Genomic DNA, 72089 nt, shown 5'->3' on the forward strand with positions numbered 1-72089 from the left:
CTCAGGAACTGATGCTTAAGAAAGGGTATGCCGTGATTAAAGGACAATGTGTTTGCGCTCAAGCGATAAATTTAATAATGGAAAATATATTTTTCTGCACATGTATAATTTTATTTTAATTTATTGATTTGGTTGGTTTTAATTAATATAAAAATTTTAAAAAAATGAAATTACGATGTTGTTTGGTATTGTTAAAAATTAATCTTTATTTGAATAAAGTGTGGTCTATCCGAAATTGTATACGAATAATCAAACAATTTACTATCTCACTCTCCTAAACAAATATCCTTCGTCAAAATTCACTAGCAACCAACAACATATATTTGCATTCAGGTGGCTTCACTAGATTGAACGCCTGAATCTTTTGAAAGTACTCTACCTTTTATCCCATAGTAACTACTCATGTTGTCATCAAGACAAAAAGAAGGTATCCTCAAACCCTTATCTCTTTAGCTACCTCGTTGTCTTTTAAACCAACAAACAGGTTTGAGGATTATATTGTTCTTGTTGCACTAAATGGTTAGGTGTGGAATTTTTATATACTTTAGGTCTACCAAATTCTTCTCTAGGGATTTCCTTAGGTTTTAAACCAACCTAATTCATCATTAGTTTGAGCTAGAAATTAATGCAATTTCTTCAATTGTAGGTCAAGTTGAATCCAACTCTCTTAATCTACGAGTTGAGGTTGAGTTGGAAGTAAGTTGATATGGAATCCACCAGCAACAACTCTGTCATTTTTATTACAATTAATTGTTTACTACTTATAATTACATGTAAGTTGACAATTTGATCTTTTTAAATAATTAAATGTTATTTAATAATGTTTGAGCAATTTAGATGTTTAATTTAGTCGTTTGTCCAATTACATAGGCACTTTGATATAACTTCTACTCTTGTAATAATTCTTGACAAAAATAGATAAACATTTTAATTATACTTTATGAATTGATTAGTTAAGTACATTTTGATTCTACTATAATAAATATATAATTTACTTATTCCGAGTAGGTTACATCATATTACAAAATTTATAACACACCAAAAATTAAATTAAATCTAATTGACTCATTTTTAATTCAACTAAGTTCTTTGATTTATGTTCGTTGTCAATAATGATAGGATTCGATAAAAAAAAGATTTTTCGCTTTTTCAGAATTCCATAGAAATTTTTTATTAATCACTTTTATTTTGAAATTTTTTTATTTTTGAAATTTTTTTATTCCAGTCATAATAAGAAAAAAAAAAAGTAATGTTCAAAGAGAAAATTCTTAATATAATGTATATATTAAGATTCGAAGGGTAGATTTATATATAATACTAAACCGGGAAAAAGAACTTTGGAAAATATAATTTTTCAATAAAAAAATAAAAATTTGGTTTAGGGACAGAACATATTGAATCCATTTTATCAATGATTCGATTTTATCAATGTTTCGATGAAATATTTGAATTTGTGAGTACATTTATGTATCAATAAAAAGAATTTAGTGTTATGATTTGAATTTCATGTTCACGTAAGTTGAACATCCAAACACCTTCGCATTGTGTAACCAGCAGATTTGTTAGATCACATCTCAACGGGAGTCTTGAATTTAATAGTTGTGGAAAGGAACATCGAGTGTTAATTGCTTCACCTCAATATCAATTATCTAACCCAAAATGTGACAACATATGTCTAGCTCTCTAAAAATGATTTTTGCATCCTGTCTGCAACTTTATTTTGTCATAACATATGACGAACAATCAAGTGTTTCCCAACATTGTCTCCACAAAAAATCATTAAACACCTGAAAGAAAAAAACTCCATATTATTATCAGTTTGTAGACACTTGATTTTCTTCCTGATTTCATTTAGCATCAAGAGTATTCAATACTTTAATTCAACAAATCTAGTATAATTATTAGTGGTTAAATGAAATGATGAAACTTTCGATTAGCCCCAACAATTAAGTTAAACATAGTTCAACATAACCTTTGCATGTATTATTTCTCAAACACACAATGCTAAAAAATAAGAGAGCTTAAATAATTACAACCCTAGAAATTTGTCGTCATACAGTAAGTTTGCCTCCATAAAGTAGGAATTGGCCACACCTTCGTCAGCTAAACACTATCAGTGTCATTGCTTCATGCTAGTTTACAGCTATACACGAGAAAAAAAAATACAAAAATATGCGCAGCGAGCAGCAGACATTAAACATATTGGTGGTAAAATAAACCCGTATTCTCCGCAATTGAAGATGGAAAATGGATGCCAATACAAAATACGATTACTATACCCAACCACTTAACAAAAAAGTCAAAGGAGATGCACCCTTATGAGTTATGAACATGGTGGTGCCTCTAACCTTGCCATTCTGGACAAGATTTGAAATAGCATTGCTCTTCTAATGATGAAGATTATCAACAATAGCAATTGAAAGAGTATAGAGCTTTTGTGCAAACATCATGCATTTTAATAGACAAAAAAAAATTAAAAAACTGTTAATCGTACGTATATTCCAACATCATCACACTTGAGAGTGTTCAAAACATGAGCTTCATGAGTATGCAGTTAATCTGTTCAATTTTCCAACCAACTTTTTGGCCAGTAGTCAACAATATCGTGATTGGCCTTTTAGCTGTACAACATTGATATTAAAAGTACTGAAACTAAATTCAAGCTAAATTTGAACAAAAAAAAAAAAAGATTCCATGCTTCAAAATTCCTTTGCTCTTTGCCTCAATTGATCAAGTTCCAACTCAATCTCAGAGTCTCGAAATGGATTTCCAGTGTTGGTGCTAGTGGTGCCACTTCTTCCAGGAGGAAGGTCACCTTTCTGCTTGAAGCAAACAGGCAAACAATTTCTTGAAAAATTTTATAAATAGCACCTAGGTAGTATCGCACAAAACTTCCTCTACGTCTAATTTTACTTTAGCAAGACGTAATGCGTTAGGAAAAAGAAAAAATGAATTCCTTGCCTTTCACAGGTTTAACTCCTAGTCACAAAACAGCGAAAACTTGCAAGACAGAATTAAATTCTCGTGGCATTATACCCAAACAGAAGCTATTTCACATTTGAAGCTTACCTTTGAACCACCAGATAATTCCTTCTTCAAATTTGCGAGATCGTCATCAACCGATGAGCTCTCAAGCAATGCAAACTGCAAAAATCAATAATTAATCGCTGCAGAAGAATGAAACCCAGGAATTTCACAAACAATCATGATGGGGAAATTAAACTTGCCTCCCTTAAGGTTTCTATATTGAATGACACTCTTATATATTCTAGTTTTAAAATTGGCATTCCTCAATAGTTTTAAAATAATAGCATTCACATCTATGGTTTTTAAATAAATATTCACCTCTTATGCTTTTAATAAGTAACATTCATCTCCCTTATATTTTAACAAAATAAAACTATAACACTTCCCTTATTTTATTTTAAATATCATATTAACAAAAACTTCAATAAAAAAATATGAAAATTAAAAATTAAGTTTTAAAATATAAAAATAAAAGAACTTTATAAACAAAAAAAGCTTTAAAAAATCGTTACAAAAACAAAATAAAGGGAGTTGAGTGTTCCTTTATAAAAAAACATAACGGAAGTGAGTATCATATAGTAAAAATATGAGGGAGGTTAATGTCTATTTAAAAACTAGAGATTGTAAGGTGTCATTTTATTAAAAACATAAAAGAGATGAGTGTCTATTTTGGAACTATAAAGGATGTGAGTTTAGTTTACCTTTTGTAACTAAAAAGGATGTGAGTGTACCTTGTATAAGGTATGTAAAATTTCCACATTACGTAATGTACGTAAGAAGGAATGCATTTTACAATCTTTGTCACTCCAAACTCCCCAACTCTAATGCACTATAAAATACTCAATGGAGATAAGTGCAATTTTCTCATAATGTAATGAAGCAATAAGTTTTACAGTCTCTGCCTTGTCTTTTTCTCTTAAGTAAATCCTTGTGCTGCAAATGATAGGGGAATCTAGGGGTGTCAACCTTGTTGGGATCTCTTTCTTTAAGGGTGATATCAAACACGTCAACCCTTATATAAAAAGAAAAGAAAAAAAACAAAACACTTTACGGTCTGTCACCCCAAACTCCCCCAAGTCTAATGCATGATAAAATTATCGGACGAAGCCAAGGGATTTATACAACAAACCCCAAAATATATTTGAAACTTATGGTTGTTCCATTGGTTTTGTGGTTCTGAGCTAAATCAAATTATCTAACAAAGAAAAAGATTTACAGAAAGAAATTCTGTATTTCTGATGCATAATTAATTGGCTCAGAGTTTATTTCCTTACTGAATAGCTTCCGAGAAAATGGTTTCTACATTTTCCAACAGTAAGTGAAATCCACAAAGAAAACTACATTATTTTTTAATAGATTACATAACTGTAGTGAAACTAGCTATGATCATAATAGTTCAGAAGATTTCGTTTTCCATTATTTGGACATCTATGTTTCCTAAAAGTAAAATTAAAATAAAACAAATCTAGTTCCCCCCTTTAGTTCGTTCATTTCCATGCACAACATATAATGCACACATAAACATAAGTTACATGGTATACAAACAATTACTACCTTTCCTTCAAGATCGTCAGTTGTCAACTGGCCAAGAGCTTCAGCTTGGGACTCCATTGCCATCACTACCAAGATAATAGAAAATAATTACAAAGACAATTTCATACACAATAGTAAGAGCATATAAAAGATTATATAAATAACACATGCAAATACTCACTTTATTCCATAGAATAGGCATTTTAAGCATGTTATATCATGCTATCAAATGCCATGTTTCATTATAATTTTACTCATTATAGATTTTGAATACTATTACATTTATTGAGATAATTAATAATGAGCATGCATAAGGTCAAAATGTGCATAACTCACAAAGAATAGGTTGGGCTTAATTATAATGTACCATGATTATTGCCCTTGACGTTTGTCAAAATCAAAATACATTAAAAAAAAGTCTGAATCACTAGAAGCTTCAACGTGTCAGATTATTTCCTGGATTCTATAGTTTATCAATATAACAATAGGTTATCAGTTTGAAAAAAAGAAAAAGGAAAGTGAGCAGGATAGGAAGCATAGAACCTCAAAATAACTCAGTGGCTTGGCAATGAAATTATATGTTTGTATATGGTCAAAGTTACTAATTAAGTATAAGCCACAATTCAGCAAAAAAAGTACATGCAAAAAATTTTCTAACCTTTCTCTTCCATCTTTTCAAAGGCTGAAAGAGCACTACTAGTATTGACATTTCCCAGCATCTCACTCACCTTGGTTGCAGTCCTGAAGAAACATCAACCAACAACCATCACTAAAATACCCAGAGAAGACTTTAATAACACGGAAGTCAATGGGTAAAAGAATTAAAAGACAAACTTTGCTGATTGAGCTCTTGCTTTCAGGGTATCCTTCTTCGACCTTGCCTCCTGTATCTTACTCTCCAAAAGCTACAAAACAAAAAAATTATAGCTCATAGCTGTCATAGATAAATGTTATGTATAATAAAAATTTCAGCATTAGAGTATTAAATTAAAACTGCTATACGGATTCCAATCATTTCCAGAAGGAGGCAATTCTTACAATGAAGGTGTCAAAGGAATTGTTTTTGTGTCCACTTCCAGCAAGAAAAAAATTCAATCTCAATTTTTAAACTGCATGCTCCCCATTAACATTATAGGGCATTGGTACATTCGAGGTTTTAGCCTAGAGCCAGAAAATAGTTTTGCTAAATTCTTTTTGCCACTTCCTTTATCCTGTTAATTCTCAACATAATTTCACATTAACAGCTAAAGAAAAGACAGGCTCAGCAGAAGCTACAGGAGGATATCATTTTCTGATCAATTGTACACAAGTCTTATTTAGTGTATGTATTTTTCAGGTCGAAAGATTTGCAATTAATATGAAAGGTAATAGGGGTAAATTAATGCCTTTACGATGTGAACAACACAAGGAGTGGAAACCATGGCCTATGGATTCCTTGGGGTAAATTCAAGCAAGGAAGAAAGAAACTTTTGACATACGACTTTAGTGTGACATGCTGATGAAAAAGGTCACGATAGCAGGTAAAGTGGAAAGCTAACAAAACCTGGTGGAGGGTCTACAGTTCCTTCATAAGATACCACAGGTACAATATGATTTATCTTTCTACACAGTCAGTATACAACCAAGGGCATGCCAGTCCATTAAAATAATCATTCATCTAAAAAAACATTACTGTGTTTAAAATGATGTCCAATAATTTATCCTACCATGATGGAAAATGAAGACCCAAACTTTAAAGATTTAAATTTCCCAGTTTCTACTACTACCAAAGTCCAAACCCAAGAGAAAATGTTACGTACCTGAGTACGTAAACTAGCCAAATACAACCTTTCACACTCTCTCACACGTAATAGAACAATAAACGAATAACAATGGATGAATGGATCTCTTTTATTGATGGTAATATCTGAATAAACAAGGGTAAACAATAATTGGGAGCATAACCTCCTTCAATTACTTTGAGAGCATAACCTCCCTCACAAGACAATAATGTCTGTTACAAAACTCAATAATCAAAAGCATACCTTTAACCCTAGACTCTAACTTTATTTATATTAATTATTTCCCGCCCATCTCTTATTAAATATTCCTCTAGAATATATTGCATTTAATATAAATATCCTTATATTTAATATAAATATCCCTATATTTAATATAAATATCTCTCCGTATATTATCCTAGCATATATCCTTAATTATAAATATCTTATATTGAATATTTCCCTAAATATATATTTATTTACTCTAATTAACTTATACTATATTTATTTACTCTAATTAACTTATACTAAATATTCTCTCTGCTCATATACTTTCCAATCCTTATTATTACCCCTACCTTAGATCGTAACATTACTCCTCGCTGGAAAACAACCTTGTCCCCAAGGTTGGATTGGGGAGCTTGATCTCATGGCTCCTCATCAATTCAAGTCTGGAGGTTTGGGTGGTGGAAATTCTTCGTCGTCCTCTACATATATCAGGACTCTCAAACTCCTGTCCGGACAACAGTGCGCAGGACCGAACCGCTCGCCGCATCTAAATCACCTTCCTTCTTTCCTACGTTTTTCATATTCCTCATAAGGTAGATCCCTCACGTTTCTTTCCTTTCGTCCGGTCCCCACATTCTCTGTGATGTCCGCTCAACTCTCCACGGCAGTTACCGTTCGGCCTTGGTTCGGGCGACTGAGCTCCAGTCGCGTATCCACCCCGTTCGGTTTTTCTCCAGATTGATTCTCGATCACACTTCCGCTCCCAGCCTTCACGCCCCCTTGGAACTCTTCCACATCCTTTGCCAGTCTCATAACGTCCATCAACTCCCGCGGATCAAGTAATCTGAGTTGATTACGGATCCCCTCCTGCAATCCTGCCATAAAGTACCCCATCAGCTGTGCGTCGGGCATTGTTTTCGTTTGGCCGACCAAGATTTCAAATTCTTGGATGTATTCTTCCACGGTTCCTAATTGTTTACAGGCCGCCAGTCTCTCGAAGACGGTTCCCCGGTTTCTTCCTCCAAAACGGATCACCATTGACTCCTTTAATCCTGCCCACGAACGGTTCCTGGCCTTCTCCCTCCAGAATCTGAACCAGTGTCCCGCGATTCCCTCCATGCTGATATAGGCTAGGTGCAACTTTTCTTCCTCCGACACTCCTTGTAGCTCAAAGAATTTGTCCGCTCTATTGATCCAATTCAAAGGATCGCTTCCTTCGAAGATGGGTAAGTCTACCCTTCTCCTCCAATACGGTTGCTCCTCTCGGTGTCCACCATCTAGCCTGCTGCCCTCTCTCTCGTCCTCCTCATTCCTTCTCCCGTTGACAGACCCCTGACTTCCATCAGGATTTCCCTCATGTCGTCGACCTCGCTCTCCCATCACCTTCACCAGTTCCTGGACTGCTGCCTCCAGTCCTCCCATGGAGATTTCTATGACCTCCAATCTTCCTTCAATGACATTCACTCTTCCCTCCATGATGATCCGGCAGGTCGGACCAATTGTTACGTACCTGAGTACGTAAACTAGCCAAATACAACCTTTCACACTCTCTCACACGTAATAGAACAATAAACGAATAACAATGGATGAATGGATCTCTTTTATTGATGGTAATATCTGAATAAACAAGGGTAAACAATAATTGGGAGCATAACCTCCTTCAATTACTTTGAGAGCATAACCTCCCTCACAAGACAATAATGTCTGTTACAAAACTCAATAATCAAAAGCATACCTTTAACCCTAGACTCTAACTTTATTTATATTAATTATTTCCCGCCCATCTCTTATTAAATATTCCTCTAGAATATATTGCATTTAATATAAATATCCTTATATTTAATATAAATATCCCTATATTTAATATAAATATCTCTCCGTATATTATCCTAGCATATATCCTTAATTATAAATATCTTATATTGAATATTTCCCTAAATATATATTTATTTACTCTAATTAACTTATACTATATTTATTTACTCTAATTAACTTATACTATATTTATTTACTCTAATTAACTTATACTAAATATTCTCTCTGCTCATATACTTTCCAACCCTTATTATTACCCTTACCTTAGATCGTAACAGAAAAGCTAGGACATTAAAAAAATAACCAATCGTGCCAATGTAATTTAGAACAAATAAAAGTATAGATCCTAGTGATCCAAAAATATGACTAAGAAAAATTTATAAAATGAACTCAAGCAACACATTTACTCTTTCTAAGAACCACATATAAAACTATAATTTAACAAGGTTTTAGGAATATACAGCCATATCCTGATCAAGAATCAAACTAATCCAAAATGACAAGCTTTGTTGATCTTTGACTTAGGTTTTCATTTCAACCCAGTGTTTCAAAATGATTGTTTTCGAACACTCTAACACATAAGTAAACACAACAGACTGGTGTTTTAACATACTGAGAACAACTTAGCTTACCCGTGTATTAGAGACAAGATTCTCAACAACAGTCTTTTGTTGGTCAAGTTGACCTTTCAAAGAACTAGCATTATCCTGCAACATATTAAAAGCATAATGAGCTTTCCATTACACAATATGTATAATAAGGCACTATGTTCAAGATGCAGTGTCCTATAAAAGTTAAAACTTTGGCAAATCCAAACTTTTTAATCTACAATACTGACATCGACATTCATATTTCATCAATACTATCTAACATGAGACAAAATACATCCATGAAAGCACTTTCAAAGGTCAAGCACTGTGTAGTGTGTCAAGTCGTCATCTAAACATTCCAACAACTTCAGCTAATCAAAACACATTAAAAACCCTTGGCAAAGGTCCATTTCATAGACCTATAAATTTGTTTCAATCAAGCTTTTACATTTGCTTGTAGGAACGGAAAAATAATTAAGCAATGAGAGGAGGACAAAGTGTTATCAAACATTTGAAAGGAATATCTTTCTTTCTATCTATCTATCTATCAAACAAAAATTAGCAAAAAATCTTCAACAAATTGAGAATTTACCGCATAAGATTTGCGCCTCTTAAGTGCTTCACGAGCAAGATCTTCTTCACCTTTCTGAAGAGCGAGTTGTGCTTTCCGATACCTTCAACACATAAAAAGCACAAAGACATGTTTATATACGATACATCATTAGCAAATTAAGATAATAAATCTGTCATACATTACCACTCTTCAGAAGCTTGTTGTGCAGCCTTGTATTTATTTTCCAACCGCTTTTGAGATGCCAATACCTCAAGAAATAGAAAAAAAAAAATTCAATAAAATAAAGTTGATAAGAGATAGTATAAACAGGGAAAACTAGCAATCTCTTTTGAAGTCAGTTTACAGCTAAATAACTCGTGTACAATCATAAAAACTCAAACAAGTAAAGCAATTATAACATTATATATTAACTATCAAAACAAACAGATAATGATCAATTGTAACTAACTTGCGCAGTAGCTTGACGCATTTTCGTCAAGTCGTCGTTCATTTCCAGCACAGCTTGCTCCAATATTTTCTCCGGATCTTCAAACGAACTTATGATAGCGTTTGCGTATGACTGCATTACTAAGATGACAAAATCTAACCACAACGACAGCGACGACGAGAATATTAAAGCTAAACCACGAAAAACTAAACGACTGTCGTTTCGGTGCTTTTTTTCACCTTCACAACTCTGGCGAACCTATCAAATAAGTTCATGCGAGCTCCGAGAGCACCGCCACCACGCACAGGCTTCGGAATCCTCATCGCGCTCAGTTTCAGAGCTTCCACTACAACGATCAGAAGTTAGAAACATGGCTAATTAAACGAATCGCATGTTAAACCGTAGCGTTTAAACAAACTAAACGAAAATTAACTATTGCGAGCAGCGAGTAACGGGAATAGTGAGAGTACCTCCTCCAGCGCCGAAAAAGGAAGTAGAGAGAGGCTTCTTCACTACGCAGAGAGTGGAAGAGGAGGAGGAAGAAGATTGAAACGGCGCGGGGGTCAATCCTGTGAATATATGAAGTTTTGTCGCCATTTTTTGAGATCAACTACGAACAAGAAGGTTTGTGGTTGCAGATAGAATTTAAGATATTGCGATTTTGGGAACACTCTTCAAAACCTTGCTCCTCCTCACGCTCCTCCAGACTTTGCAACCTCCATTTCAAAATGGGCCGAAATGGGCCGAAATTTATTCTTGAATGTCACAAATCGGGATTTTTTTCACCCACTGATTTTATGAGTTAATTTGATTACTCGTTTTAATCATCGAATTGAGAATTTTTTATTTGTTAAAATCAATTTATTAATTATTTTGTCTAAATACTTTCAATATTTATAAGTTAAGAGTAAAAAGTGTTACCAATGTAATGACTATCCACTTCTACTAATAAAATATATGTTGAAATAATTATTATAGAATTTCATGAATTTATTGTATACGATAATTTATAATCAAAAAATATTCTACTTATATAATTTTTTATTATCTGTTAAATAATACAAAAATACAAAGTTTTGAACTTTTAATAATTTTATTTCTATGTGGTATTTGGAAGATAAAAACATTCGTTGTAAATTACATGCTTGACAGGATTCAATTTATCCATTTTGGCAATAGCATCATAACATCTTTGGATATAATGTATGGCTTCCTCTTTACATGTTATAGTATAGAAATCATTATAGAAGGGAAAGATTGATGATCATTGATCTTAGTAATCTTAAAACAAGTGAAGGTTTGTTGTCAAATTTGAAAATGTAGAGATTTTGTAAGAATTATTTTATAAAACTTAAGATAAAGTTGTTCTACTTCTTATGATTTGATAAAATTCTTTGTCTCGAGACTTTAAATACACATTTGTAACACAAGTCTAACATCATTAATAGCAAATGAGAGTAAACAAGATTAATTATTTTACTATTATCTCTTTAACTTTCTTTTTGAATTTAAATGCTTTAAGGCTTTTCTCCTCTTTAAAAGTTTATTTTTTTCAATAACACTAAAAGAAAAAATTTTAATTGAAGATGACATTATGAATTATATTTGTTTGTTTTGATTGCAAGAAATTGATAAACATTTGTATTAAAACAATGTTTGTTAATATTGAATATAAACGATTTTAAATGTCACATTTATAATTATTTATATATTATTAACTTTGAGTTAAACAATAGTATATTGTTAACCATTTTATAAAAATCTACTTTTTACTTAAAAATATATCTCGTATGTTTCCCTCCCTCCTATTTTCATGTGTTTTCTTTTCACCATAGTTTAATTGGTTGCTTTATATGTCAACAATAAGACATTTCTAGCATAGCATGTACTCGAAAACAACTTTTTTAAAAACATAAAAATAAGTTGGATGTATTTATATATATAATTAATAGAAAGCAATAAAGTTATCAAATAAGTCTCTTACTCAAAGTGTTAAGATGTTCATATAAAAAAATTCATAGATCACTCATAAAAGTCTTATGGACAAGAGTTAACATATAGGAATAACAAGCACATATATATCCATAACTACTTTTCAAACTTGTTTCATTTTATGAGAAAATATTTGTAACTTATTTTCATTTTAAGAGAAAATATTTGTGTTAATCAAGCATGGATATCTATTTCATCTCACATTTGTTCTCGTTTTACATTACTTAAATATGTTTAGTTTCTTAAATAACATAAAAACTTATTTTCAATCTTATCTTTAGTCACTAGTTTCCTTTTATTCGAAGAACATTTCTTTTGTGGTAAAATTTTTAAGGTTTAATTGCTTCCTTTGTCCCCAGTTTGGTTGAATTGTGTCAAATTCATCCTCATTTTTAAAAAAGTTTCATTGTCATCCTCACGTGGTGTAAAAGTTTCATTGTCGTCCTCACGTGGTGTAAAAGTGTCAATTGAATCCAAACATAGAAAAAATTTGTGTCAAAGTAGTCATTTTTCCTATATATCTGTGTCTTCCTTTCATACAATCAAGTACAGATATTCATTTTACCTTATCCAATTTAAGGCTTTTCATAGCTCCAGAGAAGTGACATATGAAAGGAAGACACAGAGATATAGGAAAAATGACTACTTTGACACAAATTTTTTCTATGTTTGGATTCAATTGACACTTTTATACCACGTGAGGACGACAATGAAACTTTTTTAAAAATAGGATGAATTTGACACAATTCAACCAAACTGGGGACAAAGGAAGCAATTAAACCAATTTTTAATTGTCTCTTTTAATTATTCAACTCGTTTGATATCCATCAAGTTTAGTTAGATTTTCAAGGTATTTTTTCTTTTTCTCACACCTTAATTTCACATTTCCTTTTGCTTTTTTCACAACTTTAATGTTTTGATTTTCTTCACAACACTATTTTGTTGCATTTTATGAAACACATCATTTTTTTAGGGCACGTGCCATTTCCCTTTCCTTTTTTGTTGGTTTTTATTTTTGTCTCTTATTTGCAAAGATTTCAATGTGTATTTATGACACCTGTATCAAATTGTAATTTAATGACGAATATTTTGTAGACACATTTATAACTCTATTGTACAGTGAAAGTACTTTCCATTGATTTTATTTTTAACTTTTAACTCCTTTTAGAAGTAATAAATTGAGTTCAACATATATTTGTTTAAATTTTGTATTTTAGGCACATATGACATTTTCTCACTTTTTTAGTTATGTAAATATTATTATTGTTTTGTGTCAGAGCCATTAAAATCCACTCAGAATTCGCTTTAGGGGATTGCACGTGTCAAGAGAGGGACTCGACACTTAGCTGGCGGAAGGCAAGTGTTGGCAGATGAGCGGACGCTCGTTTTGACGTTGGAAGCAAAACTTTGGTTTTCAGAAAATCCACTCCACTCACTACATGCACCCTTCTTCCCCAAATTCTGAAAAATCTCATTCTCTCCTCCTTCTCTCTACATCTCCTTCATCTTCTCTCTAAGAAAACAGTCACTTTCTCTTCTCCGATCACCATTCAGGCACCGCAGAAGCACTTCCGACGTCAAGAGCTTCCAGTTAAACCATTCGGTTTGTGAAGCTGAGCTGGTAAGCTCTTCCTTCTTTCAGTCGTGCGTTTTTCTGGAACATGCAAACCAAGTTCTGTCTGCATGAGTTCATAATCTCATTCTGAGCCCAATTATGGCATTTTGTTTGGTTTAGTTTTGGAGAATTGTTGAGCGTTGAGGGTCGAAGGATTCTTAGAGGAATCAGTGGTCCATTTGTGAACGTTTGCTCACATTAGAGGTAAGGGAAGCTTATTTAATTTAATTTGTATGTTGTTTGAATTGCATGTATGTTCGTTGATTTGATGAATTAATATGAAATATGATTGTTGATATATTTTGACTATACGAAGTATGATTGTTGATATGTTTTGACTATATGAAGTATGATTATTTACTATGGTATGGGTGTTTGATTTTATGAAAATAGATGTTGAGAAATGAGTTGAGATAAATGATTCTAAGTATGAAATTTCCCTAAGATAAAATGTGTTCGTTACTGAATGGTCCTTGACCGTTCGGTTTTTATAGGGGACTCGTTTAGAACTGGATTCTTTCATTTGGAAAGAATTTATGTTGAGGACGAGCGTCTTCGTCTAGTACAACTTGTGTACAGGCGTTTCCCCAAGGATATCCTTTCCTTGGTATTTTAAAATAAGACTTAAATATATCTGTATAATAGTATGACCGTTCGTTCTTGAACATTAGTAAAATGATATTCTATATTCACCAAGCGCTCATATAATTAAATGTTAGGTCTTTCACCAAGCGCTTGTATCATTAAATGCTAGGTCTTTCACCAAGCGCTCATATCATTAAATGCTAGGTCTTTCACCAAGCGCTCGTATCATTTAATGTTAGGTCTTTCACTAAGCGCTCGTACGATTTAGAACTAGGTCTTTCACCAAGCGTTCATACTATTTATTGTTGGGTCTTACACCAAGCGCTCATTCTCTTTTCTATAAACTACCTTGATGAAAATAGCGTTCGTCTAAATTCAATATTTTACTCTCTCTACTGTGTTCGGTCTTTGACTGACATTCGGTTTCCTGATGTTAAATTCGAATAAGCTAAGTATCTATAAGCGTTCGGTTTCTTCATGTGATTATTCGATGTATTAGTCTTTGAACGTCTTGAAGTGTCTGTCCCCATTGGTTTCGGCCTAGAGTCTTAGTACTTGGCCTGGGCTTATCGGCGTTCGGTTTCAACTCTCAAGAGTCAGTTCATTAAATTGGCTTACTTTGTAAATAACATTCGTTTCTATTCTTTCTTGTGAAATATGGTTGTACTTGGTCTTCTTCCCAATCCCGATGGCAATTCTCTCTCGGTTTTGATCTATTCTGGAATTGGGAAACCTTGTGGTCTCAGTCCAAGTGTTCGGTCTTGTTAAGGATTAAAGGTGAACGTTCGGTATTTTTGTATCTTAAGTAGTCTTAGTTAAAAATTGAAGTTTGAAACTAGAAGATGATGGAACATGATGTATATGAAATGTATTTGAATTATGGACGAGCGTTCCGGGGAGGAATAGCTCATGAATGTATATTGGAATTTGGTAAAGTATGAATGTGGGCATGTTAAGCTGGCGGTTCATCCTGATATTCCGTGATTACTCGTCCTCATGTAGAGGATGGTAAGTCATATGTGGGAACGACAGGAGGTCATAGTCCTTATGGTTAATTTGGACAGATAGGACTAACCTCGGATGATAGCTGTTGAGTGTATCCCAGTTACTACATCACCCCGGTGCACGAGCGTTATAGCTACATAGAATTCATACAGTCCGGACAGTCAGTCTAGTATTAGGCTTGGTATGAACGAGTGATGAATTATCTTGTTTTGTTTTGATTGTGTGAAATATATGTTTATACATGAATTAAATTACATAAGCTTACCCTATGTCTTTCTGTCTTGTCTGTTTTGTACGTTCGGTTGTCTTTCTGTACAATGAGCATCCATGTGAATGTGAGCAGAAGGAGACGAGCTGCTGGAAGAGGCGCTGGAAGAAGAAAACTTAGTAGAGGTAGAAGTTAAGACCGAACAGTAGAACTGTTCGGTCAGTAGTTTAGTTGGATAGTAAGGTGATCGTTCGATCACCTTTTCCCTTTGTTTTGTATGACCGACTGGTGTTGGCTTTTGTAAATCGTTCGGTCAGAATAGCTTACCTTGTACAGTTTAAGTTTTTAGCTCTTTATGTAAGGTCGTTCGGCCATAAGCGTACTTCTATATTTTTAATGTAAGACTGATCTGTAATATTATTTAATGTGATTATTCTCTTATATAGTTTTAGACTGTATTTTGGGATGTTACATTTTGTTTTAGTTTCATTAGATTTTACATTTCCAAAACTTTAGAATGAACATATAGTTTACTAAATTTATATTTATATGCTATGTTAGATTTGTTGAATTTTTGTAAAGAACCCATGTCGATTCATGCTTCTTTGATTTAGTTCAAACTTCTTTATTTGGACTTATGGATCTAATCATAGTTCACATTTAGGCATATATTTACTTTAGATTTCAGAACCTATATATATCCTAAACGTTATCTAAACATGTACACAAATTATTTGCTTAATTTTTAGTTTTAGGAATTGTTTCTCAATCTCAAATTCTCTCTTTTGTCTTAACTTTTATTTTGACTTTTCCTCTTCTTCTTTCACTTGCATTTTCTATTTTTAATCAGTGGAGAACTAATCCTTGAGAATTCAGTGGAGAACTAATCCTTGAAGATTAATTATAAAATTAGGATCAAATAAGTAAATTTAAAATGTATACCCATTATTGAATGATATTTTGATTTGATTGGTATAATTAATTTAATTGATTGATTGAATCGATTAATTATTCAAATTGGAAATAAATCTTTAGAGAATTATGATAAAGAAGAATTGTTTGGTTATTGAATATTTGAATTCAACTTTCCGTCTTCTCTTGGACTTTTATTTTTTACAATTTGTTGCATTTTTAATTCTAACTAAATTTATTCCTCTTTCATGTTCTTCAATCCTTAAACCTCCAATTTTATTTGTACAAGAAAAATTTTAAATATTGAATACAATCAATATATGTCTTATAAGAATCGACGTAGGTTGTGTTTTATATTAGAAATCTTAGAAAACTTAGAATATTTGATTTCTATAACAACATTGAATTTCATCATGGTCTTCTAAATAGTAAATTACTAGTTTCCATAAGCATAATATCATAAAAAATGTTATAATTATACTTACCAACAGAGAAGGATATAAGACTTGTTTATCGACAAACAACTTACTTTCTATGTTTAACCATTGAAACTTGTATGGATTTGGGTGAGAAATGGTTGATAAAAAAGTTTCTCTTTCATTCCCTTGATTGTAATATTAGTACAACTTTCTTTATTAACTATCAATGTGTATAATTTGTTATTGTCTAGACACCTTGTATGAAAAATATTTTATTTTCAAGAACTATTAAAATATTTTTTTTAATGTCAAATTGGGTGCCTAACCATTAATAAATCATTCTTCAAAGGTTCAATAGCACATTCATCACTAGAAGAAGTAGAACATAGGGTGTGTTTACTTTGGAGGAAGAATCTAGGAGACTGAATTAATTGTTGTTTATTTGAGTAAATTTGAAGGCAAGAGAGAGTGTATTTGAAAGTAAAGTATGTGAGAATTAGTATACGATTTGATTTGATTGATGTAACAAATAAATATATTTTGTTTAATTGATAGAAATTGATGATTACCAAAATGTCCCTAGTTATTAAAGTAATATAAAATGACAATTGTTAATGTTATATTTAATTATAAAAATGTTTATAAAGAGTAAAAAATTAACATTAATTATTAAAATTAATTTTAAAAATGTACAAAAATTGTAATTTAGTAAAATAAATTTATTTTTAAATTTAATAAAATATTTTTAAAATGTAAAAATATAATATTTAAGTAAAGTAAAATAATTATTTTTAAAATATAATATTATTTTAAATAAAATAATTGCGTGCATAAAAGATTTTTAACTAATAAGCAATACCTTAATTCCTTGGTGTGATCTATAATATAGGCCAACAACGGGAGCCTCTTTGATGTTCACTTTTCACTAGAAACTATAGTTTTGGATGGTGTACCCACCTTTATTTTGTTTGTTTTGGATTGAGATATTATCCATGTTAATGAAGTTGTATCTCAACTTATATGTTGCATAAACAGCATTTCACATAGGTAAAGTTTAATTTTGGAAGCTCGTAAAAAGATAAAGTAAATATCAAATCAACTCAAGATATGGTATGGTATGGTTCTCTCAAAGCTTGGTGCAGGACACACTGTAAACATGACCAAATCGAAACAAGGGAACCAAATACATCAAATAAAGGAATCGAATACATGGTGCATTTTTACAAGGGAACTGAATATATAAAATGGGGAATCGAATACAAGCTTATTTATATGTGTGAGTGGAGCTGTAACTGGTTCACATTTAATTGAATACGACAATAAAGAATTGAATACATGCATGTTTTTTATTATGGTATTTTAGAATAACTTGAGGGTAAAGCCGACTTTTTAAACAAAATCCTCTCAAATCTGAGCAACATCGCGGGTGATAAAAAAAATTACGCATCTCGCAAATCCGTTTAAATCATTCTTCGCAAATCTCTTTAAACAAACACGTTTTATCTCCCTAATCAGTGCTCACATTTCCTTTTGAACAGGATAATCCCTTCATGTGAACAGAATCATAAAGAGTTTGAAGAAGAAGAAGAAGAATCTTCATTATCAATTAATCCTTCTTCAATGATCATAGTTTTTTTTTAATAATTGGAAGTAAAATGTTCATACATTGAGCATTTAAAACATCTAATAGAACTTGTCTTTTGAGAAGAAAAAAAGGCAATATCTAAAATGTTTATGTTCATTAGAACTTCGACGAAGAGCGATCTCTTTAAAATTTTTTGAAGGAGACGTTCAAAAAAATTGAAGGAGACAAATGACGTTTATTTTTATACTTGTCCTTTTCGCTCAAATTATAACAGATATTATCATGAGTACTCTTTTTAAAATCTCTCCCTTTTTTTAATTTAAGATTCAACTTTATTTACTTTGTAAACCAAGCTCTGTAAAGAATGGTATTCATATAACTATTAAATTCATCAAAAAGTTTGGTGTTTGGGTAAGGAGTATTTTGAGTTAATAAGAAGGTGCAGAAGTAGTTTAAAGTAGGTGGTTTAAAGAGTCATTTGAAGAAGGAATGGTTGGAGTAGTTTGAAAAATACAGGTTGGGTGGTTAAAACAAGAAGGAAGAAGTGTGAATTCAACTCTGAAGAGTTTAAAGCAACTTAAGTAATTTGAAGTAAACAAGTTAAGGAGAAGCCTTTAATCTACTTAAAAACATATTATATATTGTGATTGAGAGAAGAATGAATTTGAAGAAAATGGAGCTAAGATGTTGATGAGGGGTTTAAAAGATATGTGTTTAAGAGTTTAATGCAAGATGTTAGAGCGATGCAGTGGAATGTTTAGCGTGTTTGGACAAAAATCAAGATGACAGTGTGAACTGTTTTCTTATGCTTTAAAATAATTTTTGTTCTCTCTTTTTAAACTTAACAAATAATATCAACAACAATAAAGGGTGTAGGGAAAGAAAGATTTGCACAAGTAGTTTTATACCGATTCAGATCACAAGGATCCTACATCCAGTTATTAATCCCAAACGGAGACTAACGTTCCCTATCATAAAACCAATAAACTATTACAATCACACAGAAAGACAAGTTTAAGGATTTAGAAAACATCTCTCTTATTACCATAAGAGATTAACCTCACCTTCCCTAAAGGCCACAAGGCCACAAGGGATGAACACATCCTTTGGATGCTTTACAAAGGATGAACACTTCCTTTGAATCTTCACAAAGCATGACAGGCTTCACTCAAAAATAACAATAACACTCAATCACACTCCTAGTGAAAAATCTCGCTCTATGTCAACACCAAGTTCTTAAAGTCAAAGCACAAGGGTTACACAAACCCTAGATCACACTATACTCAAAGTGTTGTATGTGTTTGAATGAGAGTCTAAAACATCTTTATAAAGACCTCACTCAAGGACACCTCCAAAAATGCATTGTCAACCTTTTCACACGTGATAATCGATTATCTAATTAAGGTAATCGATTATTCATTTAATGAATGCACAACGATCAAAAACATGCTCAAAAACTCCAACAACTACATGTGGTAATCGATTATGGTAAGTCATAAACGATTATGGATAATCGATTATCAACCTTTGGTAATCGATTATTCAAGAGGCCAAAATAAAGTTTTTAACATTTTGAAAAACCTCTTTGTAATAATCAATTATCTTAAGTAGCTAATCGATTATTATAGAGCTTTTTGACTCCAAAGAGAAATTCAAAGCATAAATTACTTGGAATCAAACAAAACACTAAGTCCTATACACAAATTACTCATTACAAAAGCTATAACACATAAAATAAGTCTTCATGAAGGTCTTCTTGGAAAGTGAGCACTTGAGACTTGATTTTGGGCATCATCAAAACTTTTATGCTTCATCTTTTAGCTAACAATCTCCCCGTTTTTGGTGATGATAAAAAACTCCTTTGATTTAAACCCTTTTGTAATAAGTAGAAAAGAGAGAGCATTAGTAGAAAGGAGTTAAACATTTTAAAACATTTAAACCAAATATTGCTCCTCTTTTTTTATCATTTTCTAAAAGAGCTATGTATGATTAATTATTTATCTCCCTTAATATAATACTCCCCTTGAATATAAGCCATAAACAAAATAAATAAGGCAAATAAATAATAAGACACTTTTTCATTAATTTAAAAACATAGGAGGCATAATGCAAAACATACAATAATACAAGGAAATTTAGAAAACATCACTCCTCCTTAATTGAAAAAAACATAATTATCAAAATTTTCTTTCGTGTTAAAAACTTCCCCTTAATTTGACAATCCACAATTTACCAACTTTTGGTGCACGCCTAAAATCTTCTTCCTTAATTTTGAAATAACCTGCAAAACAGAAAAATAATATTTTGGTCCTAAAAAAAATACTTATTTGGGTCCTTTAAAGTTAGAGACATGTTATTTTATAATAGAAATTCATGCATATATTCCCGTTGGAACATCATAATGTTTTATTCTACATTTATTTGACGTATGATCCTTTTTCATGCAATAGAAACACGTAACAAAATTTGGATTCTTATAATAAGTAGTTCCTTCTTCTACCCAAACTCTACGGATTCTTTTAGTTTTATTCTTAGATTAGGAACATACTTATTTTTAACAACCTTTTTTCTTTTCTATAGAGTTTTTCCTACATTCTCCTTTGGTTGTTTCTTGTAATTTCTTCAAATTTATGCAAGACGTACATTCATCACTACTAACAAATTTTCCCTTTTTTAAATAGGAAATTTTGTTTTTCAAATTTTCATTTTCTTCAAGCGTATTTTCAAATTTTGATTTTAATTATTTATAATCAATTTTTAATTTCTTATGAGCAAGATCTAATTTTTCTGATTATAGTCATAATTCCCTATATTATCATGTAATTCATCTTCATCAAGATCTATATCATCAAAATTATCAGAATCGCTAAAGGTACTTACTTGACTTCCAACTATATTGTTTTCTATTAAACAAATATTTTTTTTTTAATTAAAGTCGTTAATGCTTGATGCAGAGCTTGATGAAGAGCCTGAATTATCTATTCCCACTCATTTATTTTGGAGATTCTCTTTCTTTGTTGGGACAATTTGCATTGATATGACCTAATTCTTCACAACCGTAACACCTAAAATTTGAAGAGGATCATTGATTCTTCTTTTTGCGATCTTTGTATTTTCCTTTGTCCTTCATGAACTTTGTGAGCATTTTTATCAATTAGTATGGATCTTCGCAATCAGAATCATCATCGTCTTTGATGCTTTTGCTATTGACAACCTCAGATTTAAAAGCAATATTTGTTTTTATTCCTCCATCATCTTCTTCTATCAACCTTTCAAGTTCAATCTCGTGCTCTCTTAATTTACCAAACAGAGCCACCTTAGACTTGGTTGCAAGATTTTGTGACTTTGTGATGGTCATGACATTTGGCTGTCATGTCTTGTTCAAAGATTTTAGGATTTTATTATTTAACCCTTCAATGTCAAAAAATTTTTCTAATCTCGATAGATGATTGATGATGTGTGTAAAATGACTTTGCACATCGTGGGTTGTTTCTTAGTGTTTCATTGGAACATCTCATATTCTTTGACTAAAGAGTTCTTTCGAATTCGCTTAACTTCATATGTTCCTTTATGAGTTACTCTTAAAGTTTTTCACATTTCCTGAGTGCTTTTACATACCGAAATCCTATAAAACTCATCAAGGGTCAAAGTAGATTAAATAATATTTCTGGTCCTAACATCATATTGAGCCATCCTTTTCTCATCAACCGTCCATTCGGCATAAAGCTTACGTTCCTGCACGTTATTAACAGTAATAGTAAGGAAAACTCTAAAAACTCTAAAAACATTTACATTCGCATTTTCAACAACATCCCAAATACCAATATCGAAAAACTCTAAAAACATTTACATTCTTATTTTCCAAAAAACATAATTTTTTCTAACAAAATGCGGGGGTCTGTCAATTGAAGCACCTTGTGTAAAAGTTTGATATTGTCCAGACATTTCCAATACAAAATTTTGAATAATTATCAAAGCAAGCTCTGATACTAATTATCAGAGTGATGCAACGAAATGTTTAGTGTGTTTGGACAAAAATCAAGATGACGGGGTGAAATGATTTCGTTGTGCTTTAAATGAAATTATCACAAGGATCTTATATCCAATTGCTAATCCCAAATGGAGATTAACTTCTACTATCACAAAACAAATAAACTATTACAAGCACGTAGAAGACAAGTTTAAGGGTTTAGAAAACACCTTTCTTGTTACCACAAGAGATGAAATTCACTTACCCTGAAGGCCGCAAGGGATGAACACCTCTTTTGAATGTTTCACGAAGGATGAACACTTCCTTTGAATCTTCACATTGGATGACAAACTTCACTCAACAACAACAACACTCAATCACATTCTCAATGAAAGTTCTTGCTTTATGTCAATACCAAGTTCTCAAAGCCAGAACACAAGAATGTACAACTAAGAATGTACATTCAGAAATTGTACAACTAAATTTGAAAATTGTACACTAAGAATGTACTATTTTTTAAAATGCATTTTGAATTCAGAAATGCATGTTTAATTGTTCATATTTTCAAATCAGAAAATATTTTAAGTTTTCATTATTTTTTCATTATTAAAATGGTCATTTCACAATGGGGTCATGGGGTACAGAAAGCAACTGTAGTCAGATAACATACAAGCTTTCTCCACAAAAGAGAAAAAAGAACAGGAGAGTTTCACCTTGCAAGAGAAAAAAGAACAGGAGGGTTTCACCTTGCACCTCCGAGTAGTTCATCCTGCAACTCCAAATTTCTAAAAAAATGGCTAAATTATCCCTAATTAAGAAGGTTTAAATATTTTTTTTAGAAAAAGTAAAAGTAGTCAAAGATTCACGTTGTCAGTGCACAGATATTATTCGTACGCTCATTTCTGCTTCTTTGCTTGTTGGTGTCTCCATTCTCCCTCCCAGTATACACATACACACAGACCATTTGTGTTTCCCTTCCTCTGCCTTTCTTCTTCGTCTGTCCAGCAACACAGAGGCACACAGCCCCTCGCAGTTCTGTGTCCCTTGGGTTTCCTCTTCCTCTCTCCATTCTCGCACACAGAGGTCGTCGCACTGCAGCCACGCGAAGGTGGTGCTTCGAATCTCAATCTCTCTTTCGATGATGTGGTTTGCTTGTTTTTGGTTTCAGAGTTTTCTTTAATGTTGTAGACACATGGCGCACATAAACAAATCCTCTTCATGCTGAGGTTGGAAGGCCAGACAGAGGAGCTCCAGCGCTGCGCGCCGCCCAGTAAAAACAAACACCCACCCAGCGTCCCTGCAAACACCCAACGTCCTTGCGAGGTTGGTTTGTCTAGTTTTCTATACATAGCAGAAGCTGTTTGGTTGAAATCTAATGCAGTGCGTGAATCAGAAATGTAGAGTCGACTTGGGCTAAATCAGATGTCGATATCTGATTCGGCACGCATCGGATGTCCAGATCCGATATAGGTTTAATTGTTTTTTGTTTTAATCATATTATCTTTTTATATATTGTTTCGTGTTTTTTTTTCATGCTTGAATTATTTTAAATGTTCTCATTTAATTATTTTAAATTTTGTGTTTTACTTATTTCAAATATTTTTTTTAATTATTTTAAATGTTCTGTTATAATAATTTTAAATTTTCTATTGAATTTTTTTTAAATGTTGTGTTATAATTATTTTAAATTTTGTGTTTTAAATTTTTAAATTATAGTTATTTGAATTTTATTTTAATTAAATTTTTATATTTGAATTAATTATTTATTTACATAAAAATTTGAATTAATTTTATTTATTTTGAATAAAATAATTTTATTTATTTTAAATTTTCTGTTTTAATTATTTTAAATTTTCTTATTTAATTATTTTAAATTTTCCGTTATAATTATTTTAATTATTCTGTTATAATAATTTTAAATTTTGTGTTTTAATTTTTTTAAATGTTCTGTTATAATTATTTTAAACTTTCTGTTTTAATTTTTTAATTTATAGCTATTTAAATTTATTTTATTTAAAGTTATATTTGAATTAATTATTTATTTATATAAAGATTTGAATTAATTTTATTTATTTTGAATGAAATATTTTTAATTATTTTAAATTCTCTGTTTTAATAATTTTAATTTTTTTGTTTTATTTATTTTAAATTTTCTGTTATAATTATTTTAAATATTCTGTTATTATAATTTTAAATTTTCTGTTTTAATTTTTTTAAATATTCTGTTATTATAATATTAAATTTTCTGTTTTAATTTTTTTGAATGTTCTGTTATTATTATTTAAAAAAAATTGTTTTAATTTTTTAATTTATACTTATTTCCTTTTTATTTTAATAAAATTGTTATATCTGAATTAATTATTTATTTATATTAAGATTTGAATTAAATTTTTCTTTTAATGAAACACTTTAGTTTGTATATATTTAATAATTATTTTAATTTTTTTAATTTTATAGAATGTGTAGTTTGTTATTTGTAATAATATATTAAGGAATTAGTTAAATTGATTAAATTTATTTGTTTTTAATTAGTTTTTTAATTTGTTTTAAAGTTTATTTTTATAGTTAGAAGATTTTTTGTTACTTTTTTTTTGTGACTATTAGATTTTTACAATTACTTAAAAATGTTTTAATTACTTTTTTATAATTATTTGAAATATTTATAATTTTTTAGAAATTTAAATTATTTTGTTTGTAATAATATATATTATCTAATTTTGCAATGAATTAGTTAAATTGATTTTATTTTTAATTAATTTTTTTGAATGATTTAATATTTTTTACTAGTACAAATTTTTTTTAGTTATTATGATTTTTTTGTCGCGAATAGAATTCATCAAAGACAAGTCTCTATCGTTGACAATGACTTGTGGACTGTAAAAAATAAACCTCTAAGCTTTTGAAGAGTCCAAGTGAAATTATTTTGTCACTCACTTGATAAGAATGCAAATGCAACTTGATTGCATCCTGTGTGTCCAAAAGAGGTCATTGACAACCTCATAATTCTCCATACATCTATGTTTTTGTCGCGAATCATCATCAACCCTCTCAATGACTTGCTGTGTAAACTTGTTTTACTATAGTTACATTATGATCATTATTTTGTTTCAGAGTCAACAAAATATTTGTTGGTGTTACTTGGGTTTTAGTCATATCAACAAGTACTCTTTGTTCACTAGGATTTAACTTACCAACATAAGGATGTCCCACTAAAGTTTCTGCTAAATTGTGGTTGTGATATCCACATATCACTTGCAATATCCACCCATCGTCATTCAGATGGCTTGTCCCTTAACGGGAAAGAACACTCACATTTTCGGGTCCCATACGTACTAGGTTGGACATTAGGTTTGTATTTTCTATATTTTTCACCTCTTTCACATCCTAGCAACACAAACGTCCTCCTCCGAGGTTGACAGGTAGCTTTATCAGATCTTATAGTCACCACAACAAATCCTAGATCTCTTACCCATTCGTCACGAGAGGAAAAAAAATTATTTGTTGTGAAATGATTCGTGAGATCTCCCTCAACAACCTCATTTGTAAAGAACGAAAATTCTAAGAACATGCTAAAATTTATTTCAGAATTCATCCCATGACAATATTCGTCCATTTAAACTATAATCACCTATAACAAAATAAAAAACTAATACAATAAATTCAAAATTTATAATTATATTATAAAATCATAAACTAATACAATAAATTATACATTTATAAACTTATTAACAATGTAATCAACTTTAAAAAAAAACACCAAAATAAAAAAACAAAAAACTACAATAAAAAAATTATTACAAATTTTCATATTAATTTTTCTATTTACAAATTTATAGAAATTAAATATTTAAAATACATTATTTAAATTAACAAAAATTAATAATTATAAAAATTAAGTTTACTCATTCTATTAAATTTTTTTATAAATGAAACCTAATTATATAATATTATTAAAGCAACATGAAAAAATGAAAATAATTCATAACAATTATTTTTTAACAATTAAATATTATTTAATTAAACTATAAATTGCTAACTTTAATTTTATTCAAAAACAGTTTTATTGTTATCGAAAAACTGTTTTATTCTTATGGAAAAACTGTTTTTGAAGAACATGGAATTAACAAGGAATTCTATGTTTCTTTTGTTCTAAAATTATAGAGGATATATATATCGGAATTTTTAATAAATGTAAATTTTTTCAATCAAAATCAGTTTTATTAATTTTAATAAATTCATTAAAATTAATTTATATTAATTAAAAATTATATAATTACATTATATATTTATACCAAATCATACATAATTTTAAAAGTAATTTTAAACTAATAAAATAATTAAATAAATAATATAATCAAATTTTATATATTAAAATGTAATGGAATCCGAAATAGTACAAATCGAATATCCAAATCCGATATCTGTATATTCCGATTTACATAGGCTGATATTAACTTTAATTTCACTGAAAAACAGTTTTATTAATTTTAATAAATTAATATAAATTAAATTATATTAATTAAAAATTATATATTTACATTATATACTTATACAAAATCATACATAATTTTAAAAATAAAATAAATAAATAAATAAATAATATAATAAAATTTTATGTAACATATTGAACTTGAATTTTTGACATCCGATATTTTGTGCATCAGATATCCACCTCCAATTTTGGTAGATTTCCGGTAGACTGATCTCAAATTTATTTTAATTCAAAAATGGTTTTATTAATTTTAATAAATTTATAAAATTAATTTATATTAATTAAAAATTATATAATACATTATATTATAGATTAATACATAAAATTTTAAAAAATTATAAACTAATATAAACAAGTAATTCATACATAATATAATTTAAATATTTCATATAAGTAAAACTTTAATCGGATATAAATATCCGAAGCTCCTCACATCATATGTCTATATCTGATTAGGCTTGCATAGGTTATCAATAACCAATATGTTCATTTTTGGATCATAAAATCAATCAGTTGTGTAATGTGACCATACAAAAAGATTAAACAAAAATAATATACTAACATGCAAATGTAACAAATTAATCAAAAATAAAATACTAACATGCAACAAATTAACAAAAAATTAAATATTAACCTCTCTCCAGCAATATCAATGCTGGAAGAACAGCAAGAAGAGCACTCCAAGAGCACCACCATAAAGCACCCCAAGTGCACCATCACAAAGTAAGCCAAGCTTCTTGGATGCACCACTCCAAACTGCACTCAAACACTACCAACCCCTCTCAAATTTCTTTAATTTTCAATATCACACTCACTCACAAGTATAACTATTGATATGAACTAGAAAGAAAAATAGTCAAGAGAAAAAAATTATCACATAGTTTCAACTCAAATGGGGCATTGCGTCTCTTAATAAAAATGAAATGGGGTGTAGGGGTGCAGGAGTGTAGGCAATAGAGGGATGCAGGGGTGTAGTCAATGGAGGGGTGCAGGGTGCAGAAATTCATGTTTGGTGATAGGAGAAAAATGGAGCTGCAGTCAACTGGGTACAGAAATTTTTAATTAATAGAAAATTATTAAATAACCACCTAACTTAATTAAGATATATTAATTGGATGTGCAGAATAAAATGCTTAGAGTTGCAGGGTGAAACTCTCAAAGAACATATATTAGACCGACCCATCCGAGGATTAATAGGCCGCAAAAATCAGCCCAAAATTAACCCAACTGTGGCAACTCTGGGTAAATGAGCAAAGCTAACATATAAAGGTAGAATGAGTAGATTTGGTGTTGTTGAGGTAAATGAGCAAACTTGTAATGAAAAAACACCCTTTAATAATGAAACAAAAGTGTTTGGGTTAAATCTTATGGAATAATATTAAAAAGCTCTACCTAGAGTATTTAATCCGAAGAAAAATATCTAAACATGTTTGTAATATCAAACGTCTTTGTAATATAAACATGAAATTTAAAAGATTTAAATGATTACTCCGTAAGACATTAAATTTTAAAGTTGTAAAAATTGTATCAATTCAATCCTATATGTTAAATGAACATCAACGACGTTAACTTATGTGACTAATTTTTTTTCTTCTCTCCTCTGTTGTGCAGCTTTTTCTATCTTCTCCTCAACTTTTTTTCTCTCTTTTTCACCTCCATCCCCACCTAAAATCCCCACACAGCTTTTCCACACCCTTCACAAATGCATCATATTTTCTCTACAGAGCTTTACCCTCCCTGCACCAATTCTTCTCCTCTACTGTAAAAACATTGAACACACAAGGACTAGGGTACAACAACTTCTCCACAGCAGACAATAGTAGTAATTTAATTCACTGGATCGTCTGGTTCTTTTTAATTTGTCGAATGAAATGTAACTGTCATCTGGTTTTAATGCATGGAATGAAACCCAAGAGATTAACCTTGAAATTAATACTTCAGATTTTAGGGAAAATTAATCAGATCATTTGCTTTATTTCACAAAATGAAACGCATGAGGTCTACTTTGAGTCTCGTCTTTCTTTTTCTCTTAACATCTTAGTGTCATATTTAAAGTGCACACGAGTACCCAAAAACTAGAGATTTAATTATCACCTTTGAAAATAGCAGTCCCAAGTATCCCAAGAAAATTGAATATAGCTCCATATCCATATAAGAATAGGTTATGTAAATCAAGAAACAGAGAATTAATGAGTGATAAAAAGATATAGTTAGAGAATCCTAGCAGATTGCACCATTAAACTACTGTTCTTGAAACTACACATTTATTCCATTGTCCTCCAGGATGTCAAGATGATTTTTGGAGTTAGTCACTGAGCATCATTGTTAGTTTCTTTCTCTTAAATTTCCACTAACATTTTATGTCAATTTTCAAAGAGATCTACTTAAAACCGCATCTAATCCCCAACCTTATAAGCAAAGCCTCGGGGGCCTCAGTGACCAATTGTTGGTCAAAACACGAAAAGGCTGAACTAAAGCTAAGTAACACTCTAGGAAGTACAAGTTTAGGAGGAAATCATATTCCCCATTCCTTGCAGAAGCACAATTTTGAACTGATTTTTAGGACTTAATTAAGACTCAGTCCAATAATGAAAAAAATTGCAATTCCTAGCGCTTACCTGTAGAGTTTGAAGAGCATGGAAGAAACCCAACGCAGTAAGAGAACGGTGTTGACAACGCCGACGTCGTCGTCGATCTTGGTCGCGACGACGTCGTCAATCTTGGTCGCTGTGATGAGCGGCATAGGTACGACAACGATGATGCTTCCAACGTTGGTGTTGGCGTCTTACAAGAAGGAGAAGAGGAGGCGTGAGGATCTTAGGTGGGGATCTTAGGTGGGGATGGAGGTGAACAAGAGAGAGAAAAAGTTGCAGAGCAGAGAAGAGAAGAGAAGAAAAAAAAGTAGGCCAAATCAGCATAAAAAGTTAACGCCGTTGATGCTCATTTAACGGATAGGATTGAAATTGATACAATTTTTACAACTTTGGGACCCAATGTCTTCGTTTTTAAAACCGGATAATAAACAAAAATTCACCTCTTAACATTCGGACAAAGTAAACATTTAAGCTAATTTAAAACTATGATTCATATCAAATATTGTTGTCAATTCAATATTTTTTTATAAATTCTATAAAAAAAATTACGAAACATTGCTTTCATAATGGTGAAACAAACTTTATTTGTTATGTTAAACATAAATTAAGAATAAATTACATGTTTCCGATGAATGTCAAATTACACTCCACAAATCAAATATTAAAATAATTAAAATAAAATTATCAATCAAGTAAAATACTTAATAATTCTAAACCCACTTATAAGACCTAAGAGTGATAAGGGGACATTACTTTTAAACTTACTTAAAAGAATATTTATTTATTTTTTTATTAATGTATTTTCATTTTAAAATTTATTTAATTTAATGTGTTGGTTTGATTGACATTAATGAAATTAAAATAAACATATTTTCGTAGAATTATATTCAATAGATATAAATAAAAAATATATTGAATAAATAAAATGAATATAGTAAAAATAAATGAATATGAATAAATGAGATGAGCGAAAAATGTAGATAAAGAAGACTAGTTATCAATATGTTGAGTAAAAAAGATAAGCGCCAAGGGATTTGTTGGAAAATTCAAGACGCTACAATATATTTTCTTAGTATGTTCAGCGAGTTTGGACTAAGGTTGAGCAAATTTAAAACAAAAAATACTACAAAAAAATCACTTCATGTGTTCATAAAATAAAACACACATCAAGTAAAATCGAGACAATAAATAATGTATAAAAAAATTATCCAAAGTCATAAAGTGAAAACATTTTCTATTCAACGAATTACTAGTCTTGAGTATGAAGCAATCCAATCCACTTATAAATTGAAGAAAGAGAACGAGGAAAGCGCAAATGGAGAGAGAAATAAAACTTGATCATGAAACTCAAAACTCTTCAAAAAAAAAATTGTTCTATATTTGGTTCTCTTATTGTATCTTAGGATTAAATTGTTCATCATGAGAGGTTAATTCTTTTTTTTTATGGATATATGTATTTTGTGACTTTTATGTAAACTTTTTACTATTCGTATGTGTAGGAAGAAAGAAGTCAATTTTGTTTTGCAATATAGTGATTTGGTTCTTATATTGAATGCTTGAAAATAGAAGAATCTATGTTCATGATCTTGAAATGGATTGATATTAACAAATACTTTCTTTTTCTAAACTATGTCAAATCATTCATTATTTTTCACTACTAGGATTAAAGCTTGAAGTTTTTGTTCGTATTTTTAATGTGAGAATTTAAATCTGTTGATGAAGAGATTAATTGATTATTTTAAAATATTAGAAGACCCATATTAAAGAATTAACTTAGACTAATGTTTTGATCCTAGTACAATATATATATATATATATATATATATATATATATATATATATATATATATATGTATGTATGTATGTATGAATACAAGCACAAGATTGTATATGTGAGAAAGTCCGGCCATATTGCATTTTACATCCTTGATATTCTGTTTTATCAAACTGATCTTTGCAAATACATAATTAAACTTTGTACAAATGCCATATATGCTTATATTGCAAGTTTTAAACATAGAAACAATTTGAATCACTCAATGTTTGTTAATTAAGGATACGAGAATCCCTTCTTTTAAGAGCATTACAATTAACTCAGTGTACTTGTCGACAAAAACTATGATCGAGTTTAAAACATAAATAATAATACTACAAAATTTAATAAAAAGTTAGTTATTTAAAAAATATATAATTATGTAATAATACCTTTTTATTTAGAAAGAAAATTGAAACTTATAGAGAACTTATGAAGTAACAAATAGCATACAAGGTAGAAACTAACTTATCATGAACAATAAACTAGTTTCTATAAAAGTAAAAACATTTTAATTGAAAAAAAAAATAGAGAATGAGAAAGAAAGAAAGTGAGAGAAGGGTCCAGCTACGACTTCTTTGTCCACATATCACCTAGAAAAAAAATTCTCCATTTTATTCACTCACCCACCCAACCCAATTATTGCTTCAAAGAATTCATCCACCTTCGATCCCTTTCATTACTAACAACCATTTTCAAGCACCTTTTCTACCATAAATAAATAAAATTAAAAAAAAAAGTTAAAAACGAAAAAAGTTCCCAAATGAAACCACAGCTCACTTAATAATAATAGTAATAATAAATATTAATAATAATTATAATCCATTCTCTCTCTTTCTCTATCGATGCAAAACTCACCAACGGTCGTCGCGGCTCCTCCGCCGCGTCCCGCCGGCCAAATCACCGTCATACCCTTCCCGCCGCCGCATCCCTTCGACGGCGCCCCCAGCTCCATATTTCAGATCACCGTCCTCCCCTTTCCCCCGCCGCCGCCGTTCGCCGACCCTCCCAGCTCCGTCGATCTCTCCCCGCTCGAGTTTCTCCTCGCACTCCTCGCCGTCGTGACCATCCCGGCCCTAATTTACACCTTCATCTTCGCCTTCGGTTGCCCCTCGCACCGCCGCCGCCGGGATCCCTCCGATAGCGAGCCCTCCGTCGCGTCAGAGGCCTCCCACCGTGATATCGAACTCGCCAGCGTCGACGCAGGGGTGAAGTACCGGAAAGAGGAGCACTCCAAGGAGATCGGCGGCGAGTGCCCGGTGTGCCTCTCGGTGTTCGCCGACGGCGAAGAAGTCCGGCAGCTGAGCGCGTGCAAACACTCGTTTCACGCCTCTTGCATTGACTTGTGGCTCAGTAACCACTCCAATTGCCCGATTTGTCGCGCCACCATAGCCCTCGTCGCCGCCGCCAAACCCAACGGTGATTTGCACGAGAGACACCGTGAGCGTGATGAGTCAAGTACGGTTTGATTTCTAATTTTTTCTATTTTTTTTAAATATGGAGTTTTTAAGTTTTACATTTATGATGTTCAATATTACCCTAGAGTACAGAGTTTCTGAGTAGTTTCCACTCCAAAAGGTTCAGTGGCAGTTGAATAAAGTTTGAATTGCAGTGTAATGAGAAAACTATTTGCTTAAAATGAAAAAAAAAAAGTTACTGTGAAATGTTTTGTGTCTTGATTGTAACATTTTCAATATGATGTTTTCATTTTTAGGATAAGAAGAGTTTAGACATATCCTCAAATTAAAAAAAAAAAGTAAATAAACTCAAATAAATTGAATTTAATCAGTTGTAATAAAATTAAGATTTTTCTGTTGCAATATAGATTTTTTTCTTGCATACCTCGCGTGAAGAGTTGGATGTAGCAGATAAAGAGCTGAACTGGTAATGAAGGAGTATAACTAAGATAAGAAATTAAAACGTTTTCAATAATTTTTGTTTTTTACATTACACCAATGTTTTCCAGGTTATATAATATAAGAAATTACAATATAGTATGTTTCCACAAGTTCTTTCACAAACTCTTCAAAAATAATATAGTTTTCGTTAGCACCAAATTAGAAAGTAAACGTTTTGATTAACTTAAACATTTGCAACTATTGACGTGATAATCCTTCTAAATAAGGAAATAATCAACTTAAAAAATCTTATTTCTTACAGCATTTTCTTAAAATTGATTTTAATAAAACCAAAAGGTAACAATGTAATAGAAGTATTTTAACCAAAATGGTGGCGTAAGGATAAAGAAATATCTTGTTATTCTGTTTTGCTCACTAAAGTTTTAAATTTCACTCATAATTGGTTAGAAAATTCAAATTTTGATTACGTTTCTCGTATGAAATTTGTAGTAGTATGTAAAAGGTAAAACAAAAAGGTGGGTGGTTAGAATAAGATTGAAAAAGAAAGTAATGAAGCGTATGAAAATGCAGATGAGCAGAAAGTAAGTGCAAATCATGACAATATATGTAGTGGTAATTAATGAGGAGGAGATAGATTCATGGTTGCAACTACAAGTTGTGTTATTGAACTCACCTTTGACAAAAGAATGAGTCAAAGCATGTGCAATTGCAATAACCACCAAGAACACATTACAACATGGGGTCCACTTTTGCTTACAATTTACATCCAATACATATGAATATCCCACCCCTTAAATTCTAGCTAATAACTCAAATTTAGAAATCCAATGATAGAGTAAATTCACATTAAGATGTATTGCAATTTGAACTGCCTTTAATTCATATTATTTTTCAAATAATTTATTTTAGTATAATAATTTAATTTTTTTTATTTAGATAATGTATTTAAATTATCATTAAATAAAAATCATTTTAAAATTTAAATATACTTTTAGCCTTGTTAAGCATATGTTTTTATCCTTAAAAAAAGTATTTGTTAGTTTCAAATTGGTAGGTGTTAGCTAAATTTTTATGGAAGGTTTTATAGCAGTATGTGTGTGCGATTTGTTGCGAGGATTGGTGTGCAAAATTAAAATTAATGGAGTGGAATGGGGTTTGAGAAACTTAGCCATAGGATGCTCTGTATGGAAAAAAAAAGTTGTCTTAGTTTGTTTCCTTTTACAAAAAGTAGTATGTTCCATTTTTCTTTGTTGTGGTATGCGAAGATTTTCTTTACCTTCCGTGTGTTATGTCAACAATAAAAGTAGATTTAAAATGGTGTGTATAACATAATACATTTTATTTACTAAATCATCTACTCTTTATTAAAATCAACTCAAAATTGTTAGGTTGATTCAATAAATGCTAAATTTGATGGGAAAAATGGTAAAAAAATTTATGACAACTTAATAAAGAATAATATTACAACAAAATATTAATTCCTTTCTTGCAAAAATCAATAAGGAGCACTAAAATAAATAGAACAAAAAGAGAATCCAAAGTACAAATAGACACCAGAAATTTTAAGGTGGAAAACTCCTCAATAAAAGGGTAAAAGTCATAAGTCGTCCAGATCAAAGAAAAATCCACTATAATCAATAATAAGGTACAAAAAATCAATAATAAGGTACAAAAGAGTCTCCAATAAAAACACCAAATGATGTTTTCAATCAGCCAAGCTAACTAAGCACAAATGCTTACAAATGAAAACAAAGAAGATGAAAATTCTTCAAGACAGAGTTGTTGATGTAAAATTGTTTTCACCCAAACTACACCTTCGATTGACGCTCCAAACGGTCAGAATGAAAAACCATACGTTTGGAACTTATTGTCCAAAAATCAGCCTGATCCAACGATGAACGACTTCAAATCAATGAAAACATCATTGTAGACTTTGTGTTATGCGGGAAAAACTTTCTCTTTTCCTTTCTCTCTCACTTGACTTTTTTCTCTCTTCAAATGACTCATATGTGCCCTACTAATCTAACCTCTCTCCACTAAAATAAAATGAGACATAATGGTCCATATTATTTGGATCTATTCTCCACATAGGAAGGAAGTCTAATAATTTTTTGCATCTTAACAAGTTGAGTAAAAAAAATATTTTGCATCATAACAAGTTGACTAAAAAAGATGTCAACTAGCGGTTAACTTATGATAAAGCTATTAGCCTTATTTAGTTTTTGTTAATCATAGCTTTTTAGTTTTTGTTAACCTTAGTTTGTTTTTCTTCAATTTTTGTTTTATCTTATACAAAGTATGTATATATTTTGATTTTTTTCCTTTCCTTGTATTGAATAATACACTGTTAAGTAATGTATTATTTTCTTGCTTCTTTTCTTCTCTTTATTCTCTCAATCCCCATTCTTGAAAATCGTTAAGGATTTTCTATTATGGTTAAGAGTTTTGGTGCACTTCACTCTACTTCTTTCTCTTGATTTTCTTTTCTTCTATTTTTGTAACCTTTTCTTTTTCTTTCATCTATAATAGAAGAAACTTCTCCCATGAACAATGATATGTATCTTCATCCAATGAGGATAATTAACACTTGTAGGGCAAGTCTATGGAAACTGCATTAAGCATTTAAAACAAGTTAAATTTTGTTGATGGAACCATACTTGAGTCGAAAGAAGACGATAAGGCATACAGCCTTGGTGGGGGTGTAATAAGATGGTTTTTTCTTAGATTCTTTGCTCAATTTTTGAATGTATTTGTCAAAACATCTTATGGACGGATAGGGCGATGGATACATTTTAAGTCTATATATTTCCAGGGCAATTTGTTCTACATATTTGAATTAAAAACAAGTGTTGTTGTGCTTAGACAAGGAGATCTCACTGTCACAAAATATTTCACAAAACTACAAATAATATGGGATGAATTAGACCCTATGTATACATGCACAATCATATGTTCTTGTGGTATTCTTATTGTTATTGCTAAAGGAAATGGAAAGATGAAGCTATGAAATTTATGAATAACCACATTGAATAATATTCCATTGTGAAGTGTCTAGTGTTATTAATGGATCTGATACCCACTACTGAAAAAAAAAAATCCTATGTCTTTCAACAACTAAGGCAACTCAACAGAAGCATTCTTCATAATAAAATGAAGATTAATAGTATAGGTTATATCAATTCTATTAACACTAACTCTAATGCTTGTAACTTTTGTGGGTGTATATGACACAAAAAGCAAAGTGTTTCATGAAACATGGTTTTCCTAATTAAGATAATAAAAATAGTAAAGGAAAGAAGATGTGTATGTATTGTGGAAAGAATGACTCCACGATTGATGACTATTCTTCTATATTCAAATTCAACAATGCTAGAATTAATGTAGGAAATGACAAAAACATCATTGAAAATGTTGAAGAGAACATTGTAAATTTTGTCATGCATACTCCTAACGATTCCAATAATTTTAGATTGCCGCAATAATTTCGAACCGGGCTAAAGATTAAGAAGGGTCGACTTAGGTCGAAAGGCGACACGAGTCACCATGGGTCGAAGGTCGAGACAGGCCAATTTGGACCGAAAACGAGATTTTTCAACTTAGGCCGAAGGTTGAGAAGGGTTGACCTGATCCGAAGGCTGAGACTAATCGAGGGGTAAAGAAATGTTGGCTTGAGTTGAAGATCGAGAAGATAGATACGTGTTGGCACGGTTAAAGGTCAAGAAGGTCGAAACAGTCGATCCAAGCCAAAGGTCAAGACATGCCGACTTGGGTCTAGAAGGTCTAGACGAGCCAGTACAGGTTGAAGGTCAAGACGGGTTGGCCCGTGCCGTAGGACGAGATGGTTGCCTTGGACTGATCGAGAAGATAGATACGTGTCGGCACGGTTAAAGGTCAAGAAGGTCGAAACAGTCAATCCAAGCCAAAGGTCGAGACATGCTGACTTGGGTCTAAAAGGTCTAGACGGGCCAGTATAGGTTGAAGGTCAAGACGGGTTGGCCCGTGCCGTAGGACGAGATGGTTGCCTTGGACTGAAGGTCGAAATGAGTTGTGCCAAGCCAAAGGCTAAAACAGGTCAACCCGAGCTAAAGATCGTGACGGGCCACCCCGGGCCATGATAAAAATTTGGCCGAGTTCGGCCACAATCAAAATTTGGTCGATTTGACAGAATTGGCCACGATCGAAATTATGTTGAATTCAGATTAATCATCCCTGATTGAAATTTTGGTCGAATTTGACCGAGTGGACACCTACCAAAATTTGTTTGAATTTAATCCAATATGCCCACGCTGAAAACTCGACCAACTTATACTAAGTCAGCCCCAACCAAAATACAGTCGAAATCGATCGATTTAGCTAGAACGAAAATTTAGTCAAATTCGACTAAGTCGTCCTCGAAAAAAATTTGGCCAAGTCGATCCCAACCAAAATTTGGCTAAATTCTTCCTAGTCAACCCTGATCAAAATTTATCAAAATTCGATAGAATCAACCTCTGTTGAAATTTGGCCAATATCGACGAATTGGCCACAATTGAGATATTGTCAAAGTCGACTAAGTCAACATCAACTAAATTTTGGTGAATTTGATCTTGGCCTTAGCAGAAATTCGTCCGAAATTGAGCCATGTGGCCCCTACTAAAATTTGGAGGAATTCGGCCAAGAGGACCCCAACGAAAATTTGGTCGAATTCAACTATGGAAATTTTTTGTTGAATTAAGTCAAGTTAGTCATCATCGAAAGTTTGTAGAATTCGACCAAGTCCACGACGACAAAAATTCAATTGAATTTGACTGAGTTAACCTAAACTAAATTTGATTAATTTTGACCGAGTCAACATCAGCCTAAATTCCACTGTTTTCGATCTAGCCAAAATTTAGCCAAATTTATCTGAGTTAGTCACAATTAAATTTTGGTCGTATTTGATCAAAGCAAGACCCAAATTTGGTCAAATTCAAACCATTCACTCTTAACCACCATTTGGTCAAATTTGATGAAGGGCCAAAACTAAAATTAGACATAGTCGTCCTTAAACAAATTTTGTTGAATGAGCCCTAACCGAAAATTTTTCGAATCGAGTAAATTTTGGATGAAATTTGGCCAAATTCCACTTACCAGAATTTGAATCAAGATTATATTATATAAAGCACTTGACGTGGAGTGACACCACTAGGATGAAGCGGTTTAAGTTTTTTACTTCGAATAGCCCAAACTCCATCCAATTATAACCCATAACAAAGTTTTTAAAATATACACTATAATACAATTCAACGTGTTTTTCTTTTTATGATTTCCTTATTTTATATTATGTTTTTAGAAAGAATGAAATAAATTTGAGATGGATTAATGAGCCGAAGGAGTCATGGATTGAAAATATGGATAAAAAAAATTAGTATATCTATTTTACTTAATTTTTTAAAATTTATGTAAGTATGTACAAATTAAAAACATAAACATACTAATTTAATGGGCTGCATCAAGCCGTAAATATGCTAAAAGATAACTAGGTTTCTTAAATATGCTAAAAGAGGATTCAATTTTTTTATATTATATGAAAAATACTTTATTGAAAGAAATAAAACCTAAATGTCAGTGTTATATAGCTTTCAATTATGGGATACCTTGTTCTACAAAATAATTATGTGTTTTATTTTATTTTAGGATGTATTTTCTAAATGCATGTATATGCATTTTTTCTATCACATATAAATTCAATTATTAATATTTATAGAGTGAAATTTTTATTTAAGTATTATTTTATATAAATTTTTACTAATAATAATATATTTGAATTCGACGAGGAAAAAGTCTTTTTATTTTGTGAGCCTCTGTTTTGTGGTTTTATTTTATTTCGCCCCAAACGTAATGTTGAAGTTTTCGTTTGGAGTTTTGACCATGGCTCTTGATTAAGGCCATTTCTTTCTGCACCCCTATAGGTTGTATATGCACTTTTAAGAGGGTTGTTAAGAGATCAAACTCTAACCTTATTATTACCTTTGTAGATTATGTTATGGATGATCTTAAGCAAGAAAGTAATACAGATTATATAATTTTAAATTTATTTAAAAAATATTCCCAAACTATTTAAATTAAAAGCTTTTTTTTTTCAATTATAAAATGACTCATGATTGCACAATCTAAAAGTAAGAAAAAGTTTTCAAATTACCCAATTTGAAAAAACAGAAAACTTTTATATTATACAATTTGAAAGATTTTTAATAAAAAAATGTATTTTAGAGTACGAAGTTTAGAAAAAAAAATGATTTTCAAAATATGTAATTAAGAACCCAAAATGTGTAATTCAAAAGTAAAAATAGAAAATACAATTATAAAATCTGGACTAAAAAAGATTTTCAAATTGCATAATTTGAAATTAAAATATAACTTTTAAATTATGTAATCCAGAAACTCTTTTTATGTCGAAAAATGACTTTTAAATAGGACAACTCAAAAGTCATTTTCTTAAAGCAAAATGAAAATTTTCGTATCTGTAGAACAGAAAACAAATATATATATATATATATATATATATATATATATATATATATATATATATATATATATATATATATATGTATATTTATCTATTTATTTATTGGAGGTTAAAGAAATTTTAATAAAAACCAAATTTGGGTCTTGTTTAGGATTATTAAAGGTTATAAACAAAAATAACAAAAATATTTATTCTTGTATTTGTGGATAAAATTCATAATAAATAATTAATATTTACTAATATCTATTATATGTGGTAATAGATATTTTAATATCTATTATAAATAGTTTTATATTCATAATATACGTTATTCACAAAATATTAAAATTTAATTCATATTTTATTAAATTAAATATAATTAAAATTAAAATATAATTTATATTTTATATTTTATATTTTTTTAATTTTATTTAAATTTTATTTTAAAAATTTATAAAATATATATTTTTAAATATTTCCGAATATTTACAATTATTTATAAATTTTAAATAATTCACAAATATTTTCTAAAAAAATAGAAAATATTTAATAAGTAACAAATTTTTTTTTGTTATAAATAAATATTATTAATTATCATATTTAATTCTTGTCATGGCACAACACAACAACACGGACCCAAATTTGAACCCTATACACCTTTTCAGTTCAAATATATAATCATTTGTTTCGTAAGGTAAGGTTGGAAAATACTTTTTTTTTGTTAACTTAATACTAATTTATACATAAATATATTTTTAAAAAGTATAATTTACTTACTTTTACTTTTTATAGATATTGTTAGAGGTACCAATGTAATATTGTTTGTCTCACCTATAATAATTATTTCTGTCCTAATTATTCTGTTACACAAATAAAAGAAGAAAAATAGTAAGATGTACAATAATAATACATTAAGGAAACTATTTTAATATTATTAAAAATTTAAGGTTTAATTATTTCTTTTAATGTTTAAATTTTTACTTGGAATTTCATTTATATGAAACTTTAATATATTATATCTAAACTTTAAAAATAAATAAATAAAACTTATTTAATTTAATTATTTTAATTTTTTTTCGTGTTAGATATGTTTTTGAATGATATTGAAACAAGAATATCTCAAGTGATATAAACAATTTAAATGTACACGAATATGTTAAATGATATAAATAATTTAAATATTATCATATGATACGCGACATTAAAAAAATTATATATTATTGAGTGGAAAACTAATTTCAGATTACATTAAATACTAAAATAACATTGAAACTTATTTTTGGTAGGCGATACTTATTTATAATAATCCGATCAAGAAAATAACGTTTCTACATTAACGCATTAAAAATTGTATTACTTAAACCTCAAATTTATCATAGATTATATTTGATAGGTACTTTCTCTAAACTCTATTCTAAGTAACAAATGAATTCCCAAAATTCAAGCATATTTTGTGTAAGAACCCAGAAAATAGATTATTATAGTAGATATGTATATTAAAATAATGAAACAAGCAAGTTATTTTAAAATAATCTTATAATATAAATAGAACTTTCTAAAGCTCGATTCATTATCTAAAACACTTTTATCTCTCTAGAACACTATTCACCTAGAGTTCTCTGTCTTCTCTCTAGATCTTCTCTCATTTGAGTTATTTGTTCGACGATCAGGAGGTACCCAAACGATACTGGTGTCAAGGGCTAAATTCTTGACCGATCAATTTCTTGTTTCCAGCCGGTAAGTCATTTCTCCTATTTTTCACGTATGTCTTTAACCTTGATCCTGCAACGTTTTCTGTTTGCATGCATGGGGTTACTTTCCTCGTCAATTTTTAGCTCCATCTAGGTTCTAAGATTTGTTTCCTATCACCAATTGGTGAGTTATATGTTTTTGTAGAGTCTCCTTTTGGTGCAAACTTCTATTGGGGTTTCTGTGAGCTGTGTTGTTGATCGGAGGTAAGGGAAGCTAGAATTTCTTTAGTTAGTAATTACTGTGTATGTTTGGTATTGTATGATTTATGAACTGATTGAGCTAGATTCATGATATTTGGGTATATGGAAAATATGATGTTGTGTTAGTAGTAAGTGGGTGAAATGTATGTTTGGTATGTTGATGGATGTGTTCATGTGCAAAACTCTGTGTTTGTATGTTGATGATGTTGTAATTTATGTTGATGAGTTGAATTAACAAATTGGACTGTTATAAGAAAAGAGTAACCTTTGTTATTGTGTTGGTAGTAGAAAATGGAAGTTTAAGGTAGAGAAATGGTGAGAAAGGTTTGTTGGTCTGATTTGGTGTAGTTGAGATGGTTTATAAATTGGTTGAGTTTGTTTTAACGCTTGGAAATGTTGGAGAATTGATTTAGGAGTGTGTTATGATCATAAGGTAGAGTTTTCTTGGTGTAGAACCCAATTTGGAGGAAGTGAACTAATGAAAACTTGATTTTGGTGTTCTGTGTGCAATTGGTCAGTATAGAGGGTCTAGGTGAGTTGTTTGGGACTTGCTAGAGTCCCTAAGTGGTAGATTGTGATTTGTGTCCCTAAGTTGATGAATTTGATATTCTAGAGTAGGAATTGATCCATAAACACTTTATAATGAAGTTGAGAAGATTTAGAATCACTAAGTCAAGTCTAATTAAGTATATAAAATAATCTAGGGGTGTTAGAAGTTGGAAAAAATGGTTAGAATTGGTAATGACTGTTGAGTTGCATAATTCTGTAGAATTTCGTTCTGCAGATTATGCAGACTCGCTGTGCGAATGGATTTGCATAGCGAGTCACCCTGGCGAAATGCTCTCTGCCAAGGCATTCACACAGCGAATGGGTTCGCTGTGCGAATGGTTTGGGATGGTTACTCTCTGTTTGATGATCCACATGGCGAATTGGGAGGCTATGCGAGGAGTTTTAGGTCTGATGCAATTAAGGGTTTATTCGCACAATGAAGTTAATCGCTGTGCGAATGGTTTTGAGGAGTAAGTCTCTGTCTGAGGATTCACACAGCGAGTTGAGTCACTGTGCGAGAAACATCTGGATTCGCTTTGCGAATGTGTGTGCTGTGCGAATGGCCCAGGTCTAATTCACTCTTTTCTTATAGTTCTAAGTTATTTTAAATGAACCATTGAGTGCCTTATGAAGTATGTTGGATTTGTATTATGTTATATCATTGTTTATTGTTGTGAGTTATGTTTTAAAGGGAAAGTAGGTGATTTAAAAGTATGGTTGATGGACGTAATTCCATGATCTCAAAGGGAGGTACATGGTGGTGCCCTATGTTGTGGACGTAATTCCATGGACCTCACAGGGAGGTTACATGGTGGTGCCTTATGTTGTGATCCAAAGTGAATTCTCTTGTTGAGATTCAAGTAAGTTTAGAATGAATGCAAGAGCTTAGTCTTGGGGGTTATCCTGAAACTCCAATGGTTGTTCATTCTCAAGTAGAGAGGATTAATCCATGCCGTGAGGAGTAACAGGAGGTCCTAGTCTTGGGTGCTTCCAGTATGGCCCAAGGTGAGTGATAACGGACTAACCTCGTGAGTGTGGTAGGGTGAAACCCATTGGCAATGGCTTTGCAAAGCAGTAGAAGCCACCATGAGTGCACGACCCGTCATAGCTCGACAATCATTCTAAGTCCGAACGGTCAAAGTTAGTGTGGTGTTATGTATGAAAAGTTATGTGGTGTGAATGAATAAGTATGCTTGTATGAAACTTAGTATATGAGTATATGATTAATCTTTGTTTTAAACTAGCTTACCCTTGCTTTTCTGTTGTTTGTCCTTGTATGTTTTCTCTTTTGCGATGATCACCTAATTGTGTGAGCTTAGAGAGACATCTGTTTCAGTTACTTCAGCTATAGGTGTTCGAGGGGATTCAATAAAGAAGTCGGTCGAATCTATAGGTGTAGATATTGTCTTTTGTAGGTTTGTTTCTTATATTAGTTAATTTATCATATATGTAATATTCATTTTAGTAGTATTTTACTATTAAAGATGAGATGTTACATTTTGACAAACCTTATTAATAATACCATACCAAAGTATTATTTTAATTAATAATTCATTTTTAATAAATTGAAATTATTTTTTAATAAGTTCCTTATTCTTAATACCAAGTTCAAGTGAAATACACTTTCAAAAAGCATAAATAAATGTGATTAATATAATTAAATGATATTAATTGATATTCTTCCTCAAATGAACAAAAAAAGTTATATTTTTATAAGTAGGGGAGAGAATAACACTCAACATTTATTTTAGCAGGAATAACTTTTTTATGGATAGAGAACTTTTACCTATACACTATTTTTAAATCTGTCAAACCCTACTTTCTTGATTGAATATCCTTGATTTAGTTGAATTTTCATTAATGACGAACAAAACATATTAATTGGTATCTATTTGCATTTTCTTAAATTTAATATGGAAAATCCTTCATGAAAAAAATAACCCATAGCACAAGAAAAACAATTCACTATATATAAAAGAAATGAAAAACAAAAGTAATTGTAACTTACCCCACTATAATATTATTACATTAAAAACTCTAGTTAAAATTACATTAAATTATAATTTTAGTCTTCCTCCTTTGTAGATATGATTTTGGTCTCCTTTTAGTTTTCGAATTATACAAAAGAAATCACAATTTTAGTTAAATTCTCAATTTTGTAGACGTTATTTTTCTTAGATATATTAGTTAATTAAAGTTTTTCTATATATCATCTTAAATAAACATGTTAAGTTCAATATTCAATTAGACAAATAAAATATGACTAAATTTTAGATTACAATCATATAGAATAAAAAATCAAGAATTAAAATGACACTAAAGTTATATTTTAATCTTTTAAAATATAACTTAAATAACCCCAAATTTTCTTAAAATGTATTTTTTTTTCTAAACTAATGTATATGCAGATGGAAAAGCGCATATTGTAATTGTTTGTTTTTATGCATTTGCATTTATTTGTAACAACCGAAATGCGAGAGATTGGTCGAAGACTCCCTCCTCTGTTTTGAAGAGAAAAGCGACGAATGTCAGATGTTAATAAGACTTTTACGTTTTCACCCTTCCTTAATTTCATTGTGTGAAAAGGTCAATAATATGTTGGTTTCATGGGTGTATGCATAATTGATTCAAACCATTATAATGGACAATTGAGGCACAACGAAGTTACAGAGAGTCCCAATGAGTTAAATTTGATTCTTGATGAAAAAAAATTAATTTTCTGCATTATACCTGAAGAAGAATTGATAAGAGAATCATTTTGGACATTGTAATATAATATAATAATAACAGTAATATACAAATTATTACTTAACATTATTTAGGGAGAACGAGCATTCAAGAAGAGACGAGTATTTTGGAGATTGAAGGTTAGCAGCGTAAGAAAATAAGTCTTGAGGAGATGGACACCTCGAGGAAGGAGAATGTAAAGTTGAAAAGGAGGGTTAAGACTGAAGGAATGTCTGTTAAGAGAAAGGAGAAAGAAACCCCCTAATAATACAGTGTTAGTGTAGAAAACTCAACCTCGCACCCATCATGTTCGTAGGAATGAAGAAGAAATTGAGTATAGTTCTACTCCAAAGACACACAACTCCTCGACATTAAGGGGGAGCCACTGAAATCCCTTCATATATGACACACTAATACCTCCCTTCCTAGGTAGTGAATGCTCTTACCATGGACTGGTATGATGGTACCACAGACCTAGATGAGCACGTTGTTGTCTACATCTGTCAAGTTAGTTTATACTTGACTGACGTTTCATCATGTGCAAAGATTTTGTCACTACTTTGAAGGGGGCAGCCTTGGAGTGGTTTTCCCGTCTTCCCATATATTCTATCGATTATTTTGAAACGCTGGCCTCGCCCTTTACAACATAGTTCACTACGAGCCACCATCATCACTTTACCTCCTGCTCACTCCTAAACATTACTCAAGAAAAGGAAGAACCTCTACAAAACTTTATTGAAAGGTTAAGTAAGGTGGCCCAGAAGATAAAAAGCTTGAACCCCGAGGTGGTTCTCCAGTTTATGATCACAGCACTGAAGTCGAGTCCTTTTGTGGATGGCTTGTGTATGACGTTGTCTATGAGTATGGATGAGTTGAGGCAACATATTGCTAAGTTCATTCAAATGAAGGATGAAAGAATAACGGAACAAGATAAGAGTTGAGACCATGCCAATTGAGAAGAAAGGTTCCAAACGAGACTCACATCAAAATGGTAGTTCTTGTCAAAGAGAATCCAGCCTAGCTCGGTTCTCGCATTACACGCTGTCAACACCCAATTTCGTCCGGGTTGACTAAATAATGAGTCTCTTTTGATTTTGCCTTATTTTATTTTATGTTTTTATGATTTTAATTCTATTTTTATTATTATTTTATTTCGTTTTTTTATTTCATTTGATTTTTCATATAAGTATTTTAAAAAAAAAGCAAAAAAAAAGAAAAAAAAAGAAAAAAGGAAAAAAACGGTTACTCCCTCACGCATACACACTGGCACTGCCCTTTCGCTCTGGACCACCCCTATGCTCCTCACACACCCAGAACCACCCCAACCACTTTTCCCTTTCCATTCCAAAATCCATTACCTCCAACGGCATCCATGATTCACCTGGGGACCATCCTCCATTGACTGATATACACCCATTATCATTCATCCATAGGCCCTCACAGCGAAGATCACCATCTTCATCCCCTTCATCTTTCATTTTCATCTCCAACACTTAATACCCGTAATCATCTCCTATACCTGTCATCATCTCCATCCCCTGCTACAACTCCCATTGACCATCACAGGCACACACAAAAAATTTCTATTCCTCCATTCACTTAACAGAAACCATTTTTCTCCCTGATCACATAACAGACATTTTGCTCGCCACGCCTCATTGCTCCAGTCCATCACGCACTCACCTCCAGCACCATCCAGCACTCACCTACAACAAAACACAACAGAAAAGGGGGGCAAACACCATATGACCACGGCCATCATCTTCATCCATTTTCCTTTTCCGTTTCATCATCATTCATTCATCAGATACCCACTTCACCATCCAGATTCACCCATGGCCATATCATGACATTCACGGTTACTACCAGCCACCCTTCAACTACCGTTTGCTTCCAATCTTTCCGCCAAAAGGCGCCATCAAAATCACAATCCAGAACAACCAAAACTCAAGTCCATAACCCAAACCGGAAACGTTTCCATAGACTACATCATGGCCGAGAAGGGAAGGAGATAATCATCTCCCTCGCGTGCAAAAGGGAGAAGCAGGGAAGAAGAGTTGGAACGGCGGTCGGCGATAATCTCGACGGAGAGCGGCGACCCTGGTTTGGTGGCACTGGCCACGGCTCGCGATGGTTGTGCTCCCTCAGGCGGCGAAGATGCGGCGCGAAGAGAGGAGAGAATCTCTCGCGAAGGCTCCGATGGCTTGCGGCGGCTCACGGCTGCCAGTCGAATGGAGGTTTGGGCGTGCGGCGGTGGCTGGAAGCAGTGACGTCGTGGCCGCTGTTGGTTTCCGGCGATTTCGAGGCTGATGGAAGGCGGTGGCGTGGTGGCCGGTTCTGGCTGGGGCGGCGACGAACCTCCGCGAAGGGAAAGAGACCTCGGGTCTCTGAGGGGCTGAGTATGAGTATTGGGAATGAAGAAGGTGTGAGCAGACCCCTAATGGGATTCTGAATAAAAGACCTTGGGCCTAGGTATTGGGCCACATTCTCTCTGTCCGCCACCACGCGTAACTCCATTCACACCCTCATTCCATTTGGGCTTAAGCCCATTCTGTTTTTGCAAACAAAACAAAGAGAATTGGGCTTGAACATATATTTCGGGATGCACCTCCCATTTCTCATTCTTACACTCCTGACAGCATTGGCCCAAGCAAAGGAGCCTCATTTCTTCGCACCCCTGGTTTTTAATCTCTACACCCCTATTCATGTTGGGCTTTTCTCTTGCTTTATTTTTATGCTTTTGTTTTCTTTTTATTAGTTAGTTTTTTATTGCATGTAACCCCTTTTTGATAGTCCACACGCTTTTGTTTTATTTATATCGGTTAGACTTGTTTGTTTCATTTTCCTTTTCTTTTATAAAAATCAAATAAAAATATTTTGAAAAGGTTTAAGCACACGTGCGACCGCTCGCGTAGGCCTTGTGCTGAAAATCTTTTCCCTTTCTTTTACAAAAGTTAAAAATCAAACAAAAATATTTTGAAAAGGTTTAAGCACACGTGCGACCGCGCGCGTAGGCCTTGTGCTGAAAATCTTTTCCTTTTCTTTTACAAAAGTTAAAAATCAAATAAAAATATTTTGAAAAGGTTTTAAGCACACGTGCGACCGCTCGCGTAGGCCTTGTGCTAAAAAACCTTTTCCTTTTCTTTTACAAAAGTTAAAAATCAAATAAAAATATTTGAAAAGGTTTAAGCACACGTGCGACCGCTCGCGTAGGCCTTGTGCTAGAAAACCTTTTCCTTCTTTATTAAAAATACTAAAATATTCCCAGCTACAAGTAATCTTTCAGCTAGAACTACGTGATCCTTGATTCTCCATAAAAAATGGAGATACGTAGGAGCAAGGCTAGTCCTTGTCAGGTTCACTTCCCAAAAATCCAAAATCAATTCCAAACAAAATTCTCAAACAATTTCTTAGTCAAAATTTTCAACACAGTTTCTGCTAGAACTACGTAACCCTGATTTCTCATTTTGAATGAGAATACGTAGGAGCAAGGTCAATCCTTGTCGGGCCCAAAAAACTAAAAAATATGTTTTGTTTATTTAGAATTTTATTTTAGGGATAGTTAAACATTTTTTGAAAACCACATCAAAGTCGCGTATTTAGTTAAAGGTACTGCCTTAGGGCAGGCGTTGTAGGGTGCTAATACCTTCCCTACACGTAACCGACTTCCGAACTCAATCTTTGGTTTTCGTGGACCGTGCTTTATCGTTTTGAGGTTTTTCCATAGTTTTCCATAATAAACTATGGTGGCGACTCCAAATCTCTTTTCAAAACCCGTTTCTTTTTTGGATCGTCGTCCCGTCGCGATTCCGGTTGCGACAGATGGCGACTCCACTGGGGATGTCTTCAGAGAGTCGAGCCATTTAATTAGATGCGCGAATTTGATGTGGTTTTGCTTTGTGTTTTTCTTTCCCTTTTCTCTATCTATGTGTGATATTCGGAATAACTGCAATAACTGTGGAATATTGAACCCTAGGGTAGACAATATGTTTATATCTGCCTGGGAATTTTTCTGGTTGTTTTGCAGGTGAGGGTTTGGGTGTGCATAATTTCCTCCCTTCACACACACACTTTTGGCATATCATGAGTGGGGCCCTATACCCGGGTCTGAGCGTAGCTTAGAATTAGAGGAGTTGTGTAGCGGTGTCACTCTGGGATGTACTTCCTGTTTGGCTATCGTGAGAACTCCAGCTAGAGTCTGTTCTCTTCATGTGTGTTTTCACACCTAGTTGATTACTCGACTGTTGTGGAGATGCTATGAAGGGGGCCATAACTCTAGTGACCATTGACCTCTAGGTTCAGGGGACCATCCTTGTGAAATTGCATATACTTGACCTTGAATCTTTAGCGTTGAACCTTATCTAGGGCACAAAGGGAGATATGTGCAGCCTTATAACCCTCATTTTGCTTAATAAAATCCAATAACTTGTACATATCACTACATCTTTTGATACATTTTGTTTTCTTTCCTTTCTTTTTCTCATGCATTTTTATGGTCTTATCACTGGTTCTAGTCGTGAAATTATAAGTTTGTGACTAAGTCTTTGAGATAAAATGGAAATTAACATAAGATATGAAGTCAAGGGGGGTTCAAGTTCAGACAGTTTAAAGGAAAGGTTAGCCATTGAAGTAAAGGAGGGTAATATGGATGGCTTGAGAGAACAGTTGAAGAAAATGAAGACAACCCAAAAGGATGCATTCAGGAAGGAGTATGGGAATTTGTTGAGCCTGTTAGAGGTGGAAGTTCAAACACCGGCCATTACTCTTTTAGCCCAGTCTTATGAACCACCATTGAGATGTTTCACTTTCTGGGATTTCCAATCGGTGCCTATGGTAGAAGAATTCGAGCAAATCTTAGATATACCTCTTGAAGGAAAAATTCCCTACAACTACCTTGAGCAGTATATTCCTATCTTGTAGTTAACGAGGATCAGGAAAGTACACCCAATGAAGTTGGAAAGCGAGTTCAATCAAGGGCAAAGTGAGGGGCCTTCCTCAAAGATACTTATAGGAATACCTACATCATTTGGCTTAAGAGGAAAATTGGGAAATGTTTACGAATGTATTAGCTCTTCTCCTCTATGGTGTCACGCTTTCTCCTAAATGTCAAGAACCTCGTCGACTATGCCGCTATGAATGCATTCGTGGGATACGAAGAGCGCTGTGAGAATCCAGTCGCTACCATCTTGGCTGAAGTTCATGGGAGCCTTAATCATTGTTATGAGTTGAAGGGAGGGAAAGTGTTATGTTGTGTTCATCTCCCGTGTGACTGAGGACGCCTTAAAGGCCACCTGTCCCATGTTTGAGCTATGGCAGTATAAACCAAATGTGAAAGGGGCAAATGAATGGGCGCAACTTTGTACAAGTTTAAACAAAGAACAATTTAAATGGTGTGTCCCTTGGCAGCATAGATCGCAAATTATATATCATTTGCAGGAGTTAAAAAATGAGCTTGGAAGAGTCTCCAACAAAATTATAGAGATGAATCAACAAGGCACGCAGAAACGCTCGTCACACATGCAGAAACGCTTGGCGCAAGGGTGACGCCAAGTGAACGTTCGTCCAGCTCTCAAAAGACAACGCTCGTCCTGAAGCAGAAGAGGACGCTCGTTTTGAAGGAGACGTTCGTCCAGATGACGTGAGAAGAGGACGTTCGTCCAGGACTCTTAGAGAGGACGATCGTCGAGGTAGAAATGGACGCTCGTCACATAGCGAGCACACACAAGTATCGCGGACGCTCGTTGATAGAGAACGAACGGCAGAAGAAGCACAGGACGCTCGTCGCAAGAGTGGCCGCTCGACCAGACATCTCGCACAAGTGGACGCTCGTCCTAGACGCTCGTCCAGACATGTTAACGCTCGTTCAGAAAGGGAGCTCGTGCAGGACGCTCGTCACTTAGCGAGCGCACGCTCGTTTCATGGCGAGCGGACGCTCGTTGACAATGAAAGTGGACGCTCGTGTAGCAGAAAACGTTCGATCAGATAGTGGACGCTCGTCCAGACATCCAACGCTCGCACACGGACGCTCGCCGAACACAGCGCTCGTCCAGAAGAGGACGTTCGTCCACATTCGTCTGCACGTTCGTCCAGAAATGGGACGCTCGTCCAGGAACGCTCGTCCAGAATCCAACGCTCGTCCAAGGACGCTCGTCCAGAATTGGGTCGCTCGTCCAAAAAATTGGACGCTCGTCCAGAATTGTATCGCTCGTCCAGAAAATTGGACGCTCGTCCAGAATTGGGCCGCTTGTCCAGAATTTGGACGCTCGTCCAGAGATGACCCATGACTCAATTCTTGTACCCTTCTTTATATCAGAATCCAGAGGCAGTTGGAAAGGGGGATCTAGAACGGGGAGGAGACCAGGGACGCTGCTGCAGCTGCTCCAAGGGGCTTCCATGGTGGAAAAAATCCAATTTCCACCACCCAATCCATCATTTCTCTCTTCTATGTTGTATATGTGTAGCTAAAACACCATTTCACTGGGGTTAATAAAGATTCCCTTGGCCAATGAATCGTAGAGAGGGTTAGGACAATCAAGTTACCATTCAAGTCGATCCCTCCTTACCGAAGCAAAAAAAAAAAAAAAAACTTCGTAGTGCTGAGCAGCGGATGGAATCAGCGGTTGAGAAGTTGGAAAAATGTAGCATCAAGTTAAAAAGGAGACATCTGTAAATAATGATCTATATAAGAGTATTTCGTGGAACAAGGACAACTTACAAAGAAGTGGAAGAGAAGTCTCTCATAGCTAGCTTCCCTTGCCAATGGAGCTATTGAAAATGTCCCTAAGTTCTTAGCTGATGCTGAGTCTGTAATGTCAATCATCAACCCGCCTAAGGGGATTGAAACATTTCTCAATTGCTGCAAGAAACTGATAAGAGAAATGAAGAATGTGATGGCTAAAGCCTGAGGTGGTTGACCAAGACTTCCTGTGTCTCACGTTTTGGGAACTTCTGAATGATGAACCGCCTTATGGACTCCGTTTCGTGTTAATTTCCAAATTATACCAAGGCAAAATTTTCACAGCTTTATAATTTCCGACTAGAGTATTTAAACTACATTGTCTCTTCTTTTTCTTTTCATTTTCATTTTCATTTTCTTAAATTGTTTCATCTAAAAAAAATAATATACCTAAACATCCAAGATACCCTAAAGGACTTGAACCAGTTAATAAATCTTGGAGAACCAAGGAGAAATTCAAGATGGGATGAAAGTCGATATCCAACAACTGAAGGGATAAGTGAGCCAAATCCTAGAGGCTCTGAATGCCTTACAAAGCCCTGAAGATTCGTGTGCACCACGACTACAATACAGAGTTCGAGAGGCCTAAATTTTCTCCTCATATGGTCTTCCCCTACATTACACTTCACCCTTGGGAGAGGAATTGAGGCATGTTCACACTTAAAAGGCAGAAAATACCGTAGTTGAAGGAAGAAACAAGCTTGGGGCAACCACTTTCATGGTCCCCTAGGAGATGATTCAGCCACGCCTTGTGAGCAAGATAATGACGAAGCAACCCGAGTTGAAATCTTTCCCTCATTGTTGTTGCACCAGTGGATGTTGATGCTGACAAGCTTAAATTTGAAATACTGGAAAAAGGATAAGAGTCATGGAAGGGGGAGGAAGCTCTAAGTTTGCAAATGTTGCAGGGTTATGCTTAGTCTCAGATGATATGCTGATACCTCCCAAATTTTAAATTACCCGGAGGCACCACTTGTCCAAGAGCCATCTCATGATGTACAGAAAGAAAATGGTTGTGCGTTCCTATGATGAAAAGTGGTCAATTCGTTTTTCTAAGGTAGATTAGCTGGCATGACACAAAACTGGGGCACTCATCTTGAATCTTCGTGCATCCGGTCTTGGGGAGATTTGGTGGATGCTCTCTTGAGGTAGTACAAATACCACATGGACGGGACATCTCATTGATTACAACCACGAAGCATGGTGAAGAAGGAGTATGAATTATACAAAGGATACGCCCAAAGGTGGAAAGAGATTGTTGCTCAAGGAAAGTCTCTTATGAGTGATAACGAGATGGTTGACACATTCCTAAATACTCTGCAATCACCCTTCTGTGAGACCATGATGAGCAGTGTTTCCCTAAACTTCTCAAACTTGGTGATAATTCAAGAAAGAATTGAAATTGGTGTGAAGACTGAAAAGATCGCACAAGGTTCTACTATGACAACAAATGTGAACAAGTTTGGTCTAAGCCTGGGATAAGGAGAGAAGAAAGAGCTCAATCACATCCCACTGCTCAAATACCATTGGCCTACCCTTTGAAACTGCTCTGAGACAAAAATGGACTCGACCCAAACTCAATTTCCCACCAAACTGTTAGGCAAACATGCTGATCAAGACAAAGGGCTTATGAGTTTCACTCCTAACCTTCTGACTTATGCAACATTTCTTCCAAGTCTTCTGCATAAAAAGCTTGGTCTTTACTTGTTACATGAAGCCTGTAAAGCCTCATTTCCACAAGACTCGTGATGCATCATATACAAAAGGTGATTATCATGAAGGGGCTATCGGTCATTCCACCAAAAGTGCTGGTGGTTCAAGCGCAAAGGCAAACTTTGATTCATTCAAGATGATTAAAGTATGAAGAAAGTCAACTAGACACTAAGGCAAGGCTTGTGAATGCCTCTACAAATGCCATGAAGAAATGAAGTGGGCTTTAAGACCACATAAGAAAGCATAAGTCATTGTACAAGTAAATTTGATGTTGTGAAGTGTCTTGCTACCAGGGAAGTATGCGTTTTGATATCGCACTGTCATCCATGACTTGCAATGCAAACACTCACTACAGGGTTTCTCCAAGTAGTGCTGGAAATCGAGTCCTGAAAGGGTATCGTGAAAAAAAAAAAGAAAACAAAATTGAAAAGAAAATGAAATAAAGTCAATCTTGAGTCACTTATCTTTCTTGCAAATCGTCAAACTTTTGTTTTTCGAAAATAGAAAAGAGCAAAAAAAAGAAAAATGATGAATAATCAAAAGGAAAATTGGGATGTCAAGTTTTTCTAAGGTCAAGTGTTTAATCAAAAATAACAATTTGACGCTTTCTCCCGAGACGTTTGTGCGCATTTTGCTTGAAAACCTTCACCCTTCACTGTTCCAAAATAAAGGATGTTCCCCAACAAACACTGTCACTGCCCTTAGTAATGATGTAAGCCTTTACACTGGGGCAGATTGGCCTGGCCAAAATTTTCCTTGCTTGCGCTAGTAGGGTTATCCCTGAACCCATTGAGACAAATAAAAGAATTTTCAAAAGGAGAATAAGTCCACTAGATTGAAAACCCAAAAGGGCGGTCTAGAAAGAAAAGGAAAGGGAAAAATCACTCATGTTGAGGTCATCTAGTCGTAGAATTAATCTTTTGAAAAGAAAGCAATCAGAATTTGAAATGATGTGTGGCCATTTTTTCTTTACCAAAAAAAAAACAAAATATATCCATTGTCACCCTGTTTTGAGCCAAAAATAAATCCTTTTTCAAAATTATTCCCAAGCAAGGATTGTCATCAGGCAGGAGTCAACTTAGGAAGCAGTTGAAGAGCACTCAATGATCAAACGGAGGAATCCTTCAAAATGGTAAACAAAAACGAAAAAAGAACAAAAAATCACAAAGTGATGAGGAAAAAATAAAAAAAATGGAGTTCAAGGAAAGCAAAGTGCTCAGAAGGTCAAATAGTTGACACAATGCCAGATGACAACCCTTGCTTCAAAAAAATGTATCCGACAAACATTTATTTGGGCCTTTATACCCCTTCCTTTCAATACCTTCTAGCCCTAGCCACATTACAAGCCTAATAAAGTCCACGCAAATTGAATAATGTTTGCTCAAATTTTCATAAAGCTTAATTTTGCGATAAGACAAAATGACTTACAATGAGTCCAAAAAAAAAAAAAAAAAAAAAAAAAAAAAAAAAAAAAAAAAAGAAAAAAGTAATGTCTCAGGAAGAAGGGATCTCTTTGCCAACTAAGCAAAAGCATGCAAAAGAAAATCAGACCAATTGGGGTCATCCTTTTAGCTTATCCTTTTCATGCCCACTACCTCTTCCAGGTAAGAACCCATACCCGAAAAACTGAGGCAGATTTGTGAATCTCACACGAATTCTTCGCCTTGCAACTCATTGACACATAATCCCAGACTGGGGCAGCTTTGCGGATCTTACTTGAATTTTTGACCCGAATTTTCAAAGATCCATACCCCATGCTCATTTCCCCAAACACCAAACTGGGGCAGCTTTTGGGTGTCTCGTTTCCTTTAAGCAATGTATAAGGAATGATGTGCTTATGTGGCTGTCCCAGACTTCTCCAAACCATTCTAAATAGCTCTCATTCTTCACTTGCCAGTAAATTCAAGCAGGTGTGCGTCGATGTCTCGAAAGGAAAAGTCAACATGAAATCATATCAAACATTAGACCTCGAATGTATGACATTCCTCAAATTCACAAAACATTGAAAATAAAGATCAGTTTGATGATGATTGCAAGTAAGATGAATGACTCAAGCAAAAAAGAGAGACAAAACACAAAATAAAGCAAATGTTTTCCATATGTGTGCATTCATCCATCAAAAGAAAATCTTTCAAATCGAAACCCTCTTCATTCATATGAATGGTTGTCGAATCCTTCTTCGAAAATACAAAAAGAATAACGTTATGGTTTTTTCGTCAGGTCATGTTGTTTCATGGTGATCATGTTTTTTCTCTCATTTTGGGGTTTTGACATTCACATTCTTATACCCTATTCACCGCCTTTAAGTTAGTGTTTCAACATTCTACCATGGTCTTTATACTTTGTTTCTCCTATCCTCATATTAGGACCTTCTCTTTGGAAATGGTCACTGATACCTTTTCAAAAATCAAAATTTTGTCAAAAATTATAAAAAAAAAAACATTTCACAAAACTACAAGTTTCAAGAATTTCCAAATCCTAAAGCCCAGTTTTCACACTGGCCCCCAAGCCTAGTTTCCACACTAGCCCAAAAGCCCAATTTTCACATTGGCCCCCAAGCCCAGTTTCCACACTGGCCCAAAAGCCCAATTTTCACATTGGCCCCCAAGCCCAGTTTCCACACTGGCCCAAAAGCCCAATTTTCATATTGGCTCCCAAGCCTAGTTTCCACACTAGCCCAAAAGCCCAATTTTCATATTGGCCCCCAAGCCTAGTTTCCACACTAGCCCAAAAGCCCAATTTTCATATTGGCCCCAAGCCTAGTTTCCACACTAGCCCAAAAGCCCAATTTTCACATTGGCCCCCAAGCCCAGTTTCCACACTGGCCCAAAAGCCAAATTTTCATATTGGCCCCCAAGTCCAGTTTCCACACTGGCCCCAAAAGCCCAGTTTCCACACTGGCCCCAAAAGCCCAGTTTCCACACTGGCCCCAAAAGCCCAGTTTCCACACTGGTCCCAAAGCCCAGTTTTCACACTGGCCCTCAAAGCCCAGTTTCTACACTGGCCCTCAAAAGCCCAGTTTCCACACTGGCCCAAAAGCCCAATTTTCACATTGGCCCACACAGCCCGGTCCCCATACTGGCCCATAAGCCCAGTTTCGCCTGGCACCCTAAACTCATGTTTTTTCTTTTTGTAACGGCCCTCTGCTTGGCAATGGTCGGATTTAAATTTCTGTTCTGTGAGTTTGGCCCTCTGCGAGGCAATGGTCAAATCCAGGTTTTAGTTTTCTGTTATCGGCCCTCTGCATGGCAATGGTCTGATTTAAATTTCTGTTCTGTGAGTTTGGCCCTCTGCGAGGCAATGGTCAAATCCAGGTTTTAGTTTTCTGTTATCGGCCCTCTGCATGGCAATGGTCGGATTTAAATTTCTGTTCTGTGAGTTTGGCCCTCTGCGAGGCAATGGTCAAATCCAGGTTTTAGTTTTCTGTTATCGGCCCTCTGCATGGCAATGGTCGGATTTAAATTTCTGTTCTGTGAGTTTGGCCCTCTGCGAGGCAATGGTCAAATCCAGGTTTTAGTTTTCTGTTATCGGCCCTCTGCATGGCAACGGTCGGTTTTAAATTTCTGTTCTGTGAGTTTGGCCCTCTGCGAGGCAATGGTCAAATCCAGGTTTTAGTTTTCTGTTATCGGCCCTCCGCTTGGCAATGGTCGGTTTTTTTTAAATTTCTATTTTGTGAAGTTTGGCCCTCTGCGAGGCAATGGTCGAACTCTCTGCGTTGCATCAAGACATTTTTCTTTGAATTCCATTATCGTATTTGCTTGGATAAGTTGTTTATTCTTCCATCTTTCTCTTTTGGAAATCCGGACGAAATTAGTGTTTCTTTCTTTACTTAGCTTTTACTCCGATAATACGAAAATATCAACTTTTCATATTATCCAGTAATATCTAAGTAAAGAGGGGCAGCTGTCAACACCCAATTTCGTCCGGGTTGACTAAATAATGAGTCTCTTTTGATTTTGCCTTATTTTATTTTATGTTTTTATGATTTTAATTCTATTTTTATTATTATTTTATTTCGTTTTTTTATTTCATTTGATTTTTCATATAAGTATTTTAAAAAAAAAGCAAAAAAAAAGAAAAAAAAAAGAAAAAAGGAAAAAAACGGTTACTCCCTCACGCATACACACTGGCACTGCCCTTTCGCTCTGGACCACCCCTATGCTCCTCACACACCCAGAACCACCCCAACCACTTTTCCCTTTCCATTCCAAAATCCATTACCTCCAACGGCATCCATGATTCACCTGGGGACCATCCTCCATTGACTGATATACACCCATTATCATTCATCCATAGGCCCTCACAGCGAAGATCACCATCTTCATCCCCTTCATCTTTCATTTTCATCTCCAACACTTAATACCCGTAATCATCTCCTATACCTGTCATCATCTCCATCCCCTGCTACAACTCCCATTGACCATCACAGGCACACACAAAAAATTTCTATTCCTCCATTCACTTAACAGAAACCATTTTTCTCCCTGATCACATAACAGACATTTTGCTCGCCACGCCTCATTGCTCCAGTCCATCACGCACTCACCTCCAGCACCATCCAGCACTCACCTACAACAAAACACAACAGAAAAGGGGGGCAAACACCATATGACCACGGCCATCATCTTCATCCATTTTCCTTTTCCGTTTCATCATCATTCATTCATCAGATACCCACTTCACCATCCAGATTCACCCATGGCCATATCATGACATTCACGGTTACTACCAGCCACCCTTCAACTACCGTTTGCTTCCAATCTTTCCGCCAAAAGGCGCCATCAAAATCACAATCCAGAACAACCAAAACTCAAGTCCATAACCCAAACCGGAAACGTTTCCATAGACTACATCATGGCCGAGAAGGGAAGGAGATAATCATCTCCCTCGCGTGCAAAAGGGAGAAGCAGGGAAGAAGAGTTGGAACGGCGGTCGGCGATAATCTCGACGGAGAGCGGCGACCCTGGTTTGGTGGCACTGGCCACGGCTCGCGATGGTTGTGCTCCCTCAGGCGGCGAAGATGCGGCGCGAAGAGAGGAGAGAATCTCTCGCGAAGGCTCCGATGGCTTGCGGCGGCTCACGGCTGCCAGTCGAATGGAGGTTTGGGCGTGCGGCGGTGGCTGGAAGCAGTGACGTCGTGGCCGCTGTTGGTTTCCGGCGATTTCGAGGCTGATGGAAGGCGGTGGCGTGGTGGCCGGTTCTGGCTGGGGCGGCGACGAACCTCCGCGAAGGGAAAGAGACCTCGGGTCTCTGAGGGGCTGAGTATGAGTATTGGGAATGAAGAAGGTGTGAGCAGACCCCTAATGGGATTCTGAATAAAAGACCTTGGGCCTAGGTATTGGGCCACATTCTCTCTGTCTGCCACCACGCGTAACTCCATTCACACCCTCATTCCATTTGGGCTTAAGCCCATTCTGTTTTTGCAAACAAAACAAAGAGAATTGGGCTTGAACATATATTTCGGGATGCACCTCCCATTTCTCATTCTTACACTCCTGACAGCATTGGCCCAAGCAAAGGAGCCTCATTTCTTCGCACCCCTGGTTTTTAATCTCTACACCCCTATTCATGTTGGGCTTTTCTCTTGCTTTATTTTTATGCTTTTGTTTTCTTTTTATTAGTTAGTTTTTTATTGCATGTAACCCCTTTTTGATAGTCCACACGCTTTTGTTTTATTTATATCGGTTAGACTTGTTTGTTTCATTTTCCTTTTCTTTTATAAAAATCAAATAAAAATATTTTGAAAAGGTTTAAGCACACGTGCGACCGCTCGCGTAGGCCTTGTGCTGAAAATCTTTTCCCTTTCTTTTACAAAAGTTAAAAATCAAACAAAAATATTTTGAAAAGGTTTAAGCACACGTGCGACCGCTCGCGTAGGCCTTGTGCTGAAAATCTTTTCCTTTTCTTTTACAAAAGTTAAAAATCAAATAAAAATATTTTGAAAAGGTTTTAAGCACACGTGCGACCGCTCGCGTAGGCCTTGTGCTAAAAAACCTTTTCCTTTTCTTTTACAAAAGTTAAAAATCAAATAAAAATATTTGAAAAGGTTTAAGCACACGTGCGACCGCTCGCGTAGGCCTTGTGCTAGAAAACCTTTTCCTTCTTTATTAAAAATACTAAAATATTCCCAGCTACAAGTAATCTTTCAGCTAGAACTACGTGATCCTTGATTCTCCATCAAAAATGGAGATACGTAGGAGCAAGGCTAGTCCTTGTCAGGTTCACTTCCCAAAAATCCAAAATCAATTCCAAACAAAATTCTCAAACAATTTCTTAGTCAAAATTTTCAACACAGTTTCTGCTAGAACTACGTAACCCTGATTTCTCATTTTGAATGAGAATACGTAGGAGCAAGGTCAATCCTTGTCGGGCCCAAAAAACTAAAAAATATGTTTTGTTTATTTAGAATTTTATTTTAGGGATAGTTAAACATTTTTTGAAAACCACATCAAAGTCGCGTATTTAGTTAAAGGTACTGCCTTAGGGCAGGCGTTGTAGGGTGCTAATACCTTCCCTACACGTAACCGACTCCCGAACTCAATCTTTGGTTTTCGTGGACCGTGCTTTATCGTTTTGAGGTTTTTCCATAGTTTTCCATAATAAACTATGGTGGCGACTCCAAATCTCTTTTCAAAACCCGTTTCTTTTTTGGATCGTCGTCCCGTCGCGATTCCGGTTGCGACACACGCCCCTCAATGCTCCCAGGTCTTGTGTGCTGGAGGAAGCATTGCAGGCATATTTCATACCACTGCCAAGAAAATCTTAAAACCCATCAAATGCTTGATGGAAACCATCTTGGGAGCTTGATAGAGATCCATCCAAGGATCTACAACTTAAGCTGCATTAGGAGAATGGAAGAAGAAAAATGACTTCAAGGACTTCCCTAGGGTTTTAAAGCTTGTTATTGCTTTCTCTTAAGCCTTCTAAATATGTACATAAGTATTTGTTTTGGGCCTTTTATTTTGGCCAAGATATATCTTGTCATTTCTAGACTTGCTTTCATGTCAACAACTTTTGAAGTTCAACTACAACCAGCTCAGAGGTTCAAAAGATACGTACTTATGGTCAATGGAAAACTATTTGAGTTTAGTTTCCAACAAAAAAAAAAGAATAATCTCATTTCAAGTTTTGTGGAGAAAGTTGTGATAAACACCTAACAAAGTTCACAGATAACATGATGATGTCTTGAACGAGTTTTGGGCATTGTTATGGTCAAACCACTCATGTTCCATCTACTTAGGCGATCCCAGTTGAACCTTTCATTTAATTCCCTGCTTACCATGTCACATTTGTTGTTTCATCATTATAAACTCTTTGTCACTATGCTTTTTGAGACTGAGGGCTACTACACCTATAAAGTTATATCCAAAGATACAAAATTTTTTCCAAGATCGACCACCGAGTATAAAACTCTTTCTTGGATGAGTACATGTTAGAGTACTAAGTAGACATGTACTCGACTCATCTCTATTCGACAAATACAACATCACAAAAGACAATCACCATGGCCATGGTTAACTGTGGTGATTAATAAGCCAACAAGTATTTCGATCAATGGGCCCAGACCTATCCAAGTAAAATCCCAAAAACGATAAGTATAAATAACATTTTATGAGGTATGTTAATTACGTTTCATTAATTACATATTTATTGTTGATTCACATAAAATGCTAAGTTGAGCATCAGAGTGTTTTTTGTAGCACAACTCCCTTTTGTCTTAGGGAGAACAAACACTTAGGAAGAGAATGGATACTTTAAAGATTGAAGGTTAAAAGCATTTGAAGAGCCTTTGAAAGTCTATGCAGAATACATGTTTGACTCTGTAAAAAAAACTAACATTTCATTTTAACATAATTTACGTTAATTACATTTTATTTTAAATTACTTTTATCCTCAAGAGTAAAATGATAATAATCTAATTTTATCTATTAAAATATTTTTTTAATCTTTCATAGCATGACATCATACACAAACTTCCATGTAAAATCCACTCAAATTATATTTTTTTGTTAATTCAGACAACCACACATTCACCATCTTTTTCTTAATCCAAACAATCACACATTCACTTTATTTTTGTTTAAATTCACTCAAATTAAATATTTCAATTTCATTTTCAACTCTAATTACACCGTATAAATTTATATGGCAATTAAGTGAGGAATAAGAGATACATTTGACTGTTTAAAATCTTAGTTTCTATTTTCATAGTTTTCAATTGCACTGCATATATTTGATGAGACCATATCCAGATTTTGATGGCAGAGACCTTAATACCTAAGCAAAAGTCCCTTATTGTTTGCAACATGATATGACACATTTCATATATATATATATATATATATATATATATATATATATATATATATATATATATATATATATATATATATATATATATATATATATATATATATATCCTTGGAAAATTTTTCATTTCTGAAATCTTTTAACAAACAATACGTGTTTTCTTTTCTTTGGACATTGGATCAATCACTTTTTCATATCCATCAGAAGCCACTTTGGAGTCAACCTGGTGTAGTGGTGTGGATAGAAACAGTGTGTAGTAGGCGTTACTTGTGTCATTATTGGTATAACTTTACTAGTTAAGCATATTGTTTGAAGTTTGATTTCCAATTTCTGATTTGTGTGTATAAAATATCTTTCTATAGCTTGACCTGCTTTTTTTTTTTGTTAACTAGTATATTAGTAAATTTCATTATGAAAGTATAAATTGGAAAAATTTTCATACATAATAACAAATATATGTAAATTTTCAATTATATAACTAGTTCTCATAGCAATTGCGTTAAAAGTTTAAGAATGAATTAAAATTTTTATATTAAATAAAATTGAGAAAGTTGAATCATACACTACCAGATTTTGGTTTATTATCGGCGGATTATTATCGAAGGCCTATGGGCCTTCGGTGAAAGTGTGTTCTCGACGACCACAATGAGCATTATAGACGTGCATAGTCAAATATAGTTACCGAAGGTCAAAAGAGCATCACTGAGGGGTTTATGGCCTTCGGTAAGAGGCTCGACCTCTTAAACTAAGGCCGTCCCCAATTTTGTTAGACAGAACTCTATCCTACCTTCTCGTCTTGTTTCCCATTCTTTCCTTCTCCGTTGTGTTTCGCTCCTTCTCGTCCCATTGTGCTTCCCATTCTCCCCCTCTTACTTCTGTTTGACGTTTCTCTCCCTCTCTGTTTCTCTCCCTCTCCGTCTCTCTGTCCCTTGTGTTCGGTGGCATTGTGTTGCTAGGGTTCACTTGTCGAACCTCCCTTGTAGTGGTGTTCGAGTGTTTCTTCCACCACTGCGTTGGCGTTGCCGTGAGGAGGGTGGTCCGTTAACATCACGGTGTGTGGAAGTTGCTGTCAGGAGGGTGCTTGTCTTCGTCAAGGGAGGCTCTTGGGAGACCATTGCGTCGAGGTATGTTCTCTGTGTCTGTCTAAGCCTTATATTTATTTTTACAATTAGATTGGATGAAGCGATTCTCCTAGATGTGCAGAATAGTTTACTACTGTCAGGAATTTATTTTTGATTATGCTTATATGATGGAACCATTGTGAATAAATTGAAGTTGAAGAGGAACATTTTATATTTCATTGTTTGCGTTTTCTGCCTTAAATAAGCATGGATAGGAGTAATAATTTCGTAATTGTATTATAAGATAAGCATAGGTAGGGTAGTATTCTTCTACCTGATTCCTCTTTGGAAGATGTCGATTAGAACAAAGTTGGTCTTCCAATGTAACTTGTTTTTGTCTCAATTCTCCTCAATTATTCATGTTGTTGGCTGGGCTAGTGGGTCGTCCTTCCTTCTCTAAATATTTATTTGAAGACTTCAAACTAACCAATGTTGGTCATCCCTCTAGTCACGGTGTTGGCTTGGCTTTCATTATTCCTTATAATCAATATTTTTTTATGACTGATCCCTAATTATAGACGGACCCAATTCAAAGTGAGCTTATGAGCTAGAGAACTGTGGCCTCCTATTCTAGTTTTCACGTTAGATGGTTGAAGTTTGGGATAACTTTGTCCTTGGTTTTGTCTCCACTCAAACATGTATGGTGACCTTCCTCATTTGTCACTCTTATTAGTTGGTTCAGTTGTGTGAAGGAGCCTCCTTAGTCTGTATTTTTTCAAATATTTTCATAAGGAAAACCAAGCTTTACTTCATTTCTCTTTTCTTTAAAATCGTGGCCTTGTGAGCATGAATATACGTAGGAATTAGTTGGCCCCAAAGACACCTTTGCTCATTAAATTGTATTCCAATTTGATGAGGGTGAATGAAGCCAAAACAAATTTATGAGATTTGAATCAGAAATTACAAATCTTTAGTAGCCGAGAGCGAATTTGTTCTATTAAAATCCTTCTTCTCTTTTAGTGTGGATTTTTCAGGGTTTTCCTTAATGAGCATACTTGTTTTCGGCCTTGAGATGCAGAGCTATTACCCTCAGTCATTTTAAATCCATGAAGAACATAATAGCTCATGAAATCAGTAGCTTAATCCAATAAAAACTAAAAAAAGGACCTGCTGAACGTTTTAGTATTGCACCATTTGAATCTGGTTTTGATTTTTAATAATCTGATATATGCAAAGGAATTTTTGTTTGGAGTGTCTGCCGCATGAGCTTTGAGGTCATGAGTTACTCTTCCTTGTAGTATAATTGCACAAGAGTTGTAACCGGGAGAGTTATGTTCCTTCTTTGATAGCCAACCTATTACATTCAAATTATAACCTTCTTTACCAGTTTGGAACTAGAACAATGGTAATGTAATAGTAAAGGTTTACCTTTGGCCAAAATACTTAACATACTGATGTGCAAACATATTTAAGGTTGTATTCCCTCTATGTGTAGAGTCCTCGTTGCTATCATATCTCCTTCTTGATTATGTTTCCAGAGTACTAAGTCTTCTCTTGGTATGATTTAGATTCTGAAATCTAATTAGAAAAATCTTTAAATAAACAGTGAAAATATTTATATGAATAAGTTGATGTTAAAAAGTGAAAAATGCTAGACATAATGTATAAAAAATGAAATAATGAGGTGTGGTTAGAGTAAATAATGAGGAAATGAAGTATAGGTTAAAGAGCAAAAGAGCAAAAGAGCAAAAGAGCAAATGACTTAATGTCTCTGAATTGGAAGTTATATGATTAAGTAAATGATTCATGGATAAAATATTAGAGGAAATACCATCTTATCCTTATTTTGTTATTTCTCTTGCACAAATTATTAAAGTGTTTTATTTAATTAAAGGGCTTGATTAATTAGTTAACAATTCGATCTACTAGGAGCTAAATTCGAGACCTTTCAAAAAGTAGCTGAACTAGTTTTATTATAATTTGAAATGGTGGACTACAAGTCTCATTTTGTTGGTGTAGAAATCTCTGCATATGACAGTCAAGTAATATTAGCCACCATGGAATCTGAATATATATATATATATATATATATATATATATATATATATATATATATATATATATATATATATAATATGAAGTGGTAATTGTGTATGATGAAGAAGTAAGTAGCTTTGTTTATAATCTGACCGTGAGTGGACAATAGAATTATCTTATATGACAAAACCAAATGAACATGGCTCATGGACCAAATTAATTCACGGACAGAGTTAGTGGAAACACATGTTACTTTGACAAGTTAATTGTTTGCATAAGTAGATTCTGGTAAATGTTGTCAGAAACCTTAAAGTTAAAGTTGTTTAGGTTTGGGATGGATATAGGGTGTTTGATGATTAATCTTTTGTTGTTGTTGCGTTTTGCTAATTAAAATTGTCCATTATTGTACAAGGTTTTGGGGTTTCAATTAGGAGCACATAACGTTTAGAAGCTTCAAACGGAGTGGGTTAAAGTTAGTTGCAAAAGTGTCATTGTTTAAGGGCTACACTCAAGTGTTGAAGACTTCATCATTTCCAGGTAGGTAAATGAAGTCTTATTCTGTTTGCCTTGCTTTATTTTGCTCCTGATTGATCTGTCTAAAATCCTATAGCCATGCAACAATTTGATAAATAAACATGCTGGCCTCTCCTTTTGGTAAATAAAATTTTGTTTGCCTTTTATCTCTCTTTCTCTTTCGCCTTTTGTCTTCTCTCTTGTGTTGTCTGTGTTGCATATTCTTCTTATATATAATCTCCACACCCTTTCCCCACCCGTCAACCAAAATTGCCTCTTGGAAAAAGACCATGACAACACCCTTAAAAATTTCTTTCAATACAGGGTAAGACTTAAAATGAGTAGCTATAAGGATGAAGTAGAGTACAAGGACAAACCAACATGCATATATGTTGGTTATATACTATCTTGAATCCCCCAAGTTACCAAACTAGAAGGAGGAACTAAAGTTATAGTTGTTTTATAGTTTATATATTAACTAAAAAACTGAAAATTCCTTACTAAGGCTAAAGTAGACCATCTCTTAGGTTAAACTTTATTAACTTTGCTCCAACTGGTAGTGGTTAAGGGCACTCCAGTGATTAATTTGGCCTTCAACATGTTAAAAGATATGTCTCTTAAAGTCTCCAACAACCTGTACATGAATTTGGACTTTAATTGTGAAAGTGAACTCTAAAGTCAAAGTTGAACATATGATTTTGGACTTCTATTGTGAAGTCTCAAAATTGAAGTACTTAAAACATAAAAAGTGTTCTAAATAGGTGACAATTTCGAAATTCACCTAATATAACCAAAGAAAGTATATTGTTGTTATCCTAACAAGTTTAAAGTACTTAAATGAAGCTAATAGAGATGTGAAATTGGATCAAGTAGCAAAATCTCAAAATTTGACTACCTAAAACCTAAAAAGAGTACTACTATATTTAACATCCTAACAAGTTTAAACTAGTAGAATGAAGCTAGGAAATTTGTCAAAAGCAAAGAATTACCTCAACTTCAATATTATTATTCCATGTTGATGAAGTCTTTGCACAGACTCATGTAAGGAAGGACACTAATCAATTCGTTGATGAAAGATCTCGAAAGACTCATGTAAGCAAATAACAATATTACTATTACTAATTTTTCATTTATGTTATTCTATCATTCCCTAACATTGCTTTTAATGTTTCAACAAGAAGAATTTTCTACAAGACTTTCACTGGTTAGATCTGAACATGAGTCAGCTCCTACACCGGATGATGGCAGTAATGCAGAAGACGACATCCTTAGGACACAGTGCTGGGTCGACATCGTTGGTGGGAAGAAAAAGGGACGAGTGTACGGTGTAGGACAACTTGTTGCAAACTATACAACATCGAGAGGAGGTACTCTGAAGCACCAACCTTCTTCTTCCACCACTACTGCTGACGAGGTCGTTCTCTGCCTCACGCAGGCACTGGAGTAACGTGAGCAGGAAATCACTGATTTGAGAGCAGAGTTTACAAACTTTAAGGCCCTGGTCATGAGAGTGTTGCCTGAAACTTCACAGGATGAATTCAATATCCCTCCGACCCAGCCACGACCCTCCTCGTCACCCGTTGTCCCTCAGCAGCCCACATCAGTCCAACCATTATCAGTCCAACCCACACCAGTCCAACCATCTATAGAGGAGCAGGATGATGAAGATCATTCTGATGATAACTATCTACATTATTAGTTTCATTTTGTTATTAGTTGTTATAGAAACATTTGGATATTAGAACATTTGGAGTTTAGATCATTTGGATGTTAGATCAATTGGATGATTTGGATGTTAGAACATCATTATGTTACATTGTTTTATGTTTTAAATATAAATATATGTTCTATGGATTAATGGATGTTTTATGGATTTTGATCAATGATTGCATCATTGAGAACACATTATACAGGTCTGTATGTGCTTGAAAATTGTTATGCAGGTCTGTTTGTGTTGTGAACAATTTGGTTTCATAAGAAATACAATTGTGTCTTAGATCTGCCTTCAACTTACCGAAGGCTTTTGCTCTTCAGTAACTACCCACGTTAGGTAATTACCAAAGGCTTTTGCCCTTCGGAAATTACCGAAGGCTTTTGGCCCTCGGTAATTATCGAAGGGCGGAAGCCCTCGGTAAATGTTAGCGACAAGGGATTTACCGAAGGCTCTTTGGCCGTCGATAAGCCGTTTGTAATTACCTATTACCGACGGTTTCGGGCTATTTCCGAGGGCTTCTGGCCTTTGGTAATGCCCTTTTTTTTGTAGTGATATATTAAAAAAAAGTTATAAATATTAAAATTATTAATGTTTAAGTTAAAAATAATATCGTGCTCTTTTACATAAATAATTTATAAAGATATAGAAAATCATTTAAGAGTTTCAATAATTTTAAAGATTACATTTAATTATTTTATTCTAAAAAAGTTTAAGATTTTACGTTATTGAAGTTTTATTTAAAAATCTATTCATCAAAAAGTCTAGGAAAGATCTATTATTTGTACATATATATGTTGATGACATAATATTTGGTCATACTAATCCTCTTTTATGCAAGGAATTTTCAAAAACTATATAGAAGAAGTTTGAAATTTCCATGATGGGAGAGCTGAATTACTTCCTTGGACTACAAATTAAACAAGAAGAAACTGGTATCTTCATACATCAATCCAAATACTGCACAGATCTTCTAAAGAAGTTCAAGATGAGTGAGTGCAAAGAAGCATATACTCCTATGGCAACCAACTACTATCTGGACAAGGATGAGAAAGGTAAAGATGTTGATCAAAAGATGTACAAGAGGTATGATTGGTTCTTTACTCTATCTTATTGTCAGTCGTCCTGATATCATGCACAATGTTTTCCTATATATGTGCTAGGTTTTAATCATGTCCAAAAGAATCACATCTTACTACTGTAAAAAGAATTTTAAACTATGTTAAAGGGACTAAAAGTCTTGGATTATGGTACCCTAGAGGTGCAAATCTGTCTCTTGAAGGATACAGTGATTCAGATTTTGGAGGTTCCAAACTAGATAGGAAAAGCACCAGTGGCATATGTCATCTTCTAGGATGTTCATTGATCTCTTGGCATTCAAAGAAACATGCTTGTGTAGCATTGTCCACTACTGAAGCCGAGTATATTGTAGTAGGAAATTGTGCTCAATCTCTTTGGTTGAAGATTATGGCATTCATCTAGATTATGTTCCATTAAAGTGTGATAACACTAGTGCCATAAATTTGACAAAGAATCCCATTCTTCATTCTAAAGCTAAGCACATTGAAATAAGACATCACTTTATCAGAGATCATGTTTTAAAAGGAGAAATCAAAGTTGAATTTTGTTGATACCTTACATCAATGGCTGATATTTTCATAAAACCTCTGTCTAAAGAGAGATTTTATACTATAATAAATGAGCTTGGGATACTTGATCAAACTTGTATACAATAACGTTGGATGAATCTGATGAATGAATGCAATCTATTTTATCACTTTCATATACTTTATTGCATATTCATACTTATTTGATATTTCAAGTTGCATCACAATTACTGTGTATAACTGGACTAACACTCAACAATGTTGAGAAAGTTGTGGTTTGTAGGTCTATTACAGAACTTGACAAGTTGAAATGATCATAACACTTGTCTGTAATTGATTGACAGTTGTTCAGTAGAGTTAATCAATTATCTTCTCAGTGAAATCGATTAAAAATCACGTACATGGTTTTTTACTCATTTATGATGATTTATATCTATTAAATATGCTATAAATGTTTCCTCATTCATCTTAAGCACATTTTACAGATTAACTGTTGCATACTGTTCAAAATTGTTTTGAAAGTCATTACATATGCATCATTTTTTAACATTGCACTTTATGTTTCAGAATCATTTATACTGATATATTCATTTTGTTACTATATGAAATGACATCATGATTAAGAATATTGATTATTTTGAAAACTACACATGATAGTATAATTGCATCAAACATTGTTTTACTCTGATACAAATTAATAAATCTTATTGCTTGAAACCTTATCATGAACTTAGTATATTCCTTGATATTCATACTTTGATATTTTTATACTAATATATTGTTCATCTAGTATTTTTTGAGCTCTGATTTAAACTGGTATACATATGTTCATTGCTCAAACTATTTGAAAGTGCTACTACATTGTGATAAAGGGAGCATTTCATTCTACAATGGTCTGTAACAACTTCTTGATGTATCTCTTATAACTTCTAAATGCACTTTATTTTCTTTTTACTTTTATTACTTTTTTGCTAATGTCCAAAGGGGGAGAAGTAACTGGAAAAACAGTTTGTAGTTGTGCATCATAAAAAAAGGGGGAGATTGGTTATAAGGGGGAGCTATGTGAAAGCTAAACACATATATCCCATATATGTTTTTGATGATGACAACAACATAAATGTTTTTATAGTTTCTTGCACACACAATGAACAAAGTTGTTGTTTATATGTGTAACTGTGCTTGAACTATATGTTATCCATATTCACTATTCTTATACATGTGATTATATTTGTTACATGCATACATTGATTATATAACATATTTGTATGAATTAATCGATTACAATGTTTATGTAATACATTAGATTCATCAAATATCAATATTTGCTTAATAATGACAAAACTGCAAGTTTTAACTGATTACATTATATGTATAATCGATTAAAACTCATGTCTTTGCCTATACTTGATTATTGAGTGCATTGATGAGTTTTGGGTTGAAAAAGTTTTCAAATGTATTTAATTATTTTACTTAACCGATTACATTCTTTTCTTAATCGATTAAATTGAGCTTTTATTGAAAACTATTTTCTTGATTAAGTCATAACTACCTTAACGGTCATATTTTTAAATGATATAACTTGCATTCATTGCTTAATCGATTACATGCTATGCTTAATCTATTAAATGCGTTATATGTAATTATGTTATAATAGTGTTAATTGCTTAACCGATTACATTAATAACGTAATCAATTAAATTGTGTTAGTACTTTCATATTTATAAATAGACGCATAACTCTTTGCATTAAACAACTTTTTGAATCATAACTTTCATATCTGATAAAGTTTGTTGAGTTCATAATTGTAGGAGCGTCTGTTCTCCAAGAATCAAGAAGAATTTCATTTGGAAAGAAATAAAATCAAGGATTCTTGAAGAATTGTGTACTTTCAAAATCTGATCAATCTGCACTGAGAGGTGTTCTACTGGAAGATCATAACCGCTTGCAATCATATGTGATTGTGGTTTCCCTGTTGCCGCTGGCCAGGAAGAGAACTTGTGGAGTTCTGGTTACTTTGAATGTGGTATCCCAAAGGGGTTGTAGAAAGAGGATTATTCTTTCTGTGTGTTTACTATAGTAGATTTGGAGTTAGAGAAGAAAGTACATTGAGAGGGTATCTCTGTATTTCTTGTTGTAGAACTCGATCTATATAATGGATTTACTTTCAATCTCAGGTTGATTAAAAGGAAATTGGATGTAGGCATTGAGGCCGAACCAATATAAATTGTGGTACTTTCTACCCTTTCACTCTTTTATTTCCTTACCTTCTTTATTTGCTTGCATTCCAAGAAAGGTTCAAAGACTTTGAAAAGCTTTTTAAAAGAACAATTTTTATTATACAAAACCAATTCACCCCTCTTGATTGAGAAACTAGGCTAATCAATTTCTATTCGTTTTTATTTTCTTCCTCCTCCATTTGTTTTTTTCCCTCTCTCTTGACCCCAAATCCTAAACCCTTTTCTGTATTTGGCTATTTTCACCGTAATAACCACCCATATTGTTGCTACCACCCACATTGGTGTTACTCATGCTATCACTCAAACACGTACTCAAGTTTTTTACTTCATCTCTTTATCTATTTTAATGTCTATTTAAAAATTTTTATACGATAATATTTTCTTATTATTTTAATTTTTATGTGTTGTTTGAATATTTTTTTATTGTTTGAATATGTTGTTTAGTATAATTTTTCTATAATTTGTTTATTGTATGCATACTTTTAATTTGTTTAATGTTGAAATTAAATTATTGTTGAGTGGATTCAACCATAGTTTCTTGTTAAGATTCAAAAAATTTATGTAGTTTATTTTTATATGGACTATAACTAATGTCTTTTCTTTTAGTTCATGTACAGTATAAAATATTAACCGAGTGGTTACAAACAACCAACCGGATATTCAGGTAATCTGTTTATATCTTATTCTGTTTATATTTTATTGGGCTTATATCAGCTTAGGATCCATGAGGTAAATTATAAATACAAAGCCAGGGCCGAAAGCCAGGTACGTTCCACTTACGCATTATTTACTCTACGTTACTCTCAAATACTCAATAGTGATAATCATTCACTAAATATTCAACCAAGAGCCGAGGCTCTTCAAATCACACGCCTAACTTGGGCGTCGGAGTACCTTTTGCAGGTACATCCTCCCTCGTCAAGAAGGAGACCGATCGGTTTGTGCCAACACCGATCGGCCAATAGCAGGAGTTTGGAAGCGAGCGAGCGGCCCAGACACGTCAGCAGGTTAGTCTCTCGGTCCCAAAAATATCTACCGAAACATTTTGGCGCCCACCGTGGGGCCTAGCGTCAAACCCAACGGTGACCACGAGGAGCATAGAGGAACAATAAAGCTGAACAGTAAAGCCCGTTCCCTATGAAGCACTCTACGTGAATCATCATCTGTACGTGAGACGTCATCCACAAGATAAGTATTTTTTGAAATATGAATATTTCATAAAATATCTAATTAATAATAGATATTATAACAACTATTTTATATAGATATTTTAAATATATATAGTATAATCCATAATATATTATATGATATATGATATATATATATATATATATATATATATATATTATAATATATAACTATAAATATAGTTATCTAATTATTATAACCGAAACATTTTTTCGCACGATTAAAATAGTCAAAGAAATTGTTGCGTTAGAGGTAACTATCAACAACAATCTTATAAAA

At 33.4% G+C, this 72089-nt stretch overlaps 2 protein-coding genes and 1 long non-coding RNA gene across 3 annotated transcripts; 1 reads left to right on the top strand and 2 right to left on the bottom strand.

Annotated features, from left to right (window-relative positions):
- Positions 1-2473: 2473 nt before the first annotated feature.
- PTAC4 (plastid transcriptionally active 4) lies at positions 2474-10667 on the bottom strand. The gene is made up of 11 exons (XM_088116181.1): positions 10425-10667; positions 10194-10300; positions 9976-10086; positions 9711-9775; positions 9546-9627; positions 8996-9070; positions 5395-5465; positions 5219-5301; positions 4582-4646; positions 3070-3144; positions 2474-2819 (listed from the first exon to the last, which is right to left on the bottom strand). The coding sequence occupies exons 1-11, from the start codon at positions 10549-10551 to the stop codon at positions 2700-2702; spliced, it is 981 nt and encodes a 326-aa protein (XP_087972307.1). The 5' UTR covers positions 10552-10667; the 3' UTR covers positions 2474-2699.
- A 16537-nt stretch (positions 10668-27204) lies between these two features.
- Positions 27205-29843, bottom strand: LOC148197617 (uncharacterized). The gene is made up of 2 exons (XR_015779876.1): positions 29356-29843; positions 27205-27493 (listed from the first exon to the last, which is right to left on the bottom strand). It is a non-coding gene; the product is annotated as an uncharacterized LOC148197617 (long non-coding RNA).
- Positions 29844-31620: 1777 nt separating this feature from the next.
- On the top strand, positions 31621-32877 carry LOC124841071 (RING-H2 finger protein ATL33-like). The gene has a single exon (XM_047317252.2). It carries the CDS (start codon positions 31990-31992, stop codon positions 32611-32613), a length of 624 nt encoding a protein of 207 aa, XP_047173208.1. The 5' UTR covers positions 31621-31989; the 3' UTR covers positions 32614-32877.
- The last annotated feature ends 39212 nt before the right edge of the window (positions 32878-72089 follow it).

Source organism: Vigna umbellata, chromosome 5 (assembly GCF_029865625.1).
Source record: "Vigna umbellata cultivar VRB3 chromosome 5, Vumbellata_1.0, whole genome shotgun sequence".
NCBI lineage: Eukaryota > Viridiplantae > Streptophyta > Magnoliopsida > Fabales > Fabaceae > Vigna > Vigna umbellata.

What these genes read in the sequence shown, in the direction of transcription:
- LOC124841071 (XM_047317252.2), top strand. Translation starts at nt 31,990, where the DNA reads ATGCAAAACTCACCAACGGTCGTCGCGGCTCCTCCGCCGCGTCCCGCC.
- PTAC4 (XM_088116181.1), bottom strand. Translation starts at nt 10,551, where the DNA reads ATGGCGACAAAACTTCATATATTCACAGGATTGACCCCCGCGCCGTTT. An exon ending in TGCGTCAAGCTACTGCGCAA is followed by an intron (nt 9,776 to 9,975) that starts GTTAGTTACAAT and finishes CTATTTCTTGAG; the next exon opens with GTATTGGCATCTCAAAAGCG. An exon ending in ATCTTGTCTCTAATACACGG is followed by an intron (nt 5,466 to 8,995) that starts GTAAGCTAAGTT and finishes TTTGTTTTGTAG; the next exon opens with CTTTTGGAGAGTAAGATACA.